Source organism: Mytilus trossulus, chromosome 3 (genome assembly GCF_036588685.1).
Source record: "Mytilus trossulus isolate FHL-02 chromosome 3, PNRI_Mtr1.1.1.hap1, whole genome shotgun sequence".
Taxonomy (NCBI): Eukaryota; Metazoa; Mollusca; class Bivalvia; order Mytilida; family Mytilidae; genus Mytilus; species Mytilus trossulus.
Window position 1 is genome coordinate 64,203,494 of NC_086375.1, and position 64,061 is coordinate 64,267,554.

Consider the following 64,061-nt stretch of genomic DNA (forward strand, 5'->3'; position numbering starts at 1 on the left):
TTTAATATTTTATGATGTATTTAAATGAGTAGTTATGTTGCAAACTTCATTAGAAATTTTAATTGAGATCAGTTTTGAACTAAGGGAAAGGGGGATGTGAACAAAAAATTTGGGGGTGTCAATTTTTTTTCATTTCAGATTTCATAAATAAAAAGAAAATTTCTTCAAACATTTTTTTGAGAGGATTAATATTCAACAGCAAAGTGAATTGCTCAAAGGCAAAAAAAATTTTTAAGTTCATTAGACCACATACATTCTGTGTCAGAAACCTATGCTGTGTCAACTATTTAATCACAATCCAAATTTAGAGCTGAATCCAGCTTGAATGTTGTGTCCATACTTGCCCCAACCGTTCAGGGTTCAACCTCTGCGGTCGTATAAAGCTGCGCCCTGCGGAGCATCTGGTTGATTATGGGCCCAGTTTTCAAGTTGGTTGGTCTAAATCAGGATTCAAAATTATAATATTAAGTATTGTGCAATAGCAAGAAATTTTCAATTGCACAGTATTCAGCAATAGCAAGAAATCTTCAATTGTACAGTATTGTGCAATAGCAAGAAATTTTCAATTGCACAGTATTGTTCAATAGCAACAAATCTTCAATTGCACAGTATTGTGCAATAGCAAGTATTTTCAATTGCACAGTATTGCGCAAGACATATCTAATTGTACAATATTGTGCAATAGCAAGAAATTTTCAATTGGAGTTATCTTTCTTTGTCCAGAATAGTAGTTGAATCAACTTAAAGCATTATTTTATACAATATACAATGTATTTTCACTTTTACTACCAACTGATAAATTAAAACAATATTTACCATTCAGTGATAACAAGCACTTTTTTTTACATTTAAATATTTTATGATGTATTTAAATGAGCAGTTATTGTTGCAAACTCCATTAGAAATTTGAATTGAGATCAGTTTTGGAATAAGGGGAAGGGGGATGTGAAAAAAAATTTGGGGGGGGGGGTCAATTTTTCTCATTTCAGATTTCATAAATAAAAAGAATGTGTCCATAGTACACAGATGCCCCACTCGCACTCTCATTTTCTGTGTTTAGTGGACCGTGAAATTGGAGTAAATTCTCTAATTTGGCATAAAAATAGAATAATGTTATCAAAAGGAACATGTATACTAACTTTCAAGTTGATTGGACTTCTACTTTATCAAAAACTATCTTGACCAAAACCTTTAACTTGAAATTTGCACTATCATTTTCTATGTTCAGCGAACCGTAAAATTGGGGTCAAAACTCTAATTTGGCATTTAAATTAGGAAGATCATATCATAGGGCACATGTATACTAAGTTTCAAGTTGATTGGACTTCAACTTCATCAAAAACTAAAAAATGCGAAGCGTGACCCGGCCAACCAACCAAAATGGCCACCATAGCTAAAAATAGAACATAAGGGGTAAAAGGTAGATTTTGACTTATAACTCTGAAACCGAAGCATTTAGAACAAATCTGACAAGGGGTTTAATTGTAAATGAAGTCAAAATCTAGCTACCCTGAAATTTTCAGACAAATTGGACAATCCGTTGTTGGGTTGTTGTCCCTGAATTAGTATTTTTTAAGGAAATTTTGCCGTTTTTGGTTATTATCCAGAATATTATTGTAGATAGAGATAAACTGTTTACAGCAATAATTTTCATCAAAGTAAGATATACAAATAAGTCAACATTACCAAAATGGTCAGTTGACCCCTTAAGGAGTTACAGCCCTATACAGTCAATTTTTAACAATTTTCATAAATTTTAATTTTTTGTTGAACAAAATATCATCCTCTGTAACTAATGGACCAAGTTCATTTAAGAGTAAGTAGCAAGAATGTTAAGTAAAGTTAAATCTACAAACACATCATCATCATCACCAAAACACAATTTTGTCATGAATTTATCTGTGTCTTTTGTTGAATATGCGCATAGACCAAGGTGAGCGACACAGGCTCTGAAGAGCCCCTAGTTATTTCAAATAAATTGTGGTCTCCAATTACGTACAGATTCCTTTCAGTTTATGCAGTGGCTATTTGACCAGCACCGGGAAAATAGAAAATTTGCTATTTGACCGGCAAAACAGCACAGGAGTAGGTCCAGTAAGACCACTTTTTTGCCCCAAAATATAACAGTTTTACAAAGATGTTAAAATGTAAACTTTAATAAATTTATTGGACAGTAGAATGCTTCTGCTACATTAATATGGGCTGTTTTTGACATGACAATGCACATATATCGGGTACTAGCACCATAACGTCATGCTAAATTACTGAAATTTTCACAATTCTCGCATTTCAGTTAAATTTTAGACGGTTTTCGTGTAAAACGAAAGTGGCCGCATTCGTGTTCATCCTAAATATTGAAATGTAAAATGTATTTTATGATAATACATAACATATATAAAGGTTGAGGATGAACACGGATGCGGCCACTTTCATTTTTGACAAAAACCATCTGAAAAGTGACATTTTTCGGCATATTTGGTAGATTTTTCAGATTTGAGCTTGAATCGGATCGTTTTTAATGACTAAATCAGTTAAAATATTTCACACAATTGATTCAAATGAAATAGACACTTAAGTGTTTAAAAGGTGGTCAAAATCTTTCGTCAGATGAACCTGAAATTTGAGGCCAAAATCGGTGCTTACCGAACCTTCTCCTTTGCTATTTAGCCGGCTCTGATTAAATTATATCTAACTGGAATTAAAATTCAAGAATAATGATTAAATATCAAAATTTTCTATTTTTAAACTTTTGTTACTGTTGCTCATATAAACACTAAAACTTCTTATCTAAAAAAAAATATTTTAAAACTGTACACATCGAAAATTTGACAAAAATAAAAATATGGTGAATCTATTATAAATAGAAGCGAAGTAAGAAGAAAAATTAACTTAGAAATTAAATTACAAATATGATAATAGTCTCTTTGTAGCACAGGCGCTTGGGTCTATAATTCAGATTTTTTTGGATTTTTTTTGGGGATTAAATATATTTATAATACATATCTATCACTTCTGTGCATGTCTCAGCTAGTTTCGAGTGATTTAAACGACCCAGAGAAAATACCCAATTTTACTATCCATATTAAGAAACATAGTATGGATAGTAAAATTGGGTATTTTCTCTTGGTCGTTTAAATCATTCGAAACTAGCTGAAACATGCACAGAAGTGATATTTATGTATTATATATATAGGAAAATGAATATCTTAATCATAAAAAAAAATCTGTATCATAGACCCAAGCGCCTGTGCTTTGAAGGTGTCCCATTATGTTCAACCAAATTTTACTTTTTTCACAGCTTTCTAAATATTTTCTATTCCGAATAGAGTAACCACTAAAAATAACACCCAGTTTTCTGGAAATCTTACATAAGTATACTATGGAGTGCATTAATCCTGAATTTTGAATGCAAACTCATAAACAAGTAAATTTTAGTTCAAAATGGTCTTAATATATTTCTTTCACCAAAAGTTTCATTTCTGCCAATTTGTTGGTTCCCCTGCGCAAAATTCCATGGTTATAATGAGCTATGGTTGACCGAGCTTTGTTAAATGAGACACCATAGTTGACCATGGTCAAGCATGCATGGTTTGTGACAGTGCCATAAACCATCGTTGACCATGGTCAAGCATGGTTGACTATGGTCACGGTCTCATTTAACAAAGCTCGGTTAACCATGGTCAACCATAGGTCATATAACCATGGTTCCATGATTTGTGGCAGTGGTAATTTTAAAATCATGATTGACAATTCAAACCTAGCGAATAATGTCGTGTCCATTTTTGACCCATTACCTGTTCAGGGTTGGACCTCTGCGACTGCGGTCGTATCCATCTGCGCACAGCGAAGTAATTTATTACCTTTCAAATAAAAGAATGATTGATGTATTCTTGATTATTTTCACATTGGAATTATAAATTGACAAACTTTTTATCTTGTACACTTTTATCAGTTATACCTGGAATTCAAAACAATTAATTTATCATAAACATAATGTTTATGTGGAAATCGATTATTCTAATGCAATTAGTTTGTAACGATAATTTTCATTGGACGTTGACAAATATTTTTACGGGTTAGATTCCACGTTCTACCAGTCCGTAACTAAGAAAGCCACCATTTTGAATTCTGATATTTTTGGGGTATGCAATTTCTCAAAAAATAAACAAGATAGTCACAGTCTGAGCCTCAAAATCTTCTCTTTGTTTATATTGAAACCATTCTAAAGCGTACGAAATGTAAAAATACTTTTAGTATGCATGTTTGGCATCCAGAGTATACATAAATGTGACAATATGATAGGCTAAAAATTTATATTGATGATTATATATTCTTAAAATGTTTATTAAATTGAATAAAATAGATACAGGGGAATATCTATTAAGAAAATCATGACCTTGTAAAAGGTTGTTCAATTGACCGCTACTGCATATGAAATATGTACATGCAGATCATGAGGTGACATGTAACAATTAGTTGAACACTGGACATACGTGTATTGCATACCATGTGGAGACATGTAGCAATAACAATTAGTTGAAACACTGGACATGCGTGTATTCTTTGACCATTAACCCTTTCGGCGCCAAACCGACAAAAATGTCGTTTACCGCTAGCACGCCAAAACGACATTTTTGTCGTTTTTTATTCAAATTAAGTAACATAAAAAATATATATCAACAGCAGCAGTTTGATGCTCTAAACCTATATAGTTTTAAAGAAAAATAACGTAACATGTTTCAAGTAAAAAAAAACATCTTCTGATGACGTCATGGTCAACTATGACGTCATTTTTCTGGGCGTAAAGTTAATGATGGACGACGGCGATTCGGGATCCGAATATGAATCGGACATACATATTTCAGACTCTGAATCAGAGGGAGATGAAGAACTGGATGAAGGAATTCCCATGAATAGGGGACCGTGTTGACTTTTTCATTGCCGGAACCAAATTTTCATGAACAAACTGGACCGGTAAATTTTCTGCCAAATTCAACAATTTTGGATTACTATATGAAATTTATAGACATGCCGGGGAGAAGTGTTATCGACCTGTTAGTTGCCGAAACAAATCGATATGCGACCCAGTGCATTGATGAAAAAAGTCGACCCCCAAGAGTAGTGCCAGAGTTTGCACGATTGAAGAACTGGACTCCTGTGACACGCCAGGAAATTCTGGCATTTGTTGGACTAGTTTTTTCCATGGGTGTTGTTAAGAAACCTACATATGAGTCATATTGGGAGAACAATCCTAGATCATGGTCTATGGAAACACCAAATTTTGCCCAAGTAATGTCTAGAAATAGATTCCAGGCTATCTTGCAGTTTTTGCACTGTAACAACAACGAGACAGCAGTGCCACATGACCAACCAGGCTACGACCCACTCCACAAAATCAGTCCTGTTATAGACATTTTAAATCAGACATTTTCAGAAAATTACAGGTACATGTACGATAAATAAAGTGTCCGATAGTACTTTTTGGTTCAAGAGAATACAATACATCTTAAGTTATTAGGAGAGTGAAGATATTATATATGTTATTAAAGAATGAAAATTTTATTACATTGTAAATAGGAAAAAAGACATTGATTTCAAATTTACACATTTCTCACATTTTATTACATTTTGTAACCAGAAACACATAATACATTAGCCTTGACTTTGTGTATAAAACTTGTCCAAAGTTAATTACAATGTTGTCATTACTGCGACGAAACAAATGAAAGTGGGCAAGAAATAAAATCTAAAAAATATATATCTGTTTACATGTTTTTTTTAATTTAAATATATACACTCTACGCGTGCATCTGTAACAACGATTTTTTTTTTATTCAAAAACGTAAAGTTTGCTTTGAATATTAAAAAAAATCACCTACTGTTATTATTCTTATATTTTTACAGACTTAACCAGGATGTTTGTGTAGATGAAAGAGTTGTGGGATTTAAAGGCCGACATCAGTTAAAGCAATATTTGTCCAACAAAAAGGCACATAAATGGGGGATTAAATTGTGGGTTTTAGCGGAATCCTACACCGGCTACACCCACCAGATTAAAGTATACAAGGGTAGACGAAACGAAGCAAGAAGTGAAAATGGACAGGTAAGGTCAATTATTGCATGTTGTAACTTTTTTGAAATTTAAAGTTCCTTAACTATATATTTTTTTCAAGATTAAATTCAATAAATGGGCATAACGCGGCATATTGATAGCATATAGTTATGTTTTTAGAAATAATATACTTCCCTTGTCCATATTTTATATATTATCTTGAAAGAAATCTAACAGCCGGTCACAGTGAAACACTTTTCGGTAAACCAGCCTTCGTTTTGCCTAATGGAATCACTTGTTCGTGTTTATCCCCTGTTTATTTCAATATATATTTTCAGGATCTATTGAATAAAATTAGTGGCTTAAAACTTCAATATTCTCGTGGGATTTTCTCGCTGTATTAAAGACCCATTTGTGACCTTCGGTTGTTTTCTTTTGTTTGGTAGGGTCATTGTCTCTTTGACACACTCTCCATTTTCATTCTCATTTTTTCTTACACGCCAGGACTTCACAAATAAAAACATATAAACTCAAAGCATTTTTTCAGGGGTACCAAGTAGTGACAGAGTTGATGACACCTCATTTAAACAAAGATCATCATGTTACAGTTGATAGTTTCTTTACAAGTCCCAAATTGGTACATGATTTGAAAGATAAGGGTACATTCTGCACAGGAACTGTAATTAAAACCAGACGTGGCATGCCAAAAAGCTACCGCACTGCTAAACTTCAAAAAGGAGACATGACAGTGAAATATCAGGGACAACTCATGGCAGTTTTGTGGGCAGATCGCAGACTTGTTACCATTCTTACAACAACTGGCTCTGCAAGGTTAATTTAAACGTATATTAGATACATGTAATTTTTTTGAAAAAATACAAATATTGGATATGATCGCCTATGAGACAACTATCCACAAGAGAACAAATGAAGTACACAATGTTTCATCAAAGTAATGTTGAAATTATAATCATTATAATATTATTGTTTCTTTAATGATAATTTGATCAAATATACTATGATCGAAAATTAAAATCAATACGGTGACATATTTATTGCTGCACAAGTTAAAAATGTCGGTACAGACACCACAGAAACTTATTTCAATTGAAATAAATTAATTTCAGAACAGATGATTTTAAGCTAAAACAAATAAAATCTGTATATTGAGTTTACTTTTTTATAAATGCATTTTCGACCTTCTTGAAAATATTTTCATCTTCTTCAAGAAAACTAAATGTTTAGAAATTTGTAGCATGATTAACACAACAAACAGTAGAGGAAGAGATTTGGCCATTCCATCCGCTGTTAAACGTTATAACTTTACAATGGGTGGAGTAGATCTCGGGGATCAACTTCTCTTACAGTTCGAGCCAAATTTTAAAAGTGTGAAAATGTGGAGAAAACTACTTTTCCATCAATTAGTTACTGCTGCAGGTAAAAGATAATTTGCAAGTTTAGAATGTATAAATGTTTGTCGAAAGACATTGCCATATTTCTTTATAAAATAAGGAGAATGTTGATTGACAATGAAAAAACTATCAACAAAATTCATATGAAATGGATCGATTCAAATTTTTATATATCGAAATGGATTAAAAGATAATAGAAAACTACATATAAACTTGTATAGTTGTTACAGCAGATTTCAGTGAGTATGTAGCTAAAGGTAATCTCTTTGGTTACCTTGCTTGTTAGCTGAACCGTGAAGTCATTGTTAGTTAGCTAAACTTCCCTCCTTTAATAGTAGACTTGCCCAACAGAAACCCAATCTATCTCACTGTGGGACTAAGCTACTTTAAAAGGATGGTAGTATAACTTACCTAACAATAACTTCACGGTTTAGCTAACAAGCAAGCTATTACCATTAGCTACATACTGACTGAAATCTGCTGTAAAGAAATCACATAACCTGTATAGTTGTTCAAGAAATGAAATAACCCTAATATATATTTATCAGTCATTGGCCTTCTCTTTCATATATTTTTTCACCTGGATTTTTTTTTTCGAAATGCATTTATTTATTCGTGATTATTTCAAGAACAAAGGTTAGACACATTGTCATATGCTGAAATATTTTTTTGAAATGTTTTTTTCTATCATTTTTCTTTATATTTTTTGCGTATTTGACATGTATCTTAATCGTACAAGCCTAAATTCATTTTGTATTCAATTTTGTTTTCTTCTTTTGATTTACTCGTGGAAGACATTGGTACGTATATTAATATGTATTATTTTTATTCTTCGTTTTCAGTTAATGCCTTCATCTGTTACAAAAGAACTTTTGTTGTTGAAACAAAGCTAGACCATTTAAAGTTCCAACAGCAATTATGTCAGGATTTGATAGGAAATTATAGAGATGGAAGTAGAAACCAACAAATAAGAACAGTCAGGCTGGAGCATCGACAGTTGGGCAGAATAACTGAGAGGCATTTCCCAGAAAGAATACCAGATGGTAAACGGAAGAAATGTGTGGTGTGTGCTGGGACAGACAGATTCAAGAAATCCCGTATTCAGTGGTGGTGTAGAATTTGCAAAGTTGGACTCTGCGTCGACAGGTGTTTTAAAAGATATCACACCAGAATCAACTTTGAGGAATGAGAATACAACTTTTAAATGTTCATGCAATAAAATCTTTTTAATTCTTTCATAATTGTTTTTATAAAAAAAATTATAATACGATGATTGGCAACTTCATGATGAAATGTTTGATTTTAAAGGCTTCTCACCATAACAATAAAAAAACAGTAAAATTCTGCTCTTTGTAAATATAATATTTAATGTTCCATATGCGTGCCATGTCTCATGTGTGGTATAATTATTCCATTAACGTTAACAAAGTGCATGTGCGTGTACGTCGCATGTTGACGTTACGTTACGTATAGTTTATAGTAACGTCATTCACATATGTATGGCAACGTAACGTTGTAACAAAACAACCTTCATCTGATTGATTCCTATGGTATCTAGAATAAAGTTTGTGTTTTAATTCCCATTTTATAAAAAAATATGGCCGCCATGGCTAAAAATAGAACATAGGGGTAAAATGCAGTTTTTGGCTTATAACTCAAAAACAAAAGCATTTAAAGCAAATCTGACTAGGGGTAAAATTGTTTTTCAGATCAAGATCTATTTGCCCTCAAATTTTCAGATGAATCAGACAACCCGTTGTTGGGTTGCTGCCCCTAAATTGGTAGTATTAAGGAAATTTTACTGTTTTTAGCTCACCTGGCCTAAACGGCCATGTGAGCTTTTCTCATCACTTGGCGTCCGTCGTCGTCGTCGTCGTCGTCTGTCGTCGTTAACAATTTTTCAAACATCTTCTCCTCTGAAACTACTGAATGGATTTGAATGAAACTTAACATGATTGTTCCTTAGTATATCCTGCACAAAATGTGCGCTTCGATTTTTGATTCGTCAAAAAACATGGCCGCCGTTACTTAAAATAGAACATAGGGGTCAAATGCAGTTTTTGGCTTATATCTCAAAAACAAAAGCATTTAGAGCAAATCTGACAAGGAGAAAAAATGTTCATTAGGTCAATATCTATCAGCCCTTTTCAGATGAATCAAACATCCAATTGTGAAAAAATGATCAGCAAAGTAAGATCTACAAATAAGACCAAATTTGACCAAAATTGTCAATTGACCTCTTTAGGAGTTATTGCCCTTTAAAGACTTTTTTTCACAATATGTTCATCATGTTGACTTACTTTAAAAAATCTTCTCTTTTGAAACTGCTGTATCAATTTCAGCCAAACTTAGGCTAAATGAGTTTGAGATCTTGACCTGATAAACAATTTTACCCCTTGTCAGATTTGCTCTATATGCTTTGGTTTTTGAGTTATAAGCCAAAAACTGCATTTTACCCCTATGTTCTATTTTTAGCAATGGCCGCCATATTTTTTTATGAAATGGGAATTAAAACACAAACTTTATTCTAGATATCCTAGGAATCAATCAGATGAAGTTTGGTTGGAATTGGTTCAGTAGTTTCAGAGGAGAAGATTTTTGTAAAAGTTAACCAAGATTTACGAAAAAGGTTAAAAATTGACTATAATGGGCAATAACTCCTAAAGGGGTCAACTGACCATTTTGGTCATGTTGACTTATTTGTAAATCTTACTTTGCTGAACATTATTGCTGTTTACAGTTTATCTCCATCTATAACAATATTCAAGATAATAACCAAAAACAGTAAAATTTCCTTAAAACTACCAATTTAGGGGCAGCAACCCAACAACGGGTTGTCTGATTCATCTGAAAATTTGAGGGCAAATAGATCTTGATTTGATAAACAATTGTACCCCAGTCAGATTTGCTCTAAATGCTTTGGGTTTTGAGTTATAAGCCAAAAACTGCATTTTACCCCTATGTTCTATTTTTAGCCATGGTGGCCATGTTTTTTTTTATAAAATGGGAATTAAAACACAAACTTTATTCTAAATACCCTAGGAATCAATCAGATGAAATTTGGTTGGAATTGGTTCAGTAGTTTCAGAGGAGAAGATTTTTGTAAAAGTTAACCAAGATTTACGAAAAATGGTTAAAAATTTACTATAATGGGCAATAACTCCTAAAGGGGTCAACTGACCATTTTGGTCATGTTGACTTATTTGTAAATCTTACTTTGCTGAACATTATTGCTGTGTACAGTTTATCTCCATCCATAATAATATTCAAGATAATAACCAAAAACAGCAAAATTTTCTTAAAATTACCAATTCAGGGGCAGCAACCCAACAATGGTTTGTCTGATTCATCTGAAAATATCAGGGCAGATAGATCTTGACCTGATAAACAATTTTACCCCTTGTCAGATTTGCTCTTAATGCTTTGGTTTTTGAGTTATAAGCCAAAAACTGCATTTTACCCCTATGTTCTATTTTTAGCAATGGCCGCCATATTTTTTTATGAAATGGGAATTAAAACACAAACTTTATTCTAGATATCCTAGGAATCAATCAGCTGAAGTTTGGTTGGAATTGGTTCAGTAGTTTCAGAGGAGAAGATTTTTGTAAAAGTTAACCAAGATTTACGAAATATGGTTAAAAATTTACTATAAAGGGCAATAACTCCTAAAGGGGTCAACTGACCATTTTGGTCATGTTGACTTATTTGTAAATCTTACTTTGCTGAACATTATTGCTGTTTACAGTTTATCTCCATCTATAATAATATTCAAGATAATAACCAACAAGAGGCTCTCAAGAGCCTGAATCGCTCACCTGAATTTTTTTGGTTTAATCTCTCATCAATGATTATTTTGGCTTTTCAATTTATTTAAATGTTCTTTGAATCGTCATATTTTCTTCAAAAGCAAAAAAAAAGCATTTTCTCCTATGTTCTATTTTAGCCATAGGAGCTATGTTTCTTGACATACAAGGAAATGAAATATAAAATTTATACTAGATACTCTGAAACTCATTTAGCCTAAGTTTGGCTGAAATTGATACAGCAGTTTCAAAGGAGAAGATTTTTTAAAGTAAGTCAACATGATGAACAAATTGTGTAAAAAGTCTTTAAAGGGCAATAACTCCTTAAGGGGTCAATTGACAATTTTGGTCAAATTGACTTATTTGTAGATCTTACTTTGCTTAACATTTTTGCTATTAACAGTTGATCTGTATCTATAATAGTATTCAAGATAATAACCAAAAACTGCAAAATTTCTTTAAAATCGTCAATTCAGGGGCATTATAGCTGAAAAACCAGTTACCCAATTCGGCTGAAAATTACAGGAAAGGTAGACCTTGAGCTAATAAATACTTTAACATATTGTCTTATTTGGTCTAAATGCTTGAGTTTTTGAGATATAAGCCAAAAACTGAATTTGACCCCTATGTTCTAATTTAAGTAACGGCGGCCATGTTTTTTGACGGATCACAAATCAAAGCACACACTTTGTGCAGGATAATCTAAGGAACAATTGTGTTAAGTTTTAACCAAATCCATTCAGTAGTTTCAGAGGAGAAGATTTTTTAAAGTTAGCAAATATGATAAACAAATTGGGAAAAATTGTCATTAAAGGACAATAACCCCTTAAGGGGTCAATTGACAATTTTGGTCATATTAACTTATTTGTAGATCTTACTTTGCTTATCATTTTTGCTGTTTACAGTTTATCTTTATCTATAATAATATTCAAGATAATGACCAAAAACTGGAAAATTTCCTTAAAATTACCAATTAAGTGGCAGCAACCCAACAACAGGTTGTTTGATTCATCTGAAAATTTCAGGGCTGATAGATGTTGACCTAATGAACAATTTTACCCTCGTCAGATTTGCTCTAAATGCTTTCGTTTTTGAGATATAAGCCAAAAACTGCATTTGACCCCTATGTTCTATTTTAAGTAACGGCGGCCATGTTTTTTGACGGATCAAAAATCGAAGCGCACATTTTGTGCAGGATATACTAAGCTTCATATAAATCCATTCAGTAGTTTCAGAGGAAAAGATGTTTGAAAAATTGTTAACGACGACAGACGACGACGACGACGGACGCCAAGGTGAGTTAAAAAGGACACCATGTCTGATGATGTCACATAAAAAGAACACATTTTTTTGCAGATCATTCGAAAAGAAGGAAACATTTGCCTGCATAATGTTTAAAAATCATTACAGAAACAGATTCCACCACCAAATCTCATGTAATACGATATTTATCAACACTCGACATTGAAATAGAAATATTTAAAACGTTAGGGCAATCCTTTTGTTTTAAATTTGAAAATTTAACTATCTCAAGTGGATAAATATTGTATTACACTCGATGCCTAGGTAGAATTTATATACAAGTCTAAAACAGTAAAAGTGACACCACCAAATTTCAAACTTGATATGTGTTTTGTGCACAAGTTCATATTATTTGATTGATGAAAATTCAAGAGAAAACAGAAATGTAAAAATCAACAAGTTTTCAGTTTGTACAGGGACATATCTCTATAACAGTAAAAGTGATGCAACCAAAATTCAAACTTTTATTTTAAGGTAATACACATTGTGTATCAGTTTCATTACATTTGATTGAGGCAAACAAAAGTTGTAGAACGGAAACTCAGCAATTTTTCCATTGGTTAAGGGGCACATCTCTCTGTATTTTGAAAATGTGTAAAACTTCATGCCTTCTTTTTCTATGGAGGGGGGTGGGGGTGGGGGCTAGATGCTTTTCAGATCCTGTGTCAAACACCTTGGTCTATGCTGACTGTAAAGGGTAATAACTCTTTGTTGACTTATTTGCAGATTTTATTTTGCAGAACATTATTGCTGTTTACAGTTTATCTATATCTATAAAAATATTCCATATAATAACCAAAAATGGCAAAATTTCCTTAAAAATTACCAATTAAGGGGCAGCAACCCCACAACTAATTGTATGATTCGTTTGAAAATTTCAGGGCAGATAGATCTTCACTTGATAAAAAATTTAACCCAATGTCAGATTTGCTCTAAATGCTTTGTTAAGACAAAATCTACATATTACCCCTATATTCTAAGTCAACACGCTGAGTGGCAGCCCTGGCAGCCCCGGCTTGTAAAATTGCTCTCTGGCCTGTAAAAATCATATCTACAGGCCAACAGAATCTAACTAAAAATTAAAAAAAATGAGGTCCGGGTCTGTAGATTTAACAGTTCATGTGAAGACTGCATTCTATTTTTAGCCATGGCTTCCATCTTGGTTTGTTTGGCCTGGTCAACCAACACATTTTTAAACTAGATACCGCAATGATGATCGTGGCCAAGTTTGGTTAAATTTGGCCCAATAGTTTCAGAGGAGAAGATTTTTGTAAAAGTAAATGACCATGGACGCATAGTAATGAAAAAATCTCACTTGGCCTTATAGGCCAGGTGAGCTAATAAAAATCTAAAAGGATTGCATAATTTTTTTTTATTATATTTACCAAAAAAATCATCTATTTTACTTGTGTGCTGTTCATACAACAACTCTGTCTCCTCCCAATCATCAGACTCAGTTATATTTACAAATATCTTCTTCAGCTGTGCTTTCTTCTTCTCAGTCTCTATCAACCCAGATACTGTGTTGATAGAAACAGAGGAATCTACCATTCTCATGTATGACACAAGGCAAGATGACTCAATTCCTTGAAGTGATCTGAATATCTAAAAGTATATTTAAGACAGAAATCAATACATTTTTATAAATATTCTATTACTATAATTGATTAATCTAATATGACTTGCTTCTTTTCCTTTGTGAATAAACACACGCTCTAAATGCCATAAAATTTGTTTGCACATGTATAGATTGACTACTGCAGAATTATGCATTTCATTGCAAAGTAAATTTAGATTCTTACACTGCAGCAAGTGCATTACGATAGTTCTCAACTCGAAAATAACCAACAGTTAACGTGTAATAAGTTTCATTATCATATACTTAGACTAAATAACATATGATTTTTAACGTATGATAATAGCATTAAATCAACGTATATTCCATATTTTTTCGAATTGGTGCTTAGCGGGCTGATATGAAAAGTTTATCACATGATTCGATTGTTATCACATGCCTTTCCATAACGTTATCACATGGCATTCCGGTGATACTCGGCAAATTCCGGAAATACACCTCAATGCTACGTTTTCAGTGAAAAACATTACAAATTCTAATGCAACAGAAGAATATGAAGAAAATGGCAACAATAAAACTGAATCAAAGTCTGACCAAGAGGGTAAAATTTCAACACTTTTTAGCTGACCTGGCCCGGAGGGCCAACTGAGCTTTCTAATCACTTGGCGTCTGTCGTCGTTAACTTTTACAAAAATCTTCTCCTCTAAAACTACTGGGCCAAATTTAACCAAACTTGGTCACAATCATCATTGGGTATCTAGTTTAAAAAATGTGTTCGGTGGTTATTATCTTGAATATTATTATAGATAGAGATAAACTGTAAACAGCAAAAATGTTCAGCAAAGTAAGATCTACAAATAAATCAACATGACTAAAATTGTCAGTCGACCCCTTTAGGAGTAATTGCCCTTTAGAGTTATTTTTTATACGACCGCAAAAATTTATTTTATGGTCGTATGTTGGTATCACGTTGGCGTCATCGTCGTTGTCGTTGTCCGAATACTTTTGGTTTTCGCACTATAACTTTAGTTTAAGGAAATAGAAATCTATGAAATTTAACAGGTTTATGACCAAAAAAGGTAGGTTGGGATAGATTTTGTAAGTTTTGGTTTTAACAGTTAAGGAATTAGGGGCCAAAAGGGTCCAAATAAGCATTTTTCCGGGTTTTCGCACTATAACTTTAGTTTCAGTAAATAGAAATCTATGAAATTTTGACGAGGTTTATGACCACAAAAGTCAGGTTTTTTTTTTTGAGTTTTGGTTCTTACTATTAACTAGGTTTGATTTTAACAAAAATTAAATTCTTGGGCTTCTTTGATGTACTGAATCTAAACATGTACTTAGATTTTTATACGACCGCAAAATTTGAAAAAAAAATCGTCGTATATTGCTATCACGTCGTCGTCGTCGTCGTCGTCGTCCGAATACTTTTAGTTTTCGCAATCTAACTTTAGTAAAAGAAAATAGAAATCTATGAAATTTTAACACAAGGTTTATGAACACAAAAGGAAGGTTGGGATTGATTTTGGGAGTTTTTGGTCCCAACATTTTAGGTATTAGGGGCCAAAAAGGGCTCAAATAAGCATTTTCTTGGTTTTCGCACTATAACTTTAGTTTAGGTTAATAGAAATCTATGAAATGTTGACACAAGGTTTATGACCACAAAAGAAAGGTTGGGATTGATTTTGGGAGTTTTGGTTCCAACAGTTTAGGAATTAGGGGCCAAAAAAAGGGCCCAAATAAGCATTATTCTTGGTTTTCGCACAATAACTTTAGTTTAAGTAAATAGAAATCAATGAAATTTAAACACAACGTTTATGACCACAAAAGGAAGGTTGGTATTGCTTTTGGGAGTTTAGGTCCCAACAGTTTAGGAATTAGAGGCCAAAAAGGGACCCAAATAAGCATTTTTCTTGGTTTTCGCACCATAACTTTAGTATTTATAAATAGAAATCTATGAAAGGAAGGTTGGTATTGATTCTGGGAGTGTTGTTCCCAACAGTTTAGGAATAAAAGGGCCCAAAGGGTCCAAAATTAAACTTTGTTTGATTTCATCAAAAATTGAATAATAGGGGTTCTTTGATATGCCGAATCTAACTGTGTATGTAGATTCTTAATTTTTTGGTCCCGTTTTCAAATTGGTCTACATTAAGGTCCAAATGGTCCAAAATTAAACTTAGTTTGATTTTAACAAAAATTGAATCCTTGGGGTTCTTTGATATGCTGAATCTATAAATGTACTTAGATATTTTATTATTGGCCCAGTTTTCAAGTTGGCCCAAATCGGGGTCCAAAATTAAACTTGTTTGATTTCATAAAAAAATGAATAATTGGGGTTCTTTGATATGCCAAATCTAACTGTGTATGTAGATTCTTAATATTTGGTCCCGTTTTAAAAATTGGTCTACATTAAAGTCCAAAGGGTCCAAAATTAAACTTAAGTTTGATTTAAACAAAAATAGAATTCTTGGGCCTCTTTGATATCCTGAATCTAAACATGTACTTAGATTTTTGATAATGGGCCCAGTTTTCAAGTGGGTCCAAATCAGGATCCAAAATTATTATATTAAGTATTGTGCAATAGCAAGAAATTTTCAATTGCACAGTTATAAATTCAGCAATAGCAAGAAATCTTCAATTGCACAGTATTGTGCAATAGCAAGAAATCTTCAATTGCACAGTATTGTGCAATAGCAAATATTTGCAATTGCACAGTATTTCACAATAGCAAGAAATATCTAATTGCACAATATTGTGCAATAGCAATAGCAAGAAATTCCAATTGGATTTCAATTGGAGTTATCTTTCTTTGTCCAGAATAGTAGTTGAATCAACTTAAATCATTGTTTTATACAATATACAATGTATATTCACTTTTACTACCAACTGATAGATTAAAACAATCTTTACCATTCAGTCGTTGACAGTGATAACAAGCACTTTTTTTTCAATTTAATATTTTATGATGTATTTAAATGAGTAGTTATGTTGCAAACTTCATTAGAAATTTTAATTGAGATCAGTTTTGAACTAAGGGAAAGGGGGATGTGAACAAAAAATTTGGGGGTGTCAATTTTTTTTCATTTCAGATTTCATAAATAAAAAAATTTCTTCAAACATTTTTTTGAGAGGATTAATATTCAACAGCATAGTGAATTGCTCAAAGGCAAAAAAATTTTTTAAGTTCATTAGACCACATACATTCTGTGTCAGAAACCTATGCTGTGTCAACTATTTAATCACAATCCAAATTTAGAGCTGAATCCAGCTTGAATGTTGTGTCCATACTTGCCCCAACCGTTCAGGGTTCAACCTCTGCGGTCGTATAAAGCTGCGCCCTGCGGAGCATCTGGTTGATTATGGGCCCGGTTTTCAAGTTGGTTGGTCTAAATCAGGATTCAAAATTATAATATTAAGTATTGTGCAATAGCAAGAAATTTTCAATTGCACAGTATTCAGCAATAGCAAAAAATCTTCAATTGTACAGTATTGTGCAATAGCAAGAAATTTTCAATTGCACAGTATTGTTCAATAGCAACAAATCTTCAATTGCACAGTATTGTGCAATAGCAAGTATTTTCAATTGCACAGTATTGCGCAAGACATATCTAATTGTACAATATTGTGCAATAGCAAGAAATTTTCAATTGGAGTTATCTTTCTTTGTCCAGAATAGTAGTTGAATCAACTTAAAGCATTATTTTATACAATATACAATGTATTTTCACTTTTACTACCAACTGATAAATTAAAACAATATTTACCATTCAGTGATAACAAGCACTTTTTTTACATTTAAATATTTTATGATGTATTTAAATGAGCAGTTATTGTTGCAAACTCCATTAGAAATTTGAATTGAGATCAGTTTTGGAATAAGGGGAAGGGGGGTGTGAAAAAAAAATTGGGGGGGGGGGGGGTCAATTTTTCTCATTTCAGATTTCATAAATAAAAAGAATGTGTCTATAGTACACAGATGCCCCACTCGCACTCTCATTTTCTGTGTTTAGTGGACCGTGAAATTGGAGTAAATTCTCTAATTTGGCATAAAAATAGAATAATCTTATCAAAAGGAACATGTAAACTAACTTTCAAGTTGATTGGACTTCTACTTTATCAAAAACTATCTTGACCAAAACCTTTAACTTGAAATTTGCACTATCATTTTCTATGTTCAGCGAACCGTAAAATTTGGGTCAAAACTCTAATTTGGCATTTAAATTAGGAAGATCATATCATAGGGCACATGTATACTAAGTTTCAAGTTGATTGGACTTCAACTTCATCAAAAACTAAAAAATGCGAAGCGTGACCCGGCCAACCAACCAAAATGGCCACCATAGCTAAAAATAGAACATAAGGGGTAAAAGGTAGATTTTGACTTATAACTCTGAAACCGAAGCATTTAGAGCAAATCTGACAAGGGGTTTAATTGTAAATGAAGTCAAAATCTAGCTACCCTGAAATTTTCAGACAAATTGGACAATCCGTTGTTGGGTTGTTGTCCCTGAATTAGTATTTTTTAAGGAAATTTTGCCGTTTTTGGTTATTATCCAGAATATTATTGTAGATAGAGATAAACTGTTTACAGCAATAATTTTCATCAAAGTAAGATATACAAATAAGTCAACATTACCAAAATGGTCAGTTGACCCCTTAAGGAGTTACAGCCCTATACAGTCAATTTTTAACAATTTTCATAAATTTTTTAATTTTTTGTTGAACAAAATATTATCCTCTGTAACTAATGGACCAAGTTCATTTAAGAGTAAGTAGCAAGAATGTTAAGTAAAGTTAAATCTACAAACACATCATCATCATCACCAAAACACAATTTTGTCATGAATTTATCTGTGTCTTTTGTTGAATATGCGCATAGACCAAGGTGAGCGACACAGGCTCTGAAGAGCCCCTAGTTATTTCAAATAAATTGTGGTCTCCAATTACGTACATATTCCTTTCAGTTTATGCAGTGGCTATTTAACCAGCACCGGGAAAATAGAAAATTTGCTATTTGACCGGCAAAACAGCACAGGAGTAGGTCCAGTAAGACCACTTTTTTGCCCCAAAATATAACAGTTTTACAAAGATGTTAAAATGTAAATTTTAAGTTATTTATTGGACAGTAGAATGCTTCTGCTACATTAATATGGGCTGTTTTTGACATGACAATGCACATATATCGGGTACTAGCACCATAACGTCATGCTAAATTACTGAAATTTTCACAATTCTCGCATTTCAGTTAAATTTTAGACGGTTTTCGTGTAAAACGAAAGTGGCCGCATTCGTGTTCATCCTAAATATTGAAATGTAAAATGTATTTTATGATAATACATAACATATATAAAGGTTGAGGATGAACACGGATGCGGCCACTTTCATTTTTGACAAAAACCATCTGAAAAGTGACATTTTTCAGCATATTTGGTAGATTTTTCAGATTTGAGCTTGAATCGGATCGTTTTTAATGACTAAATCAGTTAAAATATTTCACACAATTGATTCAAATGAAATAGACACTTAAGTGTTTAAAAGGTGGTCAAAATCTTTCGTCAGATGAACCTGAAATTTGAGGCCAAAATCGGTGCTTACCGAACCTTCTCCTTTGCTATTTAGCCGGCTCTGATTAAATTATATCTAACTGGAATTAAAATTCAAGAATAATGATTAAATATCAAAATTTTCTATTTTTAAACTTTTGTTACTGTTGCTCATATAAACACTAAAACTTCTTATCTAAAAAAAAATATTTTAAAACTGTACACATCGAAAATTTGACAAAAATAAAAATATGGTGAATCTATTATAAATAGAAGCGAAGTAAGAAGAAAAATTAACTTAGAAATTAAATTACAAATATGATAATAGTCTCTTTGTAGCACAGGCGCTTGGGTCTATAATTCAGATTTTTTTGGATTTTTTTTGGGGATTAAATATATTTATAATACATATCTATCACTTCTGTGCATGTCTCAGCTAGTTTCGAGTGATTTAAACGACCCAGAGAAAATACCCAATTTTACTATCCATATTAAGAAACATAGTATGGATAGTAAAATTGGGTATTTTCTCTTGGTCGTTTAAATCATTCGAAACTAGCTGAAACATGAACAGAAGTGATATTTATGTATTATATATATAGGAAAATGAATATCTTAATCATAAAAAAAAATCTGTATCATAGACCCAAGCGCCTGTGCTTTGAAGGTGTCCCATTATGTTCAACCAAATTTTACTTTTTTCACAGCTTTCTAAATATTTTCTATTCCGAATAGAGTAACCACTAAAAATAACACCCAGTTTTCTGGAAATCTTAAATAAGTATACTATGGAGTGCATTAATCCTGAATTTTGAATGCAAACTCATAAACAAGTAAATTTTAGTTCAAAATGGTCTTAATATATTTCTTTCACCAAAAGTTTCATTTCTGCCAATTTGTTGGTTCCCCTGCGCAAAATTCCATGGTTATAATGAGCTATGGTTGACCGAGCTTTGTTTAATGAGACACCATAGTTGACCATGGTCAAGCATGCATGGTTTGTGACAGTGCCATAAACCATCGTTGACCATGGTCAAGCATGGTTGACTATGGTCACGGTCTCATTTAACAAAGCTCGGTTAACCATGGTCAACCATAGGTCATATAACCATGGTTCCATGATTTGTGGCAGTGGTAATTTTAAAATCATGATTGACAATTCAAACCTAGCGAATAATGTCGTGTCCATTTTTGACCCATTACCTGTTCAGGGTTGGACCTCTGCGACTGCGGTCGTATCCATCTGCGCACAGCGAAGTAATTTATTACCTTTCAAATAAAAGAATGATTGATGTATTCTTGATTATTTTCACATTGGAATTATAAATTGACAAACTTTTTATCTTGTACACTTTTATCAGTTATACCTGGAATTCAAAACAATTAATTTATCATAAACATAATGTTTATGTGGAAATCGATTATTCTAATGCAATTAGTTTGTAACGATAATTTTCATTGGACGTTGACAAATATTTTTACGGGTTAGATTCCACGTTCTACCAGTCCGTAACTAAGAAAGCCACCATTTTGAATTCTGATATTTTTGGGGTATGCAATTTCTCAAAAAATAAACAAGATAGTCACAGTCTGAGCCTCAAAATCTTCTCTTTGTTTATATTGAAACCATTCTAAAGCGTACGAAAAGTAAAAATACTTTTAGTATGCATGTTTGGCATCCAGAGTATACATAAATGTGACAATATGATAGGCTAAAAATTTATATTGATGATTATATATTCTTAAAATGTTTATTAAATTGAATAAAATAGATACAGGGGAATATCTTTTAAGAAAATCATGACCTTGTTAAAGGTTGTTCAATTGACCGCTACTGCATATGAAATATTTACATGCAGATCATGAGGTGACATGTAACAATTAGTTGAACACTGGACATACGTGTATTGCATACCATGTGGAGACATGTAGCAATAACAATTAGTTGAAACACTGGACATGCGTGTATTCTTTGACCATTAACCCTCTTGTTGCCAAAGGGACATTTATGGCTTCTACACACAAATCTTGTTGATTGTGTAGAACGTCAAAGGTCCATTGTAACGTCACAATACTCAGGGGCACCGACAACGCCAAAAGACGCCGTCAAAAGGGCGATTTTGGCGGGAATGAAGCAAACTGAATAAAATGCCTTAATAGTATACTTAAAACGGATGTCAAGAAATGATACAGGATCATAAGCTTGTTAGTACTATAATACCAACTTATTTAACGTGTTGACTTATTATATAGTTCGTCATTTTCATGTAAAATGTTGCATTCTTTCAAGAAATTTGTTTTACGTTTTTTTCGTACATCTATCAATCAGAATGGCAGAATATCTCATATAAATCAAGGATTTTTATAGTTAGATCTAACTATACAAATCCTTGTATAAATCAAAAATCTTATCCCTGTTAAATAATCATAAAAAAGGTAACTGTTATACTTGAATACGCGAAATATTAATATTCATTCACAATACACCATACACGCCTTATTTAAAAGAACTGGATAATTTATTAAGGGCTCAAATACAACGATTGAAATCTCAGGGTTTTTTTTTGTAAAAGTACACACATGTTAACCAATGTACTTGTATAATATTGCCATACGATATTTTAATACATTTTAAACCTGTTTTATCATGGAAGCACTGACTTAATTTTTTTAATTTTTTTTCGAATTGGGGATGTAAAATTAGTAGTAGACACACTGATTTCTATTCATATCATAGATATTCTTTCCCAGTGGCAACCTCTTTTCTCTGACATTCACCACAGATCTTTTACTTTGTAGGACCCACTGAGCAATAGATTTATTGTATACTGAATTTCAGATGTCCTTAATATTGCATGAAATACTTGCCACTGAACGTTGAGAAGAGAACAATTTATCAATTAACATAGTTTAAAGATATTTCGTGTATGTCAATAACAGTGTGTACTTATCATAGTAAATGACAATGAATTATTATTGATTCATTTTCACTTGTAGACAATAGAAATTCATTTTAAAGAATTTCTTCTCTCGTTTTTACTATGTTTTTTTTATTCGTATTCTCTAAAATTTTGAGCAATAAGTGGTCAACAAAAGAATAATGAAACATGATTAAAAAATAAGCAAAATGAATATCGATAATAAATTTTATATAAAAAATATATCCTCGCCTACCGAAACAAGGATTGAAATCATGATAATTTTAATCTGAAACGTTTGATACTTTACAACAAGAAGTGGTTTAACTTTATAGAATCATATAGCAGCTGCTCGGAGATTTTATTTATTTCTTTATTACGCTTTGTTTTTATTTTTATTTTCTTTGGGTGCCGTTGTTTTGCCGTTTATATAATGATTTGAGAGGTGTTCCTTTTTTACAGTATTTACCAATTACCTAATAAAAAAAACGAGAATAAATATTTTAGTATTTTATAGGTGGTTAAGAATCGTTTATGCATTTCACTTGACAAAGATAAAACAAAGTCGCCTTCAAAGCTAACATCAAAGCTAGTCAGTATAGCAGTTGGTATATTATTTTCAATTTATTTTAAGCCGACAAGAAAGATAAAAAAAAATATATTCCAAGGTTGAAAGTTGTATTTTTAAATAATGTTTTATTAAAACATCGTTTATGACAATCTTAGAGCAATAACTTCCGTAAAACAACTTATACATCGCTTTTCATAATTACGGCTACATTGACGCGGGAAAAACTATGAACTACGGGAAAGCGCAGTTAAACAGAGAGGCACAAGTTTTGCAACGTCACAGATAAGAAACGTCACGATGCTTTTGGCGCGACAAAGCAAGAAAAAAAACTCGGCAGCATATGACGTCACATTGTTTTTATTCAAATAACGATACAACAGTTTCGCGGACTTTTTCATTTATAGCAATATTTATCAAAAATATTTATTAAATGCAATTCATTTTAAAATGTGGCATTATAATGGAGATAACTGTATTGTATTTTAAGCTTGGCCTTCGTTAAACTTGATTTTACTGCCGCAAATAACCGTTTACCTATCTCCGCTTCGCGTCGCTAGGTAAACTCAATTTGCGACAGTAAAATCTACGTTTTTACGAAGGCCAAGCTTAAAATACAATACAGTTATCTCCTAACACTTGCAAATTTCTACCGACATTTTCAGAAAACCATCAACATACTGATCATTATAGCCATTTCAAATACCGTAATAATTTGTATATCTTTTAACCATCTCTGTGCCATGGGCCACTTTTGGGCCATTTTTTTCGTACTACGTTCAGTGCCAAGGGGCCACTTTTGGGCCATTGTTTTTTTTTAGTCTGATGCTGTAAAATGTACTGTGACGTAACGTCATTGTTCTGGCTCCTTTTAAATACACAAAGCGCGCCAAATTCTTTAATTCTTTTAAAATTAAGAAAGGTGCGTGTAAATCTTTGATGAATAGTGTTTCCCTAAAATAGTATATTTTTAAAATAAATTCATTGATCTCTTACACACATTTTTTTCGTTACAAAGTGAAGATTAAGGAATTTCTTTGCAAGTTGTTACAGTATAGACATGATTTTTTTACAGCTACATGTACCTTTGAATTTTTCGGGTCAGATCTATCTCTGAATCGGTAGGTTACACTCACAAGCATATTGACGATGATATTTGAATATAAACCTGGTTTTGTAGTAGCGGAAAAGCAAATACCAATTTTCAAGTTCTGGTTTGACCAGGCCAGATCACATTTATTTAAAGTTTGTCTTTACACATATCTTTTTAAAACTTAACAACTTATCTTATATCAGAATACACGCAACGGCGGGAACATGTAAAGCAGTACCTGCTTCCCTTGTTGTGTGTGTTTTAAAAGTAAAGATAATGTTACTCAATCTTCAGTTTTATACACATATTGTAGACTCATAGTTTGATTTTTACTAGCCTGTTTTAAATATTTTTTTGTCATGACGCTACCAGTCAATCTTTGGTATTTTCTGCCATCCTGTAAATTGTTTATTTAGTTATTGACATTAAATAGACAAGACAAAACAAAAGCGTTGACAATATAATATTTAAGAGATTAATTTATTCTTCAATACATATATGATTATTCATACAATCTTTGTGTAAGCCTTTGTTACAGTTTCTGCACGCCGTTTTCGTTCGATGACGACCGCCAAATCCGTCTCTATCCGAACACACGGAGCAATCCTTATACTTGGCAATTTTCCTTAAGCGAGTTCTTTTTGGTCTACCGGATTAGCTTGTGCATTCATTTCACGAGATAGCAGATAATCGCATGAAAGATCTTCTATAATTGATTGTACAAACTGTAGTCTACTCTTGACTGGTTGATCAGACGTGTTTTTGCAATACAAGATATATGCATTTATTACAATGCGCTGCAAGAAATTAAATGCAACTTTCTTCCATACCTTAAAAGTTTTCCTATTGTCATTATAATGCGTTACCATCATGTCTGCCAGATCGACCCGCCCATGTTTTTATTGTAGAATTCAAGTATTTGTGGTTTATTGTCATTATTTTGGGTAGCCTTTTCGTACGACGATAAAATACGAACGGATTTCCTTCTAGCCCTTTCACGATAAACACACATGAGAATAGGTCCCTGTCTTGCGTATTTAAATTCGCGTTCCGTTAATATGGCATGTTTGATCATGTTTGGCATGTTTCTGTTCTGTCGAATTGTCCCGGTGAAATAAGTATCAAGTTGAAAAAGCTGTTTAGCTAGCGCGATGGAAGTGAAAAAGCTGTCGCACACGACATGATATTTTTTACGTAGTAACCCAGCTCTTTGTAACAAGTTATTTACAACGTAGGAACCCTGGGTTAGTCCTGGTGGTGTTGGGTCATATGTCTTTCCTCTATAAATTATGGCATGGATGATGTATCCTGTTACTGCCTCAACAAGCATCCAAACTTTTACCCCGAACTTTGAACTTTTTGTTGGTATATATTGAAGCATGCATGTTCTGCCCGCGTCCCTATCAAACTTTCATCAATACTTAAATTTTGTTCCGGTTTGTAATGAAATTGCGACTGTCTATTAAATAAATCAATAAGGCACTGAAATTTTGCTGTTGGACTGTAATTTGGGTCGTTTCTGCCGGGTATGTTATTATTGTTAGTAAGATGAAAAAATTTGAAAACAAGTTGAAATCTGTTTCGACTTAACATTTTCCTAAACCATGATGTGTCTTGACTAGGCAATTTACAATTCCAATATTCAGCTATTGTCGCTTTTCTAACCAAGCCCATATTAAGAATGACAGCAAGGAATCCTTTTATTTCAGTTAATGTAGTTTCTCCAACTTTAGGCCAAGCATGTAACCTTGAGAAGCGTCTAATCCTTTCGCGACTGGCTATAAAATCTCTAGCATACCTACAAGAATATCGAAAATGTCAAAATGGTATAGAAAAAAAAATAAGTCTGATATTCGATAATTGTATTTTTTGGGGACTTTTGATATATCTTGCTTTGCATTATGAACTCTTGCTTTGCATTATGAACTCTTGCTTCGCGTTGAAAACCTTACGATTATCAGTATTGTTCCTTGTATGCAGTGACATTTGTTCTCTATAGAAAAAAGTTATGGGACAATTAAACCACATCTTTCAATTCTTATTTAATATGTTTTCTTTTATGTAGAGTTACAATTTGACATCGTTATATAAGTGTTGTATCAAGTTTCAGTTTCTGACAGTCGTGTATATAAGATTGATACATTGTTACAAATCAACACTCTCCAAGCTGTTTCTGCTCTTTTGAAGGGTTGCTGTCTCTTTGATATATTCCCAATTCCCGATCCAAATTTAAGTCCTTTGTATGTAAAATGTGCTAACTAACAAGAATAGAGATACCGTAAATTGGAATTGTTATTTTGTTTATTCCATATGTTATTTTGTCTAAAATTTTATATTTGATATATTTATAAATATCGTTACGACTATAGCTTTTGAATAAATACCTATTAGTTTCCTGGACAATGTGCTGTAAGAAGTTTAATGTCATCAGTAGGTAGAAATATGCTATAGGTTTCGAATTTCGGTTTGGCATATTCTGTGGTCCAACAGTTTCCTGAAAGTCTGGCTGGCGACGCTCTTCTTCGGGTGGAAATATCCGAAACCGGCCAGGGTTGAAGCACCTGCACGTCATTTCTATCATTTTCTTCACCTCCTTCTTCTCCTTCTTCTCCTTCCTCACTATCATATTCAGCTTCTAGATCACTTTGGTCAGATTCGGAAAAAGATTCATCTGAATCGTCCATGTTTTCGCTGAAGATTTTTTTATGATGACGTCATTGATTTCAATGACGTTGACGTTCCAACACCATAATTGCCGCAAAATTTAGATTTAATTTGTTAGTTTTGATATAAAAAAAAGAAGAAAAACCAATATTGCACGTACAGTTAGTGCTATTAGTATGTTTGAGGGGGGATAAGATCTTTATCGGGACTCCAGGATAGAGTGTTTTTAAGCTCGGGATTTCTGGATTGACCCTTTCTAGTACGGGACTTTATTCGAATTTCGGGACCTCGGGATTTCGCTTTTTTAAGCCCGGGATTTCGGGATTGCGTGTTTTTATCAAATTATCAAACCTATTTCCGGTATAAAAAAAAACTTCTCTGAGTGATTCCTAGTCACCGGTTGGTGATAATAATTGACAGCGCATGCATCTGTGAGCCAAAATTTGTTCCTGTGAAAAAAGTTCCATTGGAACACATTTCACAGGAAATATGTTCTGGGAAAACTTTTTTCACCGACCATTTCTATATAATTTGTTCCATCTATATGAAATAAGTTCCACACTTTACCTGGTGAAATAAGTTCTGGGTTGGTGAAATTTGTTCCTTACCTAGTTAAATAAGTTCCATGTTTGTGAGATTTGTTCCTGACCGGATGAAATAAGTTCTGGTTTTGTGAGATTTGTTCCTCACCTGGTGAAATAAGTTCCTTGTCTATGAAATATGTTCCACTGGTTAAACAAGTTATCTTATATACTGAGCACTTGTCGTCAGTGAGTTTAAAGTCATTATAAAAACGTGTATTATATTGATAAGGTAAGTAAATAAAAAGTGTAAACATCCAATTTGGATCATGTGGAGTAAAGCAAAAGTTTAATAACATACTCAATTAATAATACTAAAAATGACACTTATGAACCAGATAAGAGTAGAATAAGAAATAATAATAAAAGTCATTCTGAAAAATAGTTAAGAATGAACATCTGTACTTTTTAAAAAGGACAAAGTGACTGATCAATTATATTAAAAGACATAAAGAAACAAAAGACACACTGTTTAAAAACTGCAATGACCATAGTTAAGTGCATGTTTCATTAGAACACCCATGACAGATAAACAAGAAACATGGAGGTGGAATACCACATTGATATAAATGATAAAACATAGATACAAATTATGAAACATTATCATCGCTTTTATTTCTTATCTTCATCCTACAGTGACATGCAAGCACAGTTCTTATATCTGTGAAATAGGTTCGAGTAGATCATTTTCATTGATTTCTTTGAAATACCCTTGTTCAAAACTAATATCACCCAAACTTATTTCACTTTTTTTTCAGTTTTAATATTGGAACAAAACTCATGGTGCTGTGATTTTTGTTCCGGAACTTATTTCACACTTGGTAAAAATATTTGTTCTGTGACATAAGTTCCGGCGGAACAAATTTCCTATGATATTTGTTCCAGCGGAACAAATGTCACACCGGAACATTTTTTTGTTACACATCATGTTGTGAAAAAACAACACACCGTATCAACATTATTAATCAGAAATGTTTTCTGGTTCTAAAATTATGCCGTAAATAATAAAGAAAGGCAGATTTAGGAACTTGGAGAGAGAGAGTCAGTAATTACGTCTATGGAAGAAACAAATTATATTTGACAGTGTGCACGAGAATACAACTTCTTAGCCTCCTTGAAGTATTATTATTGTTATTTATAAGTCTAGGATAAAAGTAAACCAGTTATTGTTAACTTAAGAGATAAAATTAAGTAAAATATGATCAGATGTGATAAAAACTGGATTTAATCCGCTATAGCAATTTCATACTAATGTAAAAATACATAATGGAAACGGTGAATCTTACATTTATATAGACCTTATAAGAGTAAAATAGTACAATTCAAAATAATAAAAGAAAAATTCTTTTTAAATAAGGTGGTTTTGGGATGTTACCTGTGAAGATTTTTTCTTTTCTTTCCTTTTACATACTAATATTTGGGCAGAATCAATTTGCGCCAATTGCAGTTTTGAAAAGGTATTAATTGCGCCACCCTCTTTTATTCTGATGATATTAATTGCGCCAATAAATGAAATGAAACTGCGCCACATTTACCTGTTAACATTTTTTACTTATATCATACCTGTACATGTTTTACCTATATCAATACAAGACAGCAGATTTTGGCAGTATGCAATACCACATTTTTATTTGTAAAAGAAATATAATTATACCCCCGCTTTAAAAAAAAAAAGGGGGGTATACTGTTTTACCTCTGTCTGTCAGTCCGTCCGTCAGTCCGTCAGTCCGTCCGTCAGTCAGTCCGTCCCATGAAACTTTCGTCACATTTTTCTCAGGAACTACACATCCACCCTGTCTGTAATTTGGTATCAACATTTATATATGTCAGCCATACCGTGTGATGCGTTTTCAGATTCATCATTCATAGACTTCCTGTTTACCGAACACTTGTATGATTTTACACATGATAGCCAAGTTGAAAATTTTCGTCACATTTTTCTCAGGAACTACAATACAAGGATTTCTGAAATTTGGTTTCAGGGTTTATCTAAGTCAGCTATACCGTGTGATGCGTTTTCAGATTGATCACTTGACAACTTCCTGTTAACCGAACACTTGTATGATTTTACACTTGATAGCCAAGTTGAAAATTTTCGTCACATTTTTCTCAGGAACTACAATACAAGGATTTCTGAAATTTGGTTTCAGGGTTTATCTAAGTCAGCTATACAGTGTGATGCTTTTTCAGATTGATCACCTGACAACCTCCTGTTTACCGAACACTTGTATGATTTTACACATGATAGCCAAGTTGAAAATTTTTGTCACATTTTTCTCAGGAACTACAATACAATGATTTCTGAAATTTGGTTTCAGGATTTATATAAGTCAGTTATACCGTGTGATGCGTTTTCAGATTGATCACTTGACAAATTCCTGTTTACCGAACACTTGTATGATTTTACACATGATAGCCAAGTTGAAAATTTTCGTCACATTTTTCTCAGGAACTACAATACAAGGATTTCTGAAATTTGGTTTCAGGATTTATTTAAGTCAGCTATACCGTGTGATGCGTTTTCAGATTCATCACTTGACAACTTCCTGTTTACCGAACACTTGCATATTTTTACACTATTGATATTATCCGCTTGCGGCGGGGGTATCATCAGTGAGCAGTAGCTCACAGTTTCACTTGTTATTTCATTACCAGTCTTCAGAACTAAGAACGTCAAGTTTTGAGATCTGCGAGCATTAGAAAAGCAACCAATGTTTTCAGAGCGACCTTCAAAAATAATAAATTCAAAGATCTTCAAAATTGAAGAAGAAAATTTAGAAAAAAAAGATTTAAAATATGTGCCTCAGTCTATGTTAAGAGAGAGAAGAAAACTGCGTCCGGCTTAACTTGGCCTAAGAATCAAGCAGAATTTCAGAATATTGGAAGATAAAGTGTTGTTACAAACAAAGATGATGACTTTGTTTTGTGTAACGATCCACAAAGCGGGATAATTTTATCAGGATGAGAGGCTATTTTCAGTCTACAATGTCAGAGGAATTTTTTGCTGATGGTACCTAGTCAATCATTTAGTCGTTATATAAAAATAAATAAAATTGGTGCAATTAGAGAATTATTTTATTGGCGCAAATGATACCTATAGTTTTGATAATTAGGTGGCGCAAAAGAAGTATTGGCGCAATTAAGTTGTGGCGCAAATGAGTTACTTTTTGGCGCAAAAAGATATTGCATTAATTATAAAATAATTTGGCATCAGTACTGAGTGAGTTTTAAAAAATATATGTACTTAATATTGTTTCTTTTCTCTGTTTGCACATTATGTACATTTATATATTTTATGCGTTATATACTTTATGTTTCATATTTTAGACTCGGTGCCGGGCTTAATAGATATAGGAAGATGTGGTGTGAGTGCCAATGAGACAACTCTCCATCCAAATAACAAATTTTTTTTTAAAGTAAACCATTATAGGTCAATGTACGGCCTTCAACACGGAGCCTTGGCTCACACCGAACAACAAGCTATAAAGGGCCCCACAACTACTAGTGTAAAACCATTCAAACGGGAAAACCAACGGTCTAATCTATATGAAAAAAAATGAGAAACACGTATATATTACATAAACAAACGACAACTACTGTACATCAGATTCCTGACTTAGGACAGGTGCAAACATTTGCAGCGGGATTAAACGTTTTAATGGATCCAAACCTTCTCCCTTTTTCTGAAACAATGGCATAACATCACAACATAGAAAAACACACGATAAAATATCAATTGGCTGGACTAAACTCAATCAAAAAACGTAAATTAATACACATGGAACAAATAAATTTGATCTGCGATATCTGAATGCAAATGCAGTTAATAAAATATAAGAGACAACATTCAAGACCAAAAAGCAAACAAACAAGTACAAACAAAGCCATGGCAAGACACCACTGAGAAATTCCTTCGAAAAAATTGATCAATATTCACTTTAGAAGAAAAAAAACGGTTTTAAAAATATAATTTAAATCTTGAAGTTTATACAAATGTAGTAAGAACAAGTGAAAAAATGAAGATACTACAAATAATTAAAGCTGGTATACAGACAAGATCCATATAAAGATAAAATAACAAAAATGCATTATAAAAAGTATCAACAGGTCAAATTAACAAGAAAATACGATTTGAGAGTACTCGCAGTTACTGACAGCTAGTTAAAATCCAAAACCAATTAATAATAAAAAAAATCATGCATCAGAGACTAAAATCAACTAAAACACATCTCAGGGATTTAGTATTTTAACGTCATTAACAGTCAAAGAAGACATGACTTGTGCATTGCCAAAAATAAATGTATCGATAGGTAGTAGGATAGTGAAGAGCGACTTCTATAGAAATAAAAATTAACGTGTCTGTGTCTCTATACATCTCGCCTCAAAAGATAATGAAATTTAGTTATGTTTTAATTCGCTAATGACAAAATCAATATTAGTGCCAATGTGAACTATATTCAGAGATCTAATTACAATACTGACCACGGTGACGCAACGTTAGATATTGCTACCATTTAGTGTAACAGAAAAATGACGTTAAATTGGAAAAACGCTTTATCTAATTCTTCCTGCTTTCCTTTTGGGATAACATACAGGTTTAAATGCCGTGAGATTTCAATGATCCAATATGATTTTATAATTAACATAAAAAATTCAATTTTACTGCTAGTAATTATGTGTTTTTGGAGGAATTCTGCATCATTATACATGTTATATTATATATTAAACCCGAGTATGATTTTATTCAAGCAGTGACATACAATTATAGCTTATACTTATGATACTGAATTTTTCTTACTTTTTGATCGTCTAATAGATGTGTATTTTTGTAATACGTGCATCATTTCGTTTTGTTGAAAGCAAAACATTTATATTTAGTGGAGGAAGGAAAACGCGAATGCAGTTCATGCCGTTCCTAGCATATTACGCTTGTGGCGACGTCAAATTATGATAACGGACAAACTTGCAAGACATTTTCATTAACCTGTATTTTTTATAGATAATCCTGTAATCTTAATGCTATTTGATATACCAACTTCAACTTTAAAAGTACTTTTTATTGGTATAATAATCAAAGCCGAAAAATAATCTTCACGATATCAAATCTCTGTTTGTTTGGCAGTAAAAGTTTTGTGAAGGCATGACAGTTTAACTCGGACATTTCCGCAAGACATTGCAAATCTATTGTTTTGAATTGAAAATCTAGCTCAATTTATTTTCCAATGGCGAATTTTGGGAGCTAACACTTAGTACAAAACGATCGTGCTTACAATTTAATGAATTATCTGTCAAAATTTTATTTTTGAACTGAAATGTTTCAGGTTTCCAAATTAAATTTCCGATGTGACATTTCCGTACATCATAATCCTTTGAAAATATGCATGCAAATTTTAAATGGAGACAGCCATGTTAACCAACACTGAAAAAACATCCCCTCATAGAATGTTCATGCAAAATTTCGACGAGTTGCGTGAACATTTCGCGAATTGTTCGAGCTTTATGTTTCGAGTTTGTTACATGGGACAACGCTAAGTAAACGTTTTTTCGGATAATCTATGTCTTCCTAAACCTATGAATATTATATTTTTATTCTTTCTCTATCATAATGTGAAAATTTAAGAATCAATCTTTATTTTCATGTATAATTTGAAATATTTATTTCAGCATTTCTATAAAATTTTCCCTTCAAATATTTACTTAACGCTATTTTTCGTGGTGGTAGCAATATCTAACGTTGCGTCGGTACGATAACCCTTACTTATAAGTTTGTTTAAAGGTTCGATGAGTTAACAAGGATCACATATTGATTTCCTCGCTTTAAGTACAATATTACCATAAAACTTAGGATGTGAAATACCATTTTTAATGAGCTTTCTACAGGTTAGCCAAATTTACTAATCAAATCTTTGTATATAAAAGAATTTAGTAAAAGTTTTAAGTAATTTATGGTATCGAAATCCCTGACACAACAATTTCCCAGTGATGCATTGATTACATTCGTTAAAATCTATGACATCAGAACACACAAGGGCAAACCGAACGAGTTGGGATATATACACACCGTATGATGGATCCAATGGCACACTGCCGTCTAGAAAAGGAAAATTAACAATGGGAAATGAAAAATCGTCTCTTTTGTCGTAAATTTTAGTGTGAAGTTTCCCGTTTGAAATTGATATGTCTAAATCTAGAAAAGGACAACTGCTGCTGTTTATGTTAGATTTAGTTAAAGTAGAGTTCTTTTGGGTAAATTTCTGAAGTATATTAAGGGAACTCTGGATTATTCAACGAAAAAATAGCATCCAGATAACGGTAGGTATTTTTTAATGTATCAACCAAATATAACAATGATGGGTCTTTACTGAGTTTGGTCATAAACTGAGATTCATAGCAATATAGAAATAAATCTGCTATTAAAGGGGCACTGTTGGTGCCCATAGGAATACCTACTACCTGACGATACACTTTTTCGCCGAAACGTACATAAATGTAATCTAGCAAAAAGTTTAAAGCTTCAATCATATCCTCACATTTCCAGTAGGTGTATCTAGCATACTTTCCTTTTTCGTTACAGAAAAAGGCTTTAAACGAGTTACAGCAAACACAATTACAATGAGATTTTTCGAAAGACCATTTTATCAAATACAAAAACTTTTTCTTTATAAGATTGTGTGGAAGTGTAGTGTACAGAGTAGAAAAATCATAACTGTCAACAGAATTGTAAGGACAATTGAAAGCATGTATTTTTATCTAGTAAAACCTCTAAAGAATTTTTAACACTCCAAAAATAATTAATACCATTATTTTCATAAGCTTTATTACAAAAGTTAATAACTAGTTATTTAATAGTAGTAAGGGAGGTAGTTAGAAGCACTGATAGATTATGCAGTCGATGCTGAAACATTAATCTTTGTAAACTGGACTGAATGTCACAACGGTCTTTAAAGTTAACCGCAATGACATAGTTTTTTCAAAGCTTTAGCTGTAGCTGAGAAATTATATTGGCCAGTTTAACACTCAGAATAGCTACCAATATAAAGGAAGGGTAGATATAAAGGGAAGAGAAGCAAGATGTTCATTTCTGATCATTTCTAGCAGAATTTCAATCAACAGAAGTTATTGATCAAATCCACTAGTATCAAATCCTTAATATAGTGAAAGAATCGTACGAGTTCAGGCGTACAATTATTAGGAACTGGTCTAAAATTAAATTGAAATGGGTGCCTATATGCTGGATTCTAAAATGATACAGTACTACATCAAAGGTTACACTACAAAAGTCTGAAAAGACCAGTTTTTGTCTGAATTAGCATGAAATTTTGTAACACTCCCAAACGTGTCCGATTCCCCGAAACGTGACTTTTCTCCCCAAACGTGTCCTAAATTTTCAACATTGCCCAAACGTGTCCGATATCATAACCCCAAAACGTGTCCGATAATTGATATTCGCCAAAACGTGTTCATTTTTAACGCCATAATGTCTCGCGTCTTTTCGCGCTAATACATGTATATCCCAAATGACATCAATAACGTTCACGGCATTTCTATTGAACGCCGTAACTGCCTTATGGTACTTCATTCTTTATCATGATGAGATTTTTCTTTATCATGATGAGCTTTTTCTCTATCATGATGAGCTTTTTCTTTAGTATGATGAGCTTTTTCTTTATTATGATGAGCTTTTTCTCTATTACGTTGAGCTCTTTCTTTATTATGATGAGCTTTTTCTCTATTATGATGAGCTTTTTCTCTATTACGTTGAGCTTTTTCTTTATTATGATGAGCTTTTTCTCTATTATGATGAGCTTTTTCTCTATTATGATGAGCTTTTTCTTTATTATGATGAGCTTTTTCTTTAATATGATGAGCTTTTTCTCTATTATGATGAGCTTTTTCTTTATTATGATGAGCTTTTTCTTTATTATGAATGAGCTTTTTCTCTATTATGATGAGCTGTTAGAAAATGGGAAATTAAGAGAATTAAGATTAAACAAAAAGAAAAATCTCAATATCAGAAATGTTGAAAGTTCTTCGGAAAGTTGGCTTGCTCCAGGCGCGGGAAATATTTGATAACGAAAAAATAACTCCTAATATTGTCAGCATGCTTTCAAAAGTCCATACCTGCCAACTGTAACTATTTGCGGGGGAGTTCCCCCATAGAAGCTCCCAAAATGAATTTTTTAAAGAGCAATTTTGTTCACAATTTTAAACAAACAATTAATTTAACAATGACTATAGGCTTTTTAAAGTATGAAGAAGCCAAAACACAACATTAGATATATTTAAAGGCTCCCTTGAAGGATTATAAGTCCCATATGGCACATAAAACCCCCATGGGCATTTTGAAAAGTTGGCAGATATTCAAAACATGAACTGGAATATCTAGGAGTTACCATTCCATCGCATATGATGACACTGCTTTTCAATTCTGCCGCCAACTATGCTCCTCGCGACTATGCATACGTTATAGAGAATTCGTGTCCACAAATACCTTAAAGTGTACTTAATTCTTTCATATACATACACATTAGGTTTCAAAGTTTGGTTGTACTTTAAAACTTATTTCAAACGGGATACATGTAGCACATCCTCAATTTTTACAGAAATGTTGTTTGTCATGCCCGGCACTTTTGAAACTATCCTGGTAAACTTATTTATCCTTTAAATAAACTCATTCTAAAAGGTTACTAATTCAGCCCTGTAATTAGATCATTGAATATTGTATTATTGGTATTGATATTGATTTTGTTATCAGTAAGATAACTAAATATCATTTTTATATACATATACACATTCATGGATTTGCAATATGACGACTCCTGTATCTTAGCATAGCACAAGGTCAGGTTTTTCTCGGACTTTTTATTGACGTCTTTGCACTAAATTCATTGGATGTTTGATATGTACTGATTAATAATTTAGTCTTAGATGCATGATTTTATTTATTAGTTTTTTTGTCTTTTTGTTGTAAAGATTTACAAGTATCCGGCCCATGTCCGCTTGCATTTGTAGTATTTGCATGTTTATCTATCTGAGGATCGATGTGAGCCTTCTCTACTTATTTTCATTGTTCGTTCTTATGTTGTACCACTGTCCCAGGTTAGGGGGAGGGTTGGGATCCCGCAACTTTATGTATGTGTGTGCCTGTACCAAATCAGAAGCCAGTAATTCAGTTGTTGTCGTTTGTTTATGTGTTACATATTTGTTTTTTTTCCATTTTGATGCCCCATTTATAGGCATTATGTTTTCTAGTCTGTGCGTTCGTTCGTTCGTTCGGCCGTCCGTTCATTCGTTCATTCGTCCGTTCTTACGATCGTTCGTCTATTCCACTTCAGGTTAAAGTTTTTGATCGAGGTAGTTTTTGATGAAGTTGAAGTCCAATCAACTTGAAACTTAGTAAGCATGTTTACTTTGATATGATCTTTCTAATTTGAATGCCAAATTAGACATTTTATCCCATTTTCACGGTCCATTGAATATAGAAAATGATAATGCGGATACATTCATGTTTGTATATAAATTAGGCCGTTAGTTTTCTCGTCTGAATTGTTTTACATTGTAATTTTGAGGCCTTTTTTAGCGGACTATGCGGTATTAGATTTGCTTCTTGTTGAAGACCGTGAGGTGACATATAGTTGTTAATTTAAGTGTCATTTGGTCTCTTGTGGAGAGTTGTCTCATTGGAAATCATCAAACACTTTCTTTTGATATATAGTTGTACCAGATTAGTTCTATGCTGGATATAACAAAACCAAGACTAAAATGGGGAGGGGGAGGGGAACAGGCCAAAAATTTATAGACAATGATCATTTATAACATTGCTATTGTACGCAAAAAAATAAGGACAGTTCAATCAGGCTTGTGCAGAAAGGATTTCAACACAATTCACGAAGTCATTGATGCCAAAGTTGGTACCTGTCCTATTAAAATCTGCTCTAGTCATTCGTTAGTCATTAATTGCAATGTTCATGTGGTTTTAAATCTCGTTCATTGAGCTGTGTACCAACTGGATTCTGTATGTGATCGGTGATCCAAATATTGACAGGAGATGACTTTGTTGTTCTCATTCTATGGCTTGCCCAAAGTGAAACTTAAGTTCAAATATGAAGTCTTCTGTTAATTTTATATATGTAAATGTAGAACAGGGCTATTAGATGCAGTCCATTTAGTTGATCGGAAATTTCCTGGTCTTCCAAAGGATAGAATAAGTTATAGAAATAGCACAAAATACTCTCGTTATATATATAACGTCCCTTCACAAGAAGGCTATCAATCCTCTGACTGTGCGTGCTTGAGTCTGTAATCACTGCCGTCACCATGTTTTGTCAACATGAAATCCGCCACATATAAATTTTCTAGTCCCTTATCTGACCAGAGGCGTATTTAGAGGAGACCAAGAGGACCCATCCCCCTTTTTCTGGAAAACATTTGGTTGATTATATAGGGAATCACTGATGCATGACCGGAGCGGGCTTAGACTGTCATTGGGAGGACTCACTTATAAAAATTTCTGGATTCGCCACTGCTGACAGAATATATATAAAAAAACCTACTCCTAAATACGTACGGTGGCGGAATTGTTGTTGCTACGACAATGTAGAAACATAATAAGCCTAATGAATCCATCAACTCCACCCAGTATAATGAATCTCCATCTTATTAATTTATGGTTAGTGTATATGTGCCATAAGTGGTTCGGTGCCGTAATTTTATATACGAGTCTGTGCAGTCGGCCTTTTTGTCTCTCTCTCTCTTGGGTACCAGCGAAGTATATTCAAAGAATGGCATCACTTTACCTCGATCTTTGTACTATTTTCCTTTCAGTATTTCACGCAATATGCGTTCGCCACAACGAGAAAAGTCAACGACAATGCCAAAAGTATACTGTCAAGGTTGCCATCTTCAATGTCAGAAAAGTCTCTTTTCTGTAGTCCAAAATGAGCCACCCGTCAATATATTGTTCTCTCTGAGAGTTGTAAGAAATTTCCAATGTCGATATCTTGAAGTCACAATCCAACAACAATTCTAATACATTTTTGTCTACATGGTATTTTTGATTACCATCCAAACTATCAGTTTTCACAGGTTTCATGTTTCCATACTTGATGCATTCCATTCGCAGTGTCATCATATGGGCTGGAATGGTAAGTGCTAGATATTCCAGTTCATGTTTTGAAAGCATGCTGACAAAATTTGGTGTTATTTTTTCTTTATCAAACATTTTCCGCACATGGAGCAAGCCAACTTTCCGAAAAACTTTCAACATTTCTGATTTGGCCATTTTTTTCTTTTTGTTTGACCGTAATTCTCTTAATTTCCCATGATTCCCTTCTAACAGCTCATCATAATAAAGAAATTTCATCATAAAGAAAAACCTCATCATAATAGAGAAAAAGCTCATCATAATAAAGAAAAAGCTCATCATAATAAGGAAAAAGCTCATCATAATAGAGAAAAAGCTCATCATAATAGAGAAAAAGCTCATCATAATAAAGAAAAAGCTCATCATAATAAAGAAAAAGCTCATCATGATAAAGAAAAAGCTCATCATAATAGAGAAAAACCTCATCATAATAAAGAAAAACCTCATCATAATAGAGAAAAACCTCATCATATTAAAGAAAAACCTTATCATGATAAAGAATGAAGTACCATAAGGCAGTTACGGCGTTCCATACATTTCTATTGAACGCCGTAACTGCCTTATGGTACTTCATTCTTTATCATGGTGAGGTTTTTCTCTATCGTGATGAGCTTTTTCTCTATTATGATGAGCTTTTTCTCTATTATGACGAGCTTTTTCTTTAATATGATGAGCTTTTTCTCTATTATGATGAGCTTTTTCTTTATTATGATGAGCTTTTTCTCTATTATGATGAGCTTTTTCTTTATTTTGATGAGTTTTTTTATTTATTATGATGAGCTTTTTCTTTATTATGATGAGCTTTTTATCTATTATGATAAGCTTTTTCTTTATTATTATGAGCTTTTTCTTTATTATGATGAGCTTTTTCTCTATTGTGATGAGGTTTTTCTTTATGATAGTTTTTCTGTATTATGATGAGCTGTCATAAGGGAATCATGGGAAATTAAGAGAATCATGGGAAATTAAGAGATTTAAGATCAAACTCAAAAGACAAATGGCAGAATCAAAAATGTTGATTATAGGAGTTTTTGACATCATAAATTTCCTAAAATTAGGCTTACTTCTAATCAAACAGCAAAACATAACAACTCATACAGTTGCCCAAAATACCGACCGCCATCTGCGAAAAAACAGCTTTTAAGCATTTCTTCCTGTTTAAACATTGTATATTGTCAATAACAGACTTAATGAATAAATTCTTAAGAATCTGAAAAATGTAAAGTAAAAGAAAATATGTGCGCGAATCATACTATTGCTTGAAACAATAATTAAAAATTGCATCTTAGAATCACAAAACAAATATTACTTGACCTAAAACATATGCATTCGTCTATTTTTTAGCATACAAATATCGATTCCCAAAGATATATTTTGCTTTTGGAACAATTTTTCATTTTTTTTTTAAGGATTTGTGATGAATTTCAATTTTCAGGAAATATTGCGCATCTAACTTCTTATTTTTGTTTGATTTGGAAATAATTTATCATGTTCTATAGAGCTTATATGATTTTTTTTTAAAATATGGAACAAGAATTAGAAAATGGCCTTTTGTTTAATATTCGCTAAAAGTTGGATTTTTTATTCGTGACCTTTGACCTTGATTTACCGGAAGAAGAAAAATTACGACCGGCAAAACAGTAAGTACAGCTTTCGAATGATATATAAGACAGTCGTGCGTTAGATGGGTCCATTAAAGTTGTTAACAAGTCAAAGCGTCTTTTTGAAATAAGTCACTCGCCTGTTGCAAATAAGCAGTCGATGCTCAACATAAGAATACAACTATGCGAGTTAAAGGAACATATATTGTTAACTATGCACTGTAACTACAATCCCCTTCCCTTTCATGAATGTGACCTACTGAATTAGACTATTTACCGGATTTGTTATCACATAAGGTAGCACTCCACAGTTAGAAAATAAAATTAAAAATGAGCTACAAAATGTTTTATCAGAGACATATAATACAATTTTTTTTGTATTATATGTCTCTGGTTTTATCATATCCTTTTCCTGGATTTCTAATACATTAACCTATAACTGCTTGTGTTGTACATGTGCCGTATGTAATCAGTATCTTCCATAGATTTGATTTTCAAAATTTAAAAGAGTGAAAATTAATTCCTTTAATGTTTATTCATGGCAACATTCTGCATTTATTTAACATAAAATATTGAAAAAAAGGGGTGAACATGTCACATAACCCCCAAATTTTTGTTGTTGATCAAACTAGAATTTCAATGCCTTTGAGTGATACCTTTTTAGAAACTGTTTTCATAAATCTTCCTAATTATCAAATAAAAAATGTATATCTTTCGCCTCATTTTTTCGTAAAATCCAATCACAAAGTTCGTGCGATAAAAAGTTGGAAAAAAATATTACAATAATTGCCGGACCAATATATGGTAGGGACATGCAAATACGGACTGTCATGCAGAAAACAGCCTATATTACATACATTATATAATCTTGATGTTCATATAAACCCAATACAAAGGCTATCCACTAGCTCTTATATTTGAAAAATCAACATGGGCCAAATTGCGAAACTAAACACCTATCTGTGGAGTGCTACCTAAGCAACACGACTGGTGACACATGTGGAGCAGGATCTGCTTACCCTTTCGGGTCACCTGAGATCACCCCTAGTGTTTGGTGGGGTTCGTGTTGTTTATTCTTTAGTTTTCCATGTTGTGTCATGTGTACGTTTGTTTGTCTGTTTGGGTTTTTTTTTTCATTTCTAGCCATGGCGTTGTTAGTTTATTTTAGATTTATGAGTTTGACTGTCCCTTTGATATCTTTTGTCCCTCTTTTATACACGTACAATATCTCTGTTTCTTTGTTGATTGTTTACTATCAGGTGACAATCGGTAAACTATGGCTCCAAAACCATGATATGATTATATAGAATGTAGCGGGGTTTAACATGTTTGTGAGCGCCACGCCACCCGTAACATGTGACAGTGGTTTAACAATGCAACATAAGAACCCAGTTTTAAATTTGAGAATATTTTTCGATCATTCTATCAAATGCACAGATGACTTTTTACTGTCGATTTTGCCTCGAATTTTAATATTCTATTCACAAATCAAAGACGTTCACTTCGGAAAAGTCGATAAGAGTACTATTTTAACTCGCAGTCGGAAGTGTTTACTAAGATAGATGTAAAATCGTTAAGAGTAACCAACCGTTGGGTATTGAAGATACGCTCTTCGCACCATTGTAACTTTCTCTTTAAGCATTCTTCAGTTTACTCCTAAATTAAACTGAAGATAGGTATTCATTATATTTGTTTTTATATGGTTCATAAGTGTTTCTTGTTTCTCGTGTTTTATTATATATATATGAGACCGTTGGTTTTCCCGTTTGTTTTACATTAGTAATTTTTGACCAGGTATTAGTTCAGCTAAATCATTTGAAGTATGTCCTTAATTGGTTAAGATTGGAATTATTCTAGAAAAACAAAAGGAGGTATCACCCTCAAATAATCTGCAGTAATTAGTTACGTAAATGTTCGCCGCTAATATCCGGCATTTTGTAAATTGAAGATTGAGGGTCATTAAACAGAACCCTGTACATACCTTATTCCCAGAAGACGCATTATTGTTTTTATTGGAATCCTTCTGCTCTTTTTTATGTATGAGAGTAGTGCATGCTAGTGGTTTCGGTGAGACCCAACAAAATTCAGTCTGCTTTTCGTATTTATCAAGGTCGTCATAGGTCATTTCATTAGTTAACCTTTTTTTATTATCTTAATTTTTTTTTCAGAGCCGGTATGTCAGTTGACCCTTTTATTATTAAGACGTTCGACAAAGACATTTTAGCTACGAGCTCACAATTTTTGAAAAAACAAATTCGTGTTTTTGTATGTACATTAAGTACACACTAACATGAAAATCAAAATGGCATGCACAAGAAAATTTATTGGCAACTTTATTTTACAATACATTAACAACAATAAGCACGAAATGCATAAATCCGTTATTTAGACGTTGCTTTCGTTGGTGCTTTATTTCCTTCTTTACGTGTGTAATTTAATATATGAATTATAACATCACAAAACCTTGATTTTTCTTTATTTTAAAATACTGGCCGTGGATTTCATTGAAGTAGTTTTAACAAATGTTGTTTATGTGGTGTTTTACTTTCTGTTCTATTACATTTTTACTTTAGAATTAAGGCACTTGATAATTTACAAAAGATAAGAAAGTACACATATCAGTAACTTTATAACAAAACATGCATTAGTTGATTTGAGAGTGCTTATTTTAGCTCAATTTAAGAAATACAACTATTGTTACAGAAAGTACAACAAAAAAAGATACCCAAAAGAGAATGAAATCTAAGATAGAAATGAAGTCGTTCCAAGTTTCTTCTAATTTACTCTCGTTTGTGTCTTTTTCCAGTTTTCCGTTTTCGTTCCCATCGGTGATTTTTCTTTTACTTTTGCACCGACACCCCAATACGGCTGATAACAAACGAGGGACAGGATCGGTTCTGTAATGAAATCGTAGTTGTATTGCAGTAACGCATACCGTAAACAATGCAATTCCTAACTGAAATATCAAGTACTGTCCAAAAATGGATCCTGTCGTCTTTGGAAGTTCAGAATTAACAATTATCAAAAATACCGCAAATGACAGAAAAACGGTGATGGAATATCCCATCTTCTCTCCGCTGTCTGCTGGGAGAACAAACGTGAAGAGATTCAGAACGCCAAGTAAAATAACAGGTACGATTATGTTTAAAACATGAAATCCTGGAGTTCGTTTAATTGTTAAAGAGTATGTTAATCTAGATTCCAAGTCCAGTGTGTCATGATACAACTTGGTTGAGATTACAGTCCATACAGCATCATCTTCTAATTCACCTGTAACTATTCCGTAAGTTCCTTCCTGAATTTGTACCTCATATGACTGATAGGACCAGTCAATAAACGATATATTGCATGTTTGGTGATCAAACGGAAAATATTTAACGTCAATGTTGCATTTCGATTCAAAAACTTCGTAAGGTTCCCATGTCACATGTCCAGATATATTGATATTAACATTGATTACACTACTGCCCAATTCCTGTAGCTTGGTAAATCCATTTTGCAATGCAAGTGCTGGTTTCCACACGTAACTCTGTGGGACATTTACACTTATCATTCCACCATAGCTTGTTGGGTCCCATTCCAGATATTGATCTTTCCATAGTGTGCTCAAATAACCAGTAGTAGTGAGTCTTTGTGACGCTTCGTCAACTCCGTTTATCCCAATTAAATGGAAATCAACTCTTAGCACAAGCAAATCATCCTGATTTCTTACTGGGCGAACTTTCTTTTGATAATTATTTGCAGTGAACAAATCTGTGACTAAAGATTTAGCATTGTCTCCTGTTTGTGCACAGGTAGCCCCGATAAAAATAATAGCGACTAGAAAGATTGTTGCCGGCATTGCTATAATGAGTCCATTCGATGTTACATGGTTTTGTGTGAATAGCAATCCTATTTATATGATACTGAAAATCAATAAACTTGTACAAATACAATAAATTTTAATACAATCTGGATCTGGCTGTAACAGACCATAACAACTACTTAAATTTTAAAACTTAATCGTTAAAAGTAAAATCACAAAAATACTGAACTCAAAAGAATATTCAAAAAGGAAAGACCTTAAAAAAATGGCAAAATCAAAAACTCAACTGTCCTATTCCTGACTTAGTAAATTTCAAATACAAGTTTGATCGATTCAGGAGTAAACTTTTGTTTTATAACGTCCGTTGATGCATGACCTTTTTCATTTTTTAAAGATTTTTTTGAAAGTGGGTACTCTTTCTCAGTAAGATTTTATAAGCTGAATAAGTTACGTCTCATGTATATTTTGATCTATGTAATCGTTGATTAGTTTCCATCATGTATGTTCTGGTCCATCTTTTTGATATAATCGTATCGTTACAGGTTTCCGTTACTAAACTAATTAACTGATTATTTCAGGATATCAGAAAACTAAGGATTGCGGTTTCTGAGACAAAATAACATCCATCCATCCATCCAAACATCAAATAGCACAGGCTTTAACTTTAATTAAATCTTCTACTGTATATGCGATGTCATATGTGACTCTGTAACTAGACATCATATTAGTTATCTAATTTGATTACAGGGCAATATAATAGATGCAGCATTGGTATCATGATATTTATAAAACACTGGAACATTTTATGTTATTCAGGTCTTAGACATGGTATATACTGTGACATTCCCGGCTTAGAGTTTATATCCCCTGAGCCGAAGGGCAAGGGGATATAAGCCCTTAGCCCGGAATGTCACAGTATATACCCTTTCTGAGACCTGAATTACACATATATTACGGATTACCCCTGACTTAATGTTATTTTCCAGTGCAGGTTTTTGTTCACAACACATATAAGTTGAAAACCCTAATATGATCGGCACACGTGAAGGATTTTCTTATTTGCTGTGATCATAATTTTATGGTGTATGTAATTATTTATAATAACACTTAACATTAAATTTAAGTATTAAAAGTGTAAATTGCGTGTTTTTGTATCAAAAATGTATTATTGACTGAAGCACGTCATTATTTTCCCTCTGTGAGCCTCTGACAATCTGATAGCTTTTGACTACGTCACATAGTAAATAGTTATCAAAAGTACCAGGATTATAATTTTATACGCCAGACGCGCGTTTCGTCTACATAAGACTCATCAGTAACCGGTGTTATGATGACGTTTTTGAGGTTCCAATTGGGGATAAAAACGTCGTATATATCCCGGCAGTTTCCTGAATATACACTGACATCTCTGTGTTGTTATCCAATCACAAACCTCGACACATTTGCTATCCGTAATATACCATATTACAACCTATTAAGACAGTCGTCTCTGCTCAAACTTTATGTGAGTGTACTATGCAATTAGGATACACGCATGTCACATACATAATCACAAATGTTTGTTTAAACCCACCAACAAATTGTCAGAATTCGGCCTTTTATATTGTTATTTCCAAAGTTATGCATGTTGTATGCAAGTACCTTAATATATGTATGTACAACAGACTGGCTATTGAATTGCTAAAATTATTACATTATCGGCAGATCGCTGACTATGACAACTGTTCTATCAAATACAAATCGGATCGTCGGGGTATACAGCAAATTCTGCAAATTCGAGACAAAGTAAATTCAGTCTTAGAGGTTGATGTTACTATTGCTAACGTGATGATCAATGTTGGAGAACTTCTCACGAAAATTGGCAGATTCCTTCTACGTCCTTGAAATGCTTGCACTGGTAGAAAGAGGTGTTGAAGTCTACGACAGAATAACTTTTTTTGGCTTGCTTGAACCTGAATACTTTTGTCTCTATATTTCCTTTCGACAAAATATACTGTTTTTTAATCATTTTCGATAGTGTTATGAATAAAACGGCAATGAGATAGCACTGGCGAACAACATTAAAGAATAAAAAAGACCATTTGTGCATATATATATATTTTTGAATGAGATATGATACATGTATTAAACTACGGTTAGCATCAAAAGCTAATGGTCTTTCAAGCAATTTGATCGAATCAAAGCAGAAGTTTCAACGATTCAAGTGTAACCTTTTATATTCTTGAAAATGTTGACAGATTATGTGCAAAGTGCAAAAAAAGAATGATTAGATCAACCACGGTTCTCTTTTTAAAGCGTATAAAGTTTTTAAAAAAAAGGGATTACTTTTTTTCTACCAGTAGGAATTAGGTCGTCTTTTATACAGTAGTTGTGATGTACATGTAATTATCAATCAAAGAAAGTCTTCAAATTTAGTTGTATTTTTTTTATGTTGGAACTTTTTAAATCCGAGCATACAGTATGGATTTTCTCCTTGTTGAAGCCGCACACGGTTGCCTATAATACATTCACTTCATTTGAATTTGGTGAAAAATTGTCTTCATGGCAATCATACAAGAACACATCATATATCTATATTAGAAGTTCAAGTTAAAAACTAAATGTCAATTCGGTTTCATCATTGTTCGTATTAATAAAGGATATCGTAAGTACTTGCATAACTGCATCATGTAAGTATATGCAAGCTATAAATAGGCCGAATCTTTCTGATTATGCTCAGGCTTGACAATTTAGAAATTCAGAGCCACTTTTCTTTTGAATTGATGGACAAAAAGGTTAAATCAACTCTTGAAACAAAATTGATACTTAAGAAATGAGTGCTTCCTCTTGTAACTTCATCGGGGTGTAAAAGCGGTGACCGAAGTACATTTTGTATGTGCGCACGGTCAATATTTTTACAACCCTATGAAGTTACAAAAAGAAGCATTCAATACATATAATTACATTTTTTAACTATGATTATGCAAACACGATTTTTATCTAATTTACCTGTGCACTTTATTGTGGGGCCTCGTGTCATCATGAATGATAAAAAAAATTGTGTAATGAAGTTGTTTAAGGAGATGTGCAGTTAGTCAATCAGAATAACGTATTATAATGAAACATACATCTAATGTAATTAAACATACATATTTAAGGTCCAAATGAACAGGGCGTTCATTACTGTTGTTCATCTCATTGAACTTGCAACTTTGGGGACCAACAAATCTTACCTTTACTGTATCCAACACGATCCATGGCAATGGTTTGAGCGGAATGTATTGACTTGATGTCGATCACTCTTCAGCTGCCGGATGATATTTTCAAACATGTTATGATTTATATTTGTCATTGAAGTAAACAAATAATGTTAAAAATTACCAACGAATCTCCTTGTAAATACACATTGAATTGGCAACCTTGACAGGAGTTCTGTGCCCATACTACCTCAATAACTGTTTAACAAAAAAAGTTGGATCAATGTGTTATTTTTTTGTTGTTGTTGAAATCAGGACTCTCCATTATAATTTGATTTATATCCAGGCTTCACAGTGGACATTGTCTACTACTCATAGTCAAAGCCATAACAAAACTGTCATGCAATATTAAACCATATCCACTGTTCTTGAATAACACATACAATGTTAGATAATTTGACAGTTGTGTATACATCAACCATAAGTCGGGAGGACTGCATAGCAATTTCAATAAATTAATCGACTCAAATCCTTAGATGAAATATCACATATAATTGAGTAATCATAAGCCAAAAAGGACGTTTTGTCTTTGCGCTAATATTTAAAAAATCCAATTTTTCATTTACGCCACAAGGTTATATTTCATTTGCGCCAAAAAATAAAAACTTCATTTGCGCCAAAAAATAAAAACTTCATTTGAATAAAAAAATATAAACATCATTTGCGTCAAAAAATAAAAAAAAAAATCAATTGTGCCATTTTACATGTATTATATAAAGGAAAAATTCACTATTCATTTGTGTTTACAATATTCCCTCTGGAGAATTGAAGGAGTTCATACACATTTTTTATACAAAACTGAGAGTCACTAAGTCTGGAATTATATAATTAGTTTGAAGTGTCATGATGAACATTGTCAATTCAGAGACAAAAAGAACAAAATAAGTCTTTGATTTAGGTTGGACACATATAGGTTAGCACATGTTCTGAAAAATGGAGACAAGTTGCTAAAACGTACCAAAAAAAACTTGCAAAGCCAGAAGACAATTTCTTTTTATCAAAACTTTGAATCAAAATCTTTATCTTATTTTCAAATCAAACTAAGAATTGATTAATTACTGGTAGTTATATTTAAACCATAGTTTATTATACCGGTATTTTTCATTCTTATTGTTTAACATTTTTCATTGTGGGGCCTTTAATATCGTCTATACGGTAAGGGCTTTGTTCATTGTTGAAGGTCAAACGAAGACCTTAAGTTATTAATATCTATGTCATTTTGTTTCTTGTGGAGAGTTTTTTCTTCTTTTTTTTTGCATTCATATCACATATTTTTAATTCAATTTTAATAAATTTAGTTATTTTTAGGGCAAACACGTATAATTCTTCATTTGTCCTCTTTGTATATACCCTGTAATTTAAAATATTTTGGACACAGATTTTGGGGGGAATGGAAGAAAACAACAAATGACTTTAAAAATGCTTCCTTAACTATATACCTGTATTTAACTGTAAAATAGCGCAAATAAAAGGTTTTATAAATTGGCGCAAATGAAATATGGGTTGTGGTGCAAATGAAATATGTTTTTGGCGCAAAAGCAAAGCGCCGTCCAAAAACTGTACAAATATAAGAGCAGACATGTCAGCCACGAAGAAAGGTTGTATGGCATCTGCACTGCTCGAAAGATATTATTGTTAAGTATAATGAAAAGGGATGTTAGTTTGCATTTAATATTGAAACAGAATCAATTACTGCACATGAAGATCATCAAAGGTACCGTGTCTTTTTAAATACAGTTCTTTACCTAAAAGGAAATAACAAAAATATCGAATTCCAATGAAAATTAGGTTCGGACAGTACCAACCAAATGGCATAATCAAAAGCTCAAACGCATTATAGGAATGAAAATAACTATTAATTCCTGACTTGATACATGTATTTAGACCTTCAACATTAACTCTGTTTTTTGGGGGTAATTCATTGAAAATGATGGGGCTATTTTTCATAACACTTTGGGCCAGTTGGTTTAAACAAGTGTGTTACACCCTAACTAACAATATTATATTTCACTAGTCGAAATACCAATTTGCAGAAATACGTGTTTCTTAAAGAATAACAAGCTAAGAGAGAAATAGAAACGAGACCATAATAATCAAATATCTAAATTTATAGAGTTGTTATGTAAATATAACGGAATTTGATGAGACTGTCATTAAAGTGAGAGGGTTAGCGCCATTGAACCAGGTTTAATCCACCATTTTCTACATTGGAAAATGTCTGTACCAAGTCAGGAATATGACAGTTCTTGTCCTTTCGTTTTTGAAGCGTTTTGTTATTTTATTTTGTCATGTGATTATGGAATTTCCGAATCGATTTTCCTCTAAGTTCTAAGTTTTTAATTCGAGGTATATAAAAAAAACTTTATAAATTCAATGAGACAATGACAATTTAATGTATACAGTATCTTTATGGTTATATATTGTGGTTAGAATCGGTATAACTCAACTATTTACCGTCAATTTCTCACAGTCAATTTGTTATTTATAAAAAAACAATATGGATAACACTATTTTAGATACTTTTACAGATTTAGGGTTAAATTGAATCTAATTTAGAGGATAGAAATCAACTAAAGGTTATAACATCCTGTATAAGGGTTTGATAAAAATTATCATTCAAAACAAAAAAGTTCTTAAGTCTATCTTAAACTTTTTAATTAAGCAAACTATTTTGTTATTTTTTGTGTCAAATAATTATTTAAGTCTCATTACTTGTTACATATATAATATAAAGCTTTTTAAAATACAAGTTAGCAATAAGAGTCACTTTATAAATAGTTATGAGAGATTATAAAACAATTTTCTAAAATTATAATACAAACGTCAACTATCATAAGTATAAAATATTTTTCGCTTTATAAAAATTTCATAGCAGTTTTTTGCAGTATAAAATACCATATCTTCATTTATAAAAAGAAATATAAATTTTTCATTAGCAGACATATGTAAAACCATTTCATCATCATATACACAGTGGAAAGTATACTGCACATTTCAGGAAAAGTTATGATAAGGTATATAAAAAGTAAAAGCACAAAAATACTGAACTCCGAAGAAAATTCAAAAAGGAAAATCAAAAATCAAAAGGCAAAATCAAAAGTCCAAACACATCAAACGAATGGATAACAACTGTCATATGCATGACTTGGTACAGGCATTTTCTAATGTAGAAAATGGTGGATATAGCCTGTTTTTATAGCTAGCTAAACCTCTCACTTATTTTTATATTTTTGACCTAAAATGACTGTCACTTTTTTTTTTTTTAACTCAAACAAAATATAAATGGCTTTTTGAAATACAGAATGTAACACAGATAGTAATGAGGCAATGGATAAGAATAAGTATTTTTTATGTTCCAATAAGAACTTATCAAAACTTTAAAAATTGTTTTTTTCAGTCTAATTTTTATTCTTGTACTCTAGTACTCTAAATGGTGTTTATTTAACAAATTGAACCAAATGGACTTATTTTTTTCTAATTTGTTGAACACTTACATGTATTAATGACAAACTGTTCTAATGTGAATTAAAGTAATATATATTTTATTCTAATTTGTTTCACACTTACATATATTTACTTTTAAAATGCATCATTTCCTAGAAAGGTAAACAACACGTGTCTTGGACTGCTCCATGATTGCCTCGTTGTTTGCGTAATTACAATGGCATTGTTCATGTAAATAATAAAGGTTTGTATTTCTGTAATCTAATACACATGTCTCATTGTTTATCCGCGTGTATATTCACGTGTAGTTTTATTATGTACTTAATTAAACATTAACCAAAGTTCCGAATTTGACCTTTAACTTATAAATGTTAAACTTTGAGTTTAAAGTTGCAACTAATATTGCAAAAATTTCAAAAGCAGGAATAGTATTCTATGTTTATCAAACTCAAACTGCAGTATATTATCATTAGAAACTTAGCTTTACAGCTACTCCTCCCCTTTTGTTCGACCCATAGCTATTTATATGGAGAATTTATATTTTTTTTCTTTTATTTGTATACTGACTGTTTCTGTTTTATCTTTTTGGATCTTTCAACGTGGCAGTGGCCAGCGCCGATATTATATGTGACATATATTTGTTTATAAAAAAGAATTTAGCTGCTCAAATGACGATCTGATCCCATAAACATATGTGTTTTGCTTAATGGTATATTCAAGTGGTGTGGTTCAAGGTTGAGGAACGAATGACAACATAGCAGCACTTTTTTAATTCCCTTTTCCCATCTGTTATCTACGATTTGTTAATACTGACCTTCATCTGTGTTTTTCAGTGTTCAGATAAATGATGATCAAAACCTACCAAAGTGTTCGCCTCGATCTCTTTTCATGAACCCACTCGTGCTTAAAATGTCGTTAAAGGATCTTTTCTTATTTGAAATGGCTTCACACTGACTTCTAGATGAAGAACAGAAATAGTAGCGCTATTCAATTTCTTTTGGTTTTCCATGTCTGTGTAAAATTTTGTACCATAAACTGATTCACAGTATTCCCTCTTGATCAGATCATTTGGTTTGTTATATATTCAACTCCTACCACCGTCATTTGATACATATATCTTATGGTGAATAGCAATCTGGTTGAGTCAACAGTATCATTTTTTTCTGGATAAGTATTACTGTCTTGGACTTGCAAACTGAGCTAATCTCTAACCTGATGATCATTTGAAGATGTATGTATTTAAAATCTTTAAAGCGGAGGATAAAATAAAAGTATGGACCGAACTCGTCTGTTACAGATCTCACTTTTTTGTTAAATCTAACATTATTCAATTGCACGAGTAATTTATAATTTTAATATGCGCATCATAAAAACTAGTTGTTTGTTGACATTTATATCGAATTATAAGAATATCAATATTTATCATATATTTAGTACAAAATACAGCTATTTTGTATATCTTATAAAGGTTCGTTTTTCCAGTCTGTATCACCTACCCTGTATCGCATACCCCGTATCGCATAGCTGAACCCGTATCGCATACCCCGTATCGCATGGTAAAACCCGTATCGCATACCTTTTTTCTTTCTTTTTTTTTTACATAAAGTCAGTTTTTTGGGTTTTTTTTCCGCTTAAGGTAGCAATAAACAGTTAGGAAAAAATACTAAAATTTTCCCTGATGAATTTTACCATCCCCTTTTCATTGCTTTCCTGCAATATCAAGCTTACTGTTTTTGTCATATATGGGCATATGTATGTAATCAGAATCTTCCATAGATTTTATTTCCAGTATATAAAATGGTGAAATATAATTTATTTTTAGTGTATCCATGGCAACAATCTGCATTTATATGTTATAAAATATTGCAAAAAGGGGGGGAAAGATATCACATATTTCCCCAAAATTTGGCTAAAAGTAGAATTTCAATCGCTTGAAGTAATACCTTTTTTTGAAACTGTGTACATATATCATTCAGCAAATCCAATGAAAATCATATGTCTTTCGTCTCATTTTTTTGTAAAATTGCATCAAAAACTTCGTGTAGAAAAAGAGTGTTTGTAAACAGTACATTAAGTTCTGGACCGATGGCCGGTCTAGCTATGAAAATACGGACTGTCAAACAGAAAACAGCCCATAAAACATGTAAAAAATAATCTTGATGCTCTTATAAACCATCTTTGAAGGCTAAATTAGCACTCATCTGTCTAAAAATGATTTTTATTACACAATAACTTTCCTATTTGAAAAATCCACAGGGGCCATAATGCCACACTAAACTCCTAACTGTGTATTGCTACCTAAGAAAAAATTTCCTCAAATTAGGGCAATTTTTTGAATGACGTCATTGTTTGGTATGTAACGTCAAGAACGTCAAGTTTTCATATTGTACGTGACGTCACGAACATCAAATTTTCATATTTTTTGGCACACTAATTGCTGCTATAAAAAATACAAAACACTCAAATATAAACAATAATAAACAAAATATATTTAAAACAACAGCAAGCAAATTGTAAGGTAACCCAGGTGCTTCGTATAAATAATTGAGCAGTTATTTTACTTGAAGCAGAACTGAAGGTAACCCAGTGCTATGGATGAGAAAACAGTTCATATAATATAATACTCTTCTGTTGAAATATATGATAAAGCGTATAATACATGGCAAAATCAGTATCACATGCCGTATCACCCTCGACCAATATCATCCCTCGGGCCTAAAGGCCCTTGGGCTGATATTGATGTCTCGGGATGATACGACACATGATACGGATTTTGCCATGTATTATTCTCTATGAAACACCCATTTAATAGATCTATGAGTCTGAGTGCTTGCTTTTTTCAGTTCAAATTCTTTTTAACAAAATTTGATTTGACTTGTATATCCAGAATATCATTTTGTCTATTGATTTGTTGAAGAATCCTTTGGTTTATCATTTTGTGTATACTGTTCTTTTGTCCGATCAACGTATTTTTGGTGGAAAATCGATCTTAGAATGCTGTTGTGAAACATGTACGACCCATACTATTGTTTCATCCTCCGCTTAAGATTGAAAATGTGTATAAATGATAATGATTAGCTGAATTTGCAATGTCAAGGGCGTAACTCCTATCTAGAATTTCAAGATACTTCTGACTCAATGAATATTCTTCTTTAATATTAGATTTCTACCGCAAAACAAACAATATGACAAAAAGAGCTAATTGTTAAGTCTTTCGGGCACAAATTCACACATGGTATGAAAGACAAAAGCAATGGAATATCATTTCTATTTCTCTTCAGACATCAAATTCAGCTTGGAAAAGATCCCTCTCTCGACATTTTCTGTTCAAGTTGGTTCCTACTGTCAGATTGTGTGGATCTATTTGCTAGGTTTTGATCATGCTTTATTGGAAAACACAGATGCAGGGCAATATTGAAAAATCAAAGACTACAGAATGTATAAGGTGATAAGATACATGTTGTTTTCATTTGCATGAACAATGTCATTGTCGCATGGCAAACAACGTGAAAACCATAGAGCAGTTCAAGACATGTGTGTTTTACCTCGTTAGAAAATTACGTATTAAGTTTACAAATAATTAGATACTTATAATAAATGTTATGATATTCAGACTGTATCAACACACCATTAAAACTATTCAAATTTACATTAACTAAAACAATAGCGTATCATTTAGCTTTTTAAAATGTAAATATAAATCGGAAATAGCTAACGATATTATAAATAAAGGCAACAGTAGTATACCGCTGTTCAAAACTAATAAATCAATTGACAAAAAACCAAATCGGGGTAACAAACTTTAACTTTAAAAATTGGTGTTTAACTGTTTGACTATTAGTCTTGTACTAGATATGTAAATTGTGTTTATTTAACAAATTGGACCTAATGGACTAATTGTATTCTAATTTGTTGAATACTTACATATAGTAATGACAAACTATTCTAATGTGAATTAAAGTAATATACATTTTATTCTAATTTGTTTAACACTTACATGTATTAATGACAAACTGTTCTAATGGTTATCAAAGAGAAGGTTAAGCTATCTTGTGTAATTTTAATTGTGAGTTGATATAGTTTAGATAACATTAAATTAAATATGAGCATATATCTGACTTATTTGTACACTTAATACATCATTTCCTAGAAAGGTAAACAACACGTGTCTTGAACTGCTCCATGGTTGCCTCGTTGTTTGCGTAACAACAATGGAACTGTTTATGTAAATAATAAATGTTTGTATTTCTGTTATCTAATACACATGGCTATACTGATTATCCACGTGTATGTTCACGTGTAGTTTTATTATGTACTTTATTAAACATTAACCAAAGTAAAATTGAGAAAAGAAATGGTGAATGTGTCAAAGCGACAACCACCCGACCATAGAGCAAACAACAGCCGAAGGCCACAAATGGGTCTTCAGTGTAGCGGGAATTCCTGCACCCGTAGGTGTCCTTCAGCTGGCCCCTAAAAATATGCATACTAGTACAGTGATAATGGACGTCATACTGAACTACCAATTATACACAAGAAACTAAAATTAAGAATCATACAAGACTAACAAAAGCCAGAGGCTCCTGACTTGGGACATGCGCAAAATTGCGGCGGGTAAAACATGTTTATGAGATCTCAACCCTCGCCCTATACCTCTAGCCAATGTAGAAAAGTAAATGCATAACAATACGAACATTAAAATTCAGTTCAAGAGAAGCCCGAGTCCGATGTCAAAAGATGTAACAAAAGAAAATAAATAAAATGACAATAATACACAAATCACAACAGACTACTAGCAGTTAACTGACATGCCAGCTCCAGACCTCAATTAAACTGATTGAAAGATTATGTCTTCATCATATGGATATCAGGCATAATCCCTCCCGTTAGGAGTTTAGAATCATACTATCATAAAATATATGAGAAGAACATAACCCTTGTCATGCCAACAACCGTTTTTTTAGAAATAAATGAGTTTAGTTCCGATGCAAAGACCCTATAAGTGAATCAATATTAAAGCCAAAATATGCAATTTTTAATGACCTGACAACAGTATCGTAACTATATCCCTTTTTAATTAGTCTATTTAAAGGTTTTGTTAGTTTATGAGGAGAATACTGACATTTTTGTGCTTTATAAAGAATATTTCCATAAAAAATGGATGTAAAACACCTGAACGTATAAGATGTCTGCATGTTGAGTTATATTTACGAATTATTTCCTTATACCGGTGATAAAATTTAGTAAATGTTTTGAAAGGTCCGAATTGGACCTTTAACTTATAAATGTTACTAAAACACACCCGCGAAATCGCGGGCATTCAGAGCGTAGTTTAAAGTATGTAAAGTGTTGTTGGAAGAATTTTGTAAAATATTGAATGACTGGAGAATTTCAGCAAAAGTTTCATAAGTCATAGGTTATTGGGGACAGAATTTTTTTATTTATCCCTCCTCCTTTATTACCAATATTCCCATTTTTTGGTTTTATATCAATTACAATATGAACATACATTTAGTATGTTATGAATATTCAAGTAAGGAGCCTGTAATTTAGTGGTTGTTGTTTGTTTATGTGTTACATATTTGTTTTTTCGTTCATTTTTTGGTAAATAAATAAGGCCGCTAATTTTCTGGTTCGAATGGTTTTAAATTGTCAGTTCGGGGCTTTTTAAAGCTGAGTATGCGGTATTGGCTATACTCGTTGTTGAAGGTCGTACGGTAACCTACAGTTGTTAATGTCTGTGACATGTTGATCGCTTGTGGAGAGTTGTCTCAACATGGCAATCATACCACAGCTTCTTTTTGTTTGTAATCAATTAATTTGGTAAAAGATTTAATGACTGGAGAATTTCAGAAAAGGTTTCAAAAGATCACATGAATATTTTTCGCGCTTATCTGTATATTATGAACATTCATTACTTTATAAATATAGTGTATTTACTTTCAATTGTAAGTTTACTAATCGATCCATAGTGGTCATTGATATAGTATACAGACCCTCTCTATTTATTAAACTCTGTGACTGCCGTAGATAGTAAACTTGAAAATGATAGCAGATAGAATTCTGAAAAAACACTTTATTCTTTGCATATATTTATATGTTCAAAGTATACAGAAAAACGCAAACCGGAAGTCTAATCTGACTTAAAATTTCGTCCAATGACGGGACAATATCCGGATGCCTTTTTTCTCGTTTTTCTCCAAAAATAACTCAATCTGAATAATCATATGAATGGATGACAAATGGCACTATGCACTGTACCTATAGGACACAGAGGCGTGTTGATTAATTTATTGTGAAAAGAAGAGAAGCGACACCATAAATGAGGTCTTCTCGTTTAATAGTATAGAAACTTTGAGTTTAAAGTTGCAACTAATGTTGCAAAAAATTCAAAAGTAGGAATAGTATTCTTTGTTTATCAAACTCAAACTACAGTATATAAGCATTCGAAGCTTAGTTTTAAAGCTACCCCTCCCCTTTTTTCAACCCATAGCTGTTTATATGGAGAATTTGTATTTGTATACTGACTGTTTCTGTTTTATCTTTTTGGATCTTTCAACATGGCAGCGGCAAGTGCTGATATCATATGTGACATATGTTTGTTTATAAAAAAGAATTTAGCTGCTCCAATGACGATCTGATCCCATAAACATATGTGTTTTGCTAAATGGTACAGTCTAATTGTTGTGTTTTAAGGATAAAATACTTTATATTCGGTTGAGGAACGAATGACAACATAGCAGCACTTTTTTAATTCCCTTTTCCGATCTGTTATCTACGATTTGTTAATACTGACCTTCATCTGTGTTTTTCAGTGTTCAGATAAATGATGATCAAAACCTACCAAAGTGTTCGCCTCGATCTCTTTTCATGAACCCACTCGTGCTTAAAATGTCGTTAAAGGATCTTTTCTTATTTGAAATGGCTTCACACTGACTTCTAGATGAAGAACAGAAATAGTAGCGCTATTCAATTTCTTTTGGTTTTCCATGTCTGTGTAAAATTTTGTACCATAAACTGATTCACAGTATTCCCTCTTGATCAGATCATTTGGTTTTTTATATATTCAACTCCTACCACCGTCATTTGATACATACATGTTATGGTGTATACTAGTATCTGGTTGAGTCAAGAGTATCATTTTTTTCTGGATAAGTATTACTGTATTTGGACTTGCAAACTGAGCTAATCTCTAACCTGATTATCATTTGAAGATGTATGTATTTAAAATCTTTAAAGCGGAGGATAAAATAAAAGTATGGACCGAACTCGTCTGTTACAGATCTCACTTCTTTGTTAAATCGTACATTATTCAATTGCATGAGCAAGTTATTATTTGAATATGCGCATCATAAAAACTAGTTTTTTATTGACATGAATATCGAATTATAAGAATACATTATCAATATGAAACACCCGTTTAATAGATCTATGATTCTGAGTGCTTGCTTTTTTCAGTCCAATATTTTTTAAACAAAATTTGATTTGACTTGTATGACCAGAATATCATTTTGTCTGTTGATTTGTTGAAGAATCCTTTGGTTTATCATTTTGTGTATACTGTTCTTTTGTCGGATCAACGTATTTTTGGTGGAAAATCGATCTTAGAATGCTGTTGTGAAACATGTTGGACCCATACTATTGTTTCATCCTCCGCTTAAGATTGAAAATGTCTATAAATGATAGAGATTAGCTGAATTTGCAATGCCAAGGGCGTTACTCTTATCTAGAATTTCAAGATACTCCTGACTCAAGGAATATTCTTCTTTAATATTAGATTTCTACCGCAAAACAAACAATATGACAAAAAGAGCTAATTATTAAGTCTTTCGGACACAAATTCACACATGGTATGAAAAACAAAAGCAATGGAATATCGCTTCTATTTCTCTTCAGACATCGAATTCAGCTTGGAAAAGATCCCTCTCTCAACATTTTCTGTTCAAGTTTGTTCCTACTGTCAGATTGTGTGGATCTATTTGCTAGGTTTTGATCATGCTTTATTGAAAAACACAGACGCAGGGCAATATTGAAAAATCAAAGACTACAGAATGTATAAGGTGATAAGATACATGTTGTTTTCATTTGCCTGAACAATATCATTGTCGCATGGCAAACAACGTGAAAACCATAGAGCAGTTAAGACATGTGTGTTTTACCTCGTTCGGAAATTACGTATTAAGTTTACAAATAATTTAGATACTTATAATAAATGTTATGATATTCAGAGTGTATCAAAACACCATTAAAACTATATAAATTTACCATAACCAAAACAATAGCATGTCATTTGGCTTTTACAAATGTAAATATAAATCGGAAATAGCTAACGATATTATAACAGTTTTCTTTGATACCCATTAGAAAAGCTCGCCGTAAATAACTGTCAGTATTAAACAAATTAAAACGAGATTACACTACTCAAACTGCTATAAGGTTTTATGTGTAAAATAAAACACCTTATACATACCTATTAATTGTCTAATAATTAGAGAGTGAAATGCCGATTTTTCAATTTCAACAAAATCAAAATTTCTGATTTGTCGGGTTATTTCAGACCATTATAACATATAATGATGCACCCCATGGTTGTGTTAATGTTACACTGTATTATTTTTTGCAGGTAGATGGTCGGGCATTTTTCCTATAATGATCTTTAACAGTTGTAAATATTATCTAGCACTTGTGTTCTTCAATGTACAGCTGTAGCGATATCGACTTCCAGTCGATGAACTTTGCTCAAATCATTGTCAGAAGTCGTTTCTGATGCAGTTTTGGCTAGAGTTTTTCCTCAATGTTCAAGACATGCATAAGCATGATAAGGCAGAAACAGAGACTCTTCAAGCTAACACATACTCATATGAGCAGTTCTGTAGGTACTAATGGTATCCCTTTACCACACGAATGATGATTAAACACTTTTGCTATTGATGTTCCATTGTTAAACTTTTCAAAATAAGGAGATTTGATATGAATGCAAATAAGACGACTATTCATCAAAATTCAAATAAAAGAGGGGCGAAATATACCAGAGGGACAGTTAAACAGATATTAGTTATAATATGCAACTGTACTGCCTTCAACAATGAGAAAACCCCTTTCGTTTAGTCAGTTATAAAAGGTTACGACATAAAAAAATAAAAAAACAATTGAACTGAGAAAACTAACGGCCTAATTAAAAACAAAACAAGTTACGAAAAACAAATACTTGTATGACAGACATGAACCAACGACAACTACTCAACTGCAAATGATATAATAATAATAAAAAAAAACCACCTCTTCCAACATCCCAACATATCACCTGCCCTTAGACAGGAATCTGATGTACAGTAGTTTTCGTTTGTTATGTAATTTATTCGTGTTTCTCGGTTTTTTTATATAGATTATATCGTTGTTTTCCCGTTTGAATGGTTTAACACTAGTAATTTTGGGGCCCTTTATAGATTGTTTTTCGATGTGAGCCAAGGTGCCGTGTTGAAGGATTTACATTGACATATATTGGCTTACTTTTTTAAATGGTTATTTGGATGGAGAGTTGTCTCATTTGCACTCACACTACATCTTCCTATATCTATATATCCGTCTTTTGATATTTAACTCGACCTTTAATGGTTCAGGGTAGCAGGGGAGTCGGAACCGGGATAAAATATTATTGTGTTCTTAACTTAACTATAATAAAAAAATAATCGGATTTTTTAATAACAAATGAATAGTTAAATTTAAGAAATCAAAATTTGACTGGAAAAAAAGGAAATTAAAAGCACTATATTTAAAACATGCCATTATTTATAAGGAAATGCCTATTCACTTTTACAGATACTAGTAAGTAAGTTCAACAACATTAAGATGGACGACTAAAAGCAATAAAATAGCACTACTATTGCTTTTTCAATTTCTGCAATTTATACTTAGAAAAATATCCATCTGTACGATATTTGTAGAACAAGTTCAAGTTTGTTCCTACAACCACAGTGAGCGGATCTTTTTGCTAGGTTTTGATCATGCTTAATAAAAGCAACAGTAGTATACCGCTGTTGAAAACTCATAACTCCATAGACAAAAAACAAAATCGGGGTAACAAATTGAAACCGAGGGAAACGCATTAAATATAGGAGGAGAACAACGACATAACACTAAAATGTAACACACATAGATAAAATCCCACGAAAAATAATAAATATAACATATATAACATCAAAACCAAATACATGAATTTGGGATAGACAAGTACCGTGACACGTCTTATCGCAATGTGAATTTACACTCAAAAATAAAAGAAAACAAACGACTCAACTTTATAATGTAATACACACAGAAACGAACTATAATATAACAATGGCCATATTCCTGACTTGGTACAGGGCATTTTTAAAGGAAAAATGGTTGGTTGAACCTGAATATGTGCAATTAAAAAGGAATATGCTGGGCCTGATTAACAAATCAAAGACTACAGAGGTTATAACGAAATAAAAAAAATGTTGTTATTCTTCTGAACAATGACATTGTTACAATGCAATAAACGAGGCAACCAAGGAGCAGTTCAAGTCACGTGTTGATTTCCTTGCTAGAAAAATGTTGTATAATCAGATGATGCTGTTATTTTTCCTGAACATAGTCATTATTACAAGACAAATAACGATGCAATCGTGGCGCAGTTCAAGCCATGTGTTGGTTTCCTTGCTAGAACAATGTTGTATAATCAGATCATGTTGTTATTTTCCATGAACAATGACATTGTTACAATGCAAATAACGAGGCAACTGTGGAGCAGTCCAAGACACGTGTTGCTTACCAAGCTAGAAAACTATGAATTAAGTGTACAAATAATTCAGATATATACTCAAAATCGATGTTATATAATCCAAACTGTATCAACACGCTATGAAAACTATTAAATTTCACAATCACTTAAACAATAGCAGGTCTATTATCTATTAAAAAGGTAAATACAAATTGGAAATAGCTAACGATATTATAACAGTTTTTCAAAAATACATGCAAGTGCTAAACAAATTAACATTAAATTGCACTACTTCATCACCCATTAAAATGGTTTGTCATAAATACATGTAAGTGTTAAACAAATTAGAATCAAATGAACCTTTTAAGTTCAATATGTAAAATAAGCTGCCTATACATATCAAGTACTAGACTTATGATAAGACAGTTGAATGCCGATTTTACCATTTTTCATAAGATCTCTGAAGTTTGTTCTCTAGATTACATTTTATTGCCGCATAAACGGGAATTTTAGAAATAAACCAACTCATTTATTGCTTTATTCCAAATTATGTTAAAATCTGAATTTTAAGCAATCATTTCTATTTTGCATGAGTAACAAAAAGGTCATTCCATGTTAAATTTATGCATTAATCTAATATGTGTAGAAAAATGTTACATACTTCAAAATGGATATATGTTTTTTTTTCTATATTTTCCCAGAACAGATACATCTGAAAGGAAGATCAGTCAAAATATATTCTTTAATTTCAATTTAGAATATTTGTTTTATTCAGTTAAACTTTCAACAAGGTGTCCGGTGATTTAAAGTCGTTAATCTTTCATTTGATATCACACCTACCCACATCTTTTAATTATTTACACCATTTTAGATATTCTTTTTTAGATATTCTATTGTGTTAAAAAGTTAAATAGAATATACCAAACTCCGGGGAAGATTCTAAACGAAATCCCTAAGCAAATTGCAAAATTCAAATCTCAAATACATCAACCGCGAGTTGATACAACTGACAACAGGCGTTGCCTCAGGGCCATTACAACCATCTTTGGTCATTATTTATACCTCAGAAATGTAAAAGTAAAATCACAAAAATACTGAACTCCGAGGAAAATTCAAAACGGAAAGTTCTACGAAAGTAAAAGGGCCAATATAAAAAGTCCATATGTTAATACTATAGTGGTACCTTCCCGTACACTCAAAACCTCAATCTGGCACTGTGTTGTGTGCATCAAAACGTGAAAAAGAGATAAAAATTATGGCGATTCTTCGGTGACAACTCTTGTTTCCATCTGTAATAAAAATAAAGTTTACCAACTTGTAATATTTAGATAAACCTTATCATTGATATAAACATAAAATAATGTCAACTGTAACAGTAAAGGGAAGCAGGTTGTGCAAATACTTATAGATTATCGAGTTGAGATGACCAATGATAATCTGTTTATCGCTATTTTACCTACGAAGATGTCAATTTCATGTCAATTTTCGTAGCAACGCCACGTGCCTCCTAAGTTTCTAGCGATAAATTGTCATCTCAACCGAGTAGCCTAATACGAGGAGTTATTACACAAAAAATGATCTAAGGAAAAATGAACAAAATAGCGAGTTTTTTTCATCTCCGCTTTAATGATTTCAAATGTCGATAAAAGATCATCAGCTTAGAGATAGGCTTGATTTGCAAGCTCAAGGATGTTACACTTACATGTACTTAGTATCTAGCAATTAAACAGATTTATGGATCAATCAAGAGTCTTTCATATCGTAACTGTGGTGGGAGATGGAACATATAACAAACCAAACAAAATGACAAAAGAGGAATACTATCCTCAATGCTCTTCAACTTCGTACTTTATTTAGCCCTTCAAACATTTTTTGATTCGATCGTCACTGATGAGTCTTTTGTAGACGAAAAGCGCGTCTGGCGTAAATATAAAATTTTAATCCTGGTATCTATTATGACTTTATAAGCACAAATTCAATACATGAACATAGAAAACTTTTAAAGCAATGGAAAAGCACTACTGTTTCTTCTCCTGATCTTAAATTTATAGTTCTGCCATTCTAACTCCAAAAAGATCCCTCTGTACGACATTTTAAGTTCAAGTTTGTTCATTCTACCCAATCACATTGAGCGGAAATTTGCTAGGTTTTGATCAAGTTTTCTGTGCATTCAAAAACATAGACGAAGGGCGTTATTGTCAAATCAAAGACTACAGGGTATAAGAGAATAGAATAAATACTGTTATTATTTTCCTGAACAATGACATTGTTACAACGCAAACAACACGGCAACCATACAGTAGTTCAAGACACGTGCTGGTTACCTTTCTAGGAAATGATGTCTTAAGTGTTCAAATAATTTAAATCCTTATAATCAATGTAATGTTATCTAAAATGAATCAACACACCATTTAAACTAATCAAGTTCACAATCACTTGAACAATACCATGTCTATTATCTATCAAAAAGGTAAATATAAATCGGAAATATCTATCGATATTATAACAGTTTTCATTGATATCCATTAGAACAGTTTGTCATGAATACATGCAAGTATCAAACAAATTAACCACAA

The 64,061-nt window shown here is 32.4% G+C and overlaps 2 protein-coding genes across 2 annotated transcripts; one reads left to right on the plus strand and one right to left on the minus strand.

Moving 5' to 3' along the window:
- Window positions 1-5,028: 5,028 nt before the first annotated feature.
- LOC134710946 (piggyBac transposable element-derived protein 4-like) lies at window positions 5,029-8,653 on the plus strand. The gene is made up of 5 exons (XM_063571365.1): window positions 5,029-5,444; window positions 5,905-6,103; window positions 6,600-6,883; window positions 7,308-7,489; window positions 8,307-8,653. The coding sequence occupies exons 1-5, from the start codon at window positions 5,029-5,031 to the stop codon at window positions 8,651-8,653; spliced, it is 1,428 nt and encodes a 475-aa protein (XP_063427435.1).
- Window positions 8,654-42,924: 34,271 nt separating this feature from the next.
- On the minus strand, window positions 42,925-44,105 carry LOC134710948 (acetylcholine receptor subunit alpha-like). The gene has a single exon (XM_063571371.1). It carries the CDS (start codon window positions 44,095-44,097, stop codon window positions 42,925-42,927), a length of 1,173 nt encoding a protein of 390 aa, XP_063427441.1. The 5' UTR covers window positions 44,098-44,105.
- Between the last annotated feature and the right edge of the window lie 19,956 nt (window positions 44,106-64,061).

Bases quoted from the DNA above. Each gene is read 5' to 3' on its own strand.
- LOC134710946 (XM_063571365.1), top strand. From the start codon at position 5,029: ATGCCGGGGAGAAGTGTTATCGACCTGTTAGTTGCCGAAACAAATCGA. The intron at 6,104-6,599 runs GTAAGGTCAATT...GCATTTTTTCAG, and splicing joins CAAGAAGTGAAAATGGACAG to GGGTACCAAGTAGTGACAGA. The intron at 6,884-7,307 runs GTTAATTTAAAC...AGAAATTTGTAG, and splicing joins ACAACAACTGGCTCTGCAAG to CATGATTAACACAACAAACA.
- LOC134710948 (XM_063571371.1), bottom strand. From the start codon at position 44,097: ATGCCGGCAACAATCTTTCTAGTCGCTATTATTTTTATCGGGGCTACC.